At 38.2% G+C, this 60,948-nt stretch overlaps 2 protein-coding genes across 2 annotated transcripts; both read left to right on the forward strand.

The window, feature by feature from the left end:
* The first annotated feature begins 6,001 nt into the window (after nucleotides 1-6,001).
* On the forward strand, nucleotides 6,002-55,063 carry PALMD (palmdelphin). The gene is made up of 8 exons (XM_010367941.2): nucleotides 6,002-6,581; nucleotides 22,456-22,536; nucleotides 27,672-27,796; nucleotides 47,226-47,340; nucleotides 47,480-47,513; nucleotides 47,627-47,740; nucleotides 49,321-50,421; nucleotides 54,550-55,063. The coding sequence occupies exons 1-8, from the start codon at nucleotides 6,537-6,539 to the stop codon at nucleotides 54,591-54,593; spliced, it is 1,659 nt and encodes a 552-aa protein (XP_010366243.2). The 5' UTR covers nucleotides 6,002-6,536; the 3' UTR covers nucleotides 54,594-55,063.
* Nucleotides 55,064-59,134: 4,071 nt separating this feature from the next.
* On the forward strand, nucleotides 59,135-60,006 carry LOC104665977 (high mobility group protein B3-like). Its single transcript, XM_030936947.1, has 2 exons — nucleotides 59,135-59,511; nucleotides 59,867-60,006. Exons 1-2 carry the CDS (start codon nucleotides 59,135-59,137, stop codon nucleotides 59,961-59,963), a joined length of 474 nt encoding a protein of 157 aa, XP_030792807.1. The 3' UTR covers nucleotides 59,964-60,006.
* The last annotated feature ends 942 nt before the right edge of the window (nucleotides 60,007-60,948 follow it).

A 60,948-nucleotide genomic window follows, 5' to 3' on the forward strand; every position in this document is an offset into this window, starting at 1 on the left:
ATTTGACACATATTGTACAATCAAATGGATCATAATGATTACCATCCAACAATTATCTGTTGTGTCCACTACGTACCAGTCTGCTCTAAGTACTTAGACTACAGATAAAAAATAAACCTTCTCTGCATGGAGGTTGCGTTCTAGTGAAAGAAGACAGGCAATAAACCCCCCAAAAAAGTGTGTCATATAGTATTACAGAATATGATAAAGGTAAAAAAAAAAAAAAATAGAGCCAGATGAGGAGGATTCGTCGTTTCAGAAAGAGGGATTTGTGGTTTTGTATAGTGTAGTCAAGGTGGCCTCATTGAGAAGGTAGCATCTCAGCAAAGACCTAAAAAGGTAAGGGAATGAGGCATACAGATTTCTGAGGTAAGGGAGTTCAAGTGCAGAAGAGAAGTCTAGGCTGGAGACATAAATAAATGCATAAATCTTGGCATCTGAATGACATTAAAATGAGACTAAATGAGATCTTGAGAGTGAGTAGAAAGGAATAGAAAAGAAAAGATCAACAACTGCAGCTTTAGTGCACTGCAATTTTAAGACATTGAGAAAAGGAGAAAGAACAAAGAAGGCTGAGAGGGAGAGACCAATGACATGAGAATAAAATCAAGAGAGTGAGGTGTCCTGGAAGCCAAGTGAAGAGAGAAGGAGAGATTAACTCTGCCCAGTGTCATGGAGAGCTCAAGTAAGATAAGCATCTGTACTGTAGATTGTCTTGAAGCCTATTATTTTTCCCCATTTACTCTTTAAACCATAAAACTCAAATTACCTCACAATGAAATGGGTATGTCATAGTACCAACAAATCAAAATAATTTTTATTTGATTTATGTGGTCAAATTTTTTAATTTGACTTATGTGGTCACCCTACTCGCATACTATTTGTTACTTGCCTATGGCAATTAAATCCCTTCCAAGGGTCTACTAAAGAATAAAAAGGCGATGAAAAACTCACCTTGTCCAGTGATGTGAGAGAATAAGGGTCAAGGATTTAAAAAAGAAAATAGAAACAGACTCATTAGCACATGGTAAATCTGAAAGTGAAGGTTTTTCTAATAATTCCTTCAGAGATGTAGTATAAAAAATAAACACCATATTCTTAGCATGACACTACTTCTGACCTCCAGAAGTCTGAGAAGTTATAAAGAGAGAAACATGGGAAGAAAAAGAGAGAGAAAGAGAGAAGAGTGAGAAGGAGAATGAGCATCCAGTTTTTTAACATGGGATCTGGTTTCAAAAAGGCTCTAGAGACATTTTGACATATACATTCTAAAAATATTGACTTCCTGCCTTTGGCATCCTTCAATTTTCTCCTGCCACTATTTCATTAGATTTCATTTCTTTACAATTTTTGATCCGAAATTTCTAATTCAAGCTCTATTTTGTACTTCATCTGGAACCTGTCAAATTCTCATCCTTCTCTCCATTTGAACCCTCTTCTTGAAATTTCTTATAGATTTCTTCCTTTTGGTCATTCCCATTGCCATCCCCCTTGGGTTCTAACACATTTGTATTAGCACCTTAAATACGCCTCCTCTACTTACTTTGTCCTTCAGGTTCATCCAGTTTGTGGCCTCTGAGTTCAGACCTTCTGAAGGTAAGGAAGAACCCTGGGGGACCATTCCTTTTGTGGAACTTCGGTGATTTTCTAGCCTCTTTCTACAGGCTCTTTCTACGGACTCTTTCATAGTCACCCTTCCTGATGATCTCTCTACCTGAATTTTCCCTCTTCCTATATGTTCTGAGAAGTTGGCAGTTTTATTTCCTTAAAATATGAATCTGATCTTTTCTCTCCCACTTTCCCTGAACATCAAGTTCTATGTATAAATGTATATCTCTACCAATCTCTCTGTCTAATTTCTCCTTTCTGCTCCAGACAGGACGATCTCCCTTATGGACCTCTAACACATTGTTTCACCCTCTCTCGTGCTTAGAAATGCCTTCTCTGCTTCTAAAGTCTACTTTCTCCCTGCAACAGCTTTCCTGCAACTCACATGAATCTCAATTTTTCAATTCATGTTGCACTCACTGCTAATCCCACACACTACCATCATTCACTATGATATACTACCCCGGGCTCAAATCATGCATTAGTTAGCACTTTGTTTCATCAGAATACAATAACGGTTGCTTTACTATTCTTTTTCCTTCTATTTGTTTTGAGCATGTGTCTTATCTCTCCAGCCAGACAGTAAATTCATGGTAAGAAGGAGCACTGTCTCATAATCTTTATATCCCTACCTCCTAATATAATGTCAACTAATTGACTCTAACTTTTAACTCTTGCCATCCTCATTTACACTGGTTAGAAAACAACAAAAATATTTAGTAAAAGTAGTTCAATAAGATAATTGACAGCAGATAGCACTCTATTATATATTTATTTTACAAAGGCTGAATTTGTTTGTGAATATATAGTTAGTATTTAATGGAAGCTAGTTCACTAACATATGCTGCTTTTTGAACTATAATTCTGGATATTTTCTGATCCTTCCGTAGTTACAATAAATTTTATAAATCCACCTGAGACTTCTTTCCTAAACTCCAAATTCATATATCCAGTTGCCTACTCAACATCTCCATGTAGAGAACAAATTGACTTTTCCAAAACTTAGGGTATCTATCCTCTCCCTCAAAAAAAAAAAAAAAAAAAAAAAAAAATCCTAGTTCATCAACTTCACTATCTCAATTAATGGCAACTTCTTTTTTTTTTTTTTTTTGAGACGGAGTCTCGCTCTGCGGCTCAGGCTGGAGTGCAGTGGCGCAGTCTCAGCTCACTGCAAGCTCCGCCTCCCAGGTTCACGCCATTCGGCACCCGCCACCACACCCGGCTAATTTTTTATATTTTTAGTAGATATAAAAAATATAATTTTTTATATTTTTAGTAGGGTTTCACCGTGTTAGCCAGGATGGTCTCGATTTCCTGACTTCGTGATCCGCCCACCTCGACCTCCCAAAGTGCTGCGATTACAGGCATGAGCCACTGTGCCCAGCCAATTGATGACAACTTCTATTCACTCAGGCAAAGAGTGATTATGAATCCTCTCTTTCTCTTAAACCCCCATATCCAGTCCACCAACAGAATCAAAGACATCCATGGTACAATCAATTCTACCAGTCTCATTGTTACCACCTTGATACAAGCCACCATCATCTCTCATCTGGATTACTGCAATAACATCCTATCTAGTCTTCCTACCTTCACCCTTGCAAAACATTCCTCTGCTCAAAGCACTTCAATGTCTTCTCATCCCACACAGAGTAAAAGCTAAAGTCCTTACAATGGCCTACTAGACCCTGCATGAATTGGGACCTGTTATATTTCCAACCAAATTTCCTGTTAACTCTCTCTTAGTCCCAGCTCTCTAACCACACTAGCCTTGTTCCTAAAACATGGCAGGTATGGCCTACCACAGGACATTTGCACAGGCCCTTCCTGATATGCTCTTCCCATAAGTATCCTCATCACTAACTCCCACCTCTTCTTCAAGACCTTGCTTAAATGTTGCCTTCTTACTGAGGCTACCTTAATGACCCAATTCTAAATTGCAACGTTCCCTGCCTTAGTCATCTTTATTCTCCTGCCTGCTCTATTTTCTTTCCATAGATTTATCACTGTGGCTGATGAGAATGTGCCTCTCAGACATTGAACTACAGGAGCATAATTGACCCAAGAGTCCCATTTTGGGTCAATAAAAAAAAAAAAAAATCAAACCTTTACTCTGAAATCCATTCCTATGGTTGCTCCAAGGCTGTGCTTCCCAGGGGCTACTCCCAGACAGTGACTGAGCATGGCAAGAATGCTAAAATTCCTGAGAGACACTGGACCACTCTGGTTGCTGACAACTGATGGGTCTCATCATGTGTTTATTCATTCGTTTAGTCGACAATACTAATAATTGTTAATTTTTTAAGCATTTGTTATTCATTCTGCATATATTTATTGAGAACCTCTGATGTGTCAGGCACTGTGTTAGGGGTTTGGGATACATGGATGAACAAACTTTCTCCTCTCCTGGAACTTACATTCTGGTAGACAATAAAAGATTAAGTAAATAAAATATAGTAGATGTGGAAGTTATGATGTTATTCTGGATCCTATGAGAAACAAATGCCAAGATGGGTTAAATGTACAGAATTTTATGAGGAGAAATGACTGTATGAGAGAACATGGGAGGCTAGGCAGAAAAGGCTGGAGCTGGACATGTCTAAGAGGCAGGTGAAAGAGAGAGGGAGGGAAAGTTGAGTGAAAACAGCCTAATCTGTAGTGCAGACCAAGGGAGATTGTCAAGGCCATCAGAGCTCTGGCTCCAGGATTCCACTCAGGTCCCCCAGATTTTCCCAGCTCCGGCCTTTTCTGCCTACCACCCACATGAAGATGCCAATCAGTTGTTGCAACTCTGCTCCCTCCTAAATTCCCTGATCCTCTTTTTTTAAATCTTGTCCTCCCCTACACTAGCAAAATCTTGGGTTTTCCTTTAGCAGAAATGAGATTTGAGAGGTAAATTGTTTTTAGGAAAATATCCAAACTAATAATTGGATGACTGCCCATTTGTTCTGGGCACCAAATATGCAATTCTGACTGAGATATTTATCATTACTGCTTTCTTGTCTTTAATTTCAGACAGGATCTACAAATAAACAAAATCAAAAGTTTTGAAGGTTTGATTTTTTTTTTTTAACGCATAAATATGCATCCAACAGTAATCAAACTTGGCCTACATCCAAACAATCCTCCTATTCTCTGGTCTCCCTAAGTGTCCCTTCGAAGGATGTATGAGCAAAGACAAACTACTCTCAAGTATAATTTCAGACTTTTAAAACATGGGTTTCACCTTATAGTGACTGACTTGGGATGAGGGCTCTGTGGTTGGAGAACTCCAGCCGATAATGTGGGGAAACCTCAGTAGGGCCAATAAGTTTCTCCAGAGGACATTCCCACATCATTCTGCCTTAGGCTGTTACACCCAGCTGTAGTGTTCTAGGAGCTAGACAGAGGAGGAGGCTGGGGGCCCAACCCCTTCTCATAAAGACTGACTTAACCTTCAGCCTGTGCCTCTCCTTGCCCTGTGTCCTTGGGCAGTCCTTGATGAATGCCACTTATAAAGTCAGGCAGCTGGAGTTCCAATCCTGGCTTTGCTACTTACTAGCTGTACGGAAATTACCTCTCTGAGCCTGTTCCCTCATTTTTAAAGTGGGGATTATAGCACTTATCCCTCAGCACTTTGCAAGAATGCATTTGCCTATAGAGAGAATGCAACAGATATTAGCTATTATTATTACTAATATCAAAACTACAAAGGAAATATGTTCATTGTTTGGGTTGTCCTTTTCACCTCTTCAACTGAATGTCGATATGAAAGTGCTTAATAGCATTCAAACACATAATAATAAGGTAGTTGGTAATTAGGATTTACTTCAGCAAAATTTAATTAAAGAACCTGTAGGGAAAAGAAAACAGACAGAGCCAATTGTACAGCTTCCCAGCCTCTGCTTTGACCTAAGAGTCCCACTGGGCTTGCCTGCCTTTTTCTAAAGAGGGGAATATCCACACAGTGCAGGGCTCCAGGCATTTACAGAATGTCTCATCACATTTTCAAAGGCTCACTCCTTTCTCTTGCGTAACTGGTGAGGTCAAAATGGGCACCTTCCTGAAAGCCAAGAGTGTCATTTCTGAACAACGTCCAAGAAAGAACTGCATTCCACAGAAATCCAAGTCAAGCAATAACAAAAGGTGGCACTTGGTGTTTAAGCCACACTAAATACCTTGGTGGGCCAACTTCTTAATATAGTCACATTAACACCTTTGAGTTCTCCATGACCTAAAGATTCCAAAGTTTGCAACAAATTGCTGAGCAGGTGGGTCGGGGGTGGGGTGTAGAAGGGGGAGAACAAACCAATGTAAATTTACCACTACATGAAGTTTAAAGTAGCTATAGATTGTTGTATTATTATCAAAGCCAATCAGTGGAAGAAAGGCAAACAAGTGACTTGGCACTTCTGCCTCAGTCAAGATAAGGCTCTCTCTCTAGAGCTAGGGAGCAGGTAAACGAGCTTTGTACAAACACACACAGACCCACACATCTGGGGATGACTGTGTGTTGCTAGAGCAGAGGCTGATTAAACACTCAGTGTGTTGGTTGTCTGTGCCACTCCTGGAAAATAATGAATTGGGTAAGGAACAGTTAATAAGAAAATGTGCCTTGCTAACTGTGCACATTACAACAAAGAGCTGGCAGCTCCTGAAGGAAAAGGGCTTGTGCTGCTGCCGTTCAAACTTGTCAGTCAACTCATGCCAGCAGCCTCAGCGTCTGCCTCCCCAGCACACCCTCATTACATGTGTCTGTCTGGCCTGATCTGTGCATCTGCTCGGAGACGCTCCTGACAAGTCGGGAATTTCTCCATTTCTCCACTGGTGCAAAGAGCGGATTTCTCCCTGCTTCTCTTCTGTCACCCCCGCTCCTCTCCCCCAGGAGGCTCCTTGATTTATGGTAGCTTTGGACTTGCTTCCCCGTCTGACTCTCTTTGACTTCTAGAATGGAAGAAGCTGAGCTGGTGAAGGGAAGACTCCAGGCCATCACAGTAAGTCTGCATACAGTTATAACTCATGAAGGTGGTTGCTTAGAGGAAGGCAGACCGTGGCCGGCTGCCCCTGTCGCTGAGCCCTTGTAAGTGGAAAAACAGAACTGTCAGCCTTCATGGATGCGTCTCTGTTTCTCTCTTAACCCTTATGACCCTCTGTAACTCTGGGGCTTCAGAACCTGAGTGCAGGGCAAAATGTTCTTGACTTTCAAAAAGGCTGTGCCTGCATTTTAAACAACAATCAAAAGCTGTTAAGGCAGTCTGACTAACTATCTTTCACACTCTGTGTACCTTAGAAATGTAGTTTTTCCTTAAACGTTCATTTGACTGGTCTTAGATCAAAAAACAGATCCCCAACTTGGAAACTTTTTTAAGCTATGAATGCATCAAAAAGTTAGAATTTTTTTAAAAGAGAGAAAAAGAAATTTTTAAAATGACCTGAAACTTTGTATTTGTAGTGTGATAGTATGTTCCAGAAAACCTAAGATAATTAAAATGAATGTTAGTATATGTAATTTAAGCATTAAACAAGAGAAAAGTGGGTAAAAGCACATATCAGATTAATTCTAAGATATCAGTTTCCAGCAGAGTCACAAACTGAATAAGATCCTGATAAAGGAATGCAGTGCATGCAGTTGATTTGGAAAATATTTTGTTAATACCGAGAAGGAAAATCGTACATTTTTTATGTTTATTCCGGGAAAAAGTCAAAGCAAGAAATAAATTACTTTTCTTAAATGATCCAGCTTTCCTTTTAATTTTATAAAACCCTGTGTTTGGCAGTAACTTGAAAATCTGTGTCACAATCATTTATCGTTAGCTACAACTTTTGATGTAATTGTTTTAAGAAATAAAAGATCTTTGTAAAGCAATATCCCAATTTCTCAGCATTTTCTGCCACTGACATTAGGTATAGGAAAAAAATTAGTACTTTTTAAAACCTGATGCTAGATCAGGGATTTTTTGTTGTTGTTCTTAAAATTTTCATTGTATAGCTAATTATGCTAATCCTAATTTAGATTTTTTACTAAATTGATACAATGTCTTAGTTTCACCCAGAAACATTCAGTAAATTTAAATATCTTTTTAGCCAGTAGTAAGACACCAGAAGTCTATTGATAAGGTTGGTACTTATCCATAAAACAATGCTTTGCTAAATGTCTAGCTTCTAATTATTACATTTTCCTCTCTTCAGAAAACCTTGGTCGGGATTGTTGTTTTGTTTTGTTCTTTTTTGTTGTTAAACTGAGACACCATCTCAGCTGTCCTGCTTTAAGGGACAGGAACTCGGCTCTGCTCTGTTGTTTTTGGCATGGGCCTTTTACATTACAGCTGTTGTCTAAAGGTTACTTTATTAGACTGCATGAGTTGTGTGGTCACAAGCTCCACTATTTCTAATGCTTATATCTCCTAATTAGCTAATTGAAATAGACAAGTAGACCCTTGTTCTGAATTTTCCTCTTTCAGTTGGGGCACACCCTTGCTCGAGCCCTTTTTCCCTCCAGTGCACCTTATAACTCTTACCAAAACCACACATTTCCAAAGATATAGCTGTATACAGTTATTTCTAAGGCTAGGAATCTTAGTCACTGAAGGTTCCAATTGCAAATAGAGACAGAAAATCATCATAATGCCTTAAAAGCCATCAAGAGAGTAAGTAGGTTCCTGAATATACAGATGTATGCTTTTTTGATGATTAAAAAAATATTTGGATTATTCCATCAGCCTAAATATATCCCATTAGAAAGGATTAAACAAATCTCCAAAGTAAGATCACAAAGTAATTCTAGCTTGGAAGTAATCTACTCGTATAAAGGTTGTAGGGAAAAAACTGGAAAAAGTTTATGGGAACAAATTTCTCATAAACCAGCCTACACCTCACCAGGCTAAATCCAGTCACATTTGTCACCACCTAGAGGAAAAGTGGAGCAGTTGTGTGTCCATGGAAACAACACATCCACTCTCCTCCCTCTTGGACGTCCTGGGACATGTCAGCTTTCCTCGCCCTCACCCTTGCCTTGCCCAGGAAGCCACCTCAGCTAGTCTCTTCCCCTCTAGGAAAATAAAATCACAGAGTATGCAGAGAGTTTGCAAGAATTATTTCATTTTTGGAAGTACTTAAGCCTCAGAATCTCCAATCTAGACTAAAATTCAGTGAGAATCTTTTCATTTTAGCTTTTTCCTCCTATTTACCTACACTGGAAATGATTTTTTATATTCTTCAAGAATGAAATCAGAACAATGCACCCAGACATACCAACACATAGACCTCACTTTGGAAGAAAAAAAAAAAAAAACTTTTACACTATAGGATTTATTTGATTTTTACATTAAAATTTGTTTCTCCAACGACTGGCTATAAAATAAAAAAATATTCACAGTTGTATTGATTCTATCTGGTTTGAAATGCCTAAAAAGTCATTATTTTCACTGCAAAGAATTGAAAAAATAAATTGAAAAAAGAATTGAAAAAATAAATTGAAAAAATATACCTAGAATTTGACATAAACAAGATCCAAGTGCCTGTCTTTTTCTTTTTCTCAAAAAAAAAAAAAAAAAAAGATTAAACACATTAAGTAGTTGAAATGAGATACTTAGGTTCTCAAATTGAAAACTAAATAACTATCGTGAAGCCATTCATTACTCATATCAGATCAGTAAATTGAATTTTTGATTAGTCAGACGTCTTCTCAAAGATTTAAAGAGAATAAGAGCAAAATTATGATAGTATAAAGAAACAATTGTTCAAGGGTAGGTACTTCAGTTTGGGTGTACCAAACATAGATTCTATTTCACACAATTACTTTCATGTTCTTCCTTATTACTTTATCCATGCACCAACTCTTCCCTTACCAAATTAATGGTCAAAGTACCCCTTTAGAAGTTCAGTTTTCAACTATAATTTAAAAACAGGGCTGCTTAAAGTTAATTAAATATTATGTTGATCTTTAAAATGTCTCTTGAGGCCCTTTTCAAGTCAGTACCCATTTTAAAAAATAGCTGATCTTTCTACAAAAGGAGAGCTAACTGGAACTCAATAGCATTTTGAAATAGACTAGTAATTTGAAATTCACCTTTAACAATACTGGAACTGAGGATACCAATGACTCCAGCATTCTCGAGAAGCATGAGATGAAGGACTGAATGTACCACTGACAGAGTTATCCCTGCAGAGTTCCTGTCTGAAAGTGAACATGGGCCACACTGAAGAACAATGAAAAGGCCCAGGGAGTCTCTCCTCAGAAACACAAAGATTCCCTTAGAATGAATAACATTCCGTACACTCTTGACATCTCCTCCACAGCTAATACATTTTCTTACCCCCATGCCTACAGTGACATTGGAAAATACCATTACAAATATGAATATGCTCAAACGGGAAAACTAGATCTTAGACTGTCTTGTGATCAGAGACTCAGTTCTATTTGAAGGATGAACTCAGAGGAAGTTTAAGAACCAGAATCCACTTTCAGAGAACAGACTCCACTGAGGAAAAGAGAGTAAGAAGAAAGCTGACATTTTATTCTCATCCAGGCTTACCTTTAATTGTAAGGAATGTGTGTTATCAACACAGTCTCTCATGTCTCTATTCAATTAATGGTTATTAGGCACCTACTATGCACCACGCCTTGTGCATTTGAATGAAAAGAGGTGAAATAAGGGGAATCTGGAGTGTGAGGAGTGGGGATGGGAGTGCGTTGTAAGTTTAAATAGAGTGGTCAGGATGGGTTTCACAAAGAGGGTGACTTTTGAGCCTAGACGTGAAGGGGTGAGTTCTGTCAAAAGTTAGACAATAAAAATAATCACAGGTACAAGCACCTGCTTAGGACTGCCTCCATTTGGAAAGGAGCCATATAAAGTCCTGACACTGGACTTTAAGCAGCAGAGCCAGATTTTGCTGGCCAAAGCTGCTCATGATGAAAAAAAAAAAAAAAATTATCACATTTCCCCGGATCCACTCCCTACTGCTTTCCACTCCCAAATACCCAAATAAGTTTTTCTTGATTTGTAAATATAGGAATTTAAGAGGCATGGAGTTCTTTACATAAAACAGAAATCTCTACAGTACAGAGACCAATATTAAAACAATAACATGAACACAGATGGGTTCTAGTTATTTCTTTAGCACATGTTCCCTGTTACAAGTGTCTCCGAGCACTCTACCTCATCTTGTTCCCTTTTTGTCAATATCTGGGATCCTCTAACAGTCAATAAGACAGTGGCCCAAAGCAAGACCTGCTGTGTGATTTGTGGGGCCAAAAACACAGTGGAATGTGGTGGCCCTTGTTCAAAAGGTATTCAAAATTTCAAGGTGGTGACAACAGAGCTTTGATCTAAGTGCTTGGCCCTTCTGAGCATGATGCCCTGGGTGACTTCACAGGTCACAAACCCAAGAAGTCAGCCCTGCTTCTGTATTCCAGACTGGCCATATATATTTTTTCCTTATTCGCTCTATCTGAACCAACAAGAGAGTAAAAACAAGTGTAAACTAGCCTGGGTCTTTAACAAAGGCATACCTTAACATGTGTTTGGATCATTGTATTATTTAGAGTTCTAAGTAATTCTTAAAGTACCAGTGGCCAAAGAATGTATAATGCCCCATTGTTAACCAACATATCTCATGATTAAGACATAGTTAGAGGAACAACTTCTAATTTGTCATGAGCTTCCAAAGAAATTCACATGAAGATGGTACATGAAGATGTAGCAATCTTCTAAATAAAAAAGTCCCATGCCACAATAGTCAACAATGTAACCTCTGCACAATTTTCCACAGTGCTATACCAAGATTACATGTTTCTTCCAGAGAGGGAAAGGTTTCTTCAAACAAATGTGGTATGCCACACTTCTTTGCCAAACATAATAGCCCACCCATAAAGGAGACCATGTGATGAGGTATAATAATTTTGATAGCTCATTAAGGAAACTGCTTTTTGATAACTGGGGAAGGTTTTTCCACTGTGCAACAGAATGATAATGCTACTTTGCTAAATCTTCTACTGACAAAGATCCCCATGAACTTTCTGAACATTACTGGATGGTTGAAAGGAAAAGCTGCTTCTTTAGAAAACTATGATTAAAACAAATTAGAGAATAAGCATCTAAGACTAACCAGAGTATAAACAAATGCAACACAGTTCAATGCTAAAACTGCAATAGGACTTCCACTTTTTAATCTACAGTCTCAAACGACCTACCCTCTCTTAAAATGAAATAAGAATATTTTAATTTATTTAAATGATAGCAATGTCATTTTGGGAAGAGACTTCATGAACATTTACTGCTTAAGAAGTTCCCTTACCCAGAACCCCGTGGCATGCACATTTTCCTAAAACATCATCAAAGCAGTTTGAGTGAGATCTGTAATTATAGTTTTTACATAAAATCCCAGGGACTGAGAGGATTCAGTCAAGTCACTTAACACACACAGCTAGGTTATCCTCAGAAGTTCTGAATGGAACTTAAAACTAGATTCTTCTGTCCTAAGCATCAAGTTTTCAACCTATTAAATGTATCAGTGATTGACACAGGATGATATAACATAGCAAAGTGGGCTACAACAGCTATTATTTTTTTTTTTTTTTTTTTTTTTTGAGGCGGAGTCTCGCTCTGTCGCCCAGGCTGGAGTGCAGTGGCCAGATCTCAGCTCACTGCAAGCTCCGCCTCCCGGGTTCACGCTATTCTCCTGCCTCAGCCTCCGGAGTAGCTGGGACTACAGGCGCCCGCCACCTCGCCCGGCTAGTTTTTGTATTTTTAGTAGAGACGGGGTTTCACTGTGTTAGCCAGGATGGTCTCGATCTCCTGACCTCGTGATCCGCCCGTCTCGGCCTCCCAAAGTGCTGGGATTACAGGCTTGAGCCACCGCGCCCGGCCAACAGCTATTATTAATCAAATATGCTAACAACTGTGGAATAAAATGGACATCTCCTAAGAAAAAGAATTGTGAGATTTCTAACAATAATAACAGTGCCTATTCTTACATAGCATTTAGGCTATGAAAAATAAAATTTTCACATCCATTTTATCTCATGTCTAATTAGTTCTATGTCTAATTAGTTCTATGAGTATTTTCAAAAGCATATGTTATCATTCCCATTTTATAGTAGAAAGCCAAGGCCAAGAAAAGCTAAGGAATTAGTCAAATATTGGAACTTGAATCCATTCCTCTGCTTATCGGATTCTCTCACCATCATGATAAATTTTTATAAACATCAAAATCACACCCCAACCCCTGTTCAGGACTTCCTCAGATTTCTGGCTGGGCACGGTGGCTCATGTCTATAATCCCAGCACTTTGGGAGGTTGAGGCAGGCAGATCACTTAAGGCCAGGAGTTCAAAACCAGCCTGGCCAACACACTGAAATCCAGTCTCTTCTAAAAATACAAAAATTAGCTGGGCATGGTGGTCCACGCCTGTAATCCCAGCTACTTGGGAGGCTGAGGCACGAGAATCACTTGAACCTGGGAGGCAGAGGCTGCAGTGAGCCATGATTGCATCACTGCACTCCAGCCTCGGTAACCGAGTGAGACTCCATAAGGAAAGGAAAGAAAAGGAGAGGGGAGGGGAAGGGAGGGGAGGGGAGGGGAGGGGAGGGGAGGGGAGGGGAGGGGAGGGGAGGGGAAAAGACAGAAAAGAGAAAAGGAAAGGAAAGAAAAAAGAGAAGAAAAAAAGGAAAAGAACGTCCTCATATTTCTGTTGTTCACGCTTGTGAATACAGTTTGAAGTGGAGCCAAGAGAAGAAACTATGGAGGTTCTGCTTTGCTTAACCACATTTTCTAACCTGAAACAGTTCTCCACCTCTGCAGTTTCCTCCCACTGTCCCCAGTTTGCAAGGAATATAAGTGGGCAAGAAGAGATTGTGGTGTCATTTCAGAAGCATTTGTTATTGGTTTAAGAGGGTTGGAACAGAATCAAAGTGATTTTTCAGAGCACCTAATAGTTCAGGCCCTTTTTGCCTCTGCCTTCCTCCCCATCCCACTTCTTTACATAGCCTCTTCCCTCCAGCCAGGAATTCTCAAGACAAAGACATCCTTGCATCTTTCACAGTTCCCTCAATAAAGAGCTCAACACTAGCTGGAGCACCAAAACAAAACAAAACAAAAAAACCTTCCTGAGTGGGTGAATGAATGAATGAACAAATACAATCAAGCTGAGAAAGGGTGAAAGCTAATGATTGTCTGGCCTGCTGACAGATTTTTTTTCACTGAAGACCTGGCCAAGTTTACCATCACCCCTTGATTATTCAGGGGTTTGTTTTGTGTTTGTTGTTTATCCTGGTTTGGTTTTGTTTTGTCGCTATTTGTTAGAACAAACAAGATAGGGTAGACAAAGGAATAAATGAGTAAAACACACACTGGATTCTGTTTAGAGGTCTGTTAGAATGTGTTGTAAGGTTGGGAAAGAAGACTACAATTATTTGATAAATGGGGTTTAGAAATTTATGCTTTTTAATTCACCCCATAAATAGTAGTGATAACCATGCCCAATTCCCATGGCTAACTTAAGAAGTAGGATATTTCAAAGCTAGATGCAGACATAATTATTGGAACAGAAGAAAATGTAGAAACTTCTTTATCCACGTCCTCACTCTGTTAACACCATGCTCAAGCTCACCCAGCTTCTCCTTGAGCACTTCAATATCAGGTGGATCAACATCCCCCAAAACACCCTTTTCCATTTGAGAACAACTCTCTGGGTTAAGAGTTCTGACATAATGTACCAGAATCTAGTTGCCTTTAACTTCCACCAAATTATCATGACTCCTGCCACTGAAGCTATACAGCTTTGTTTTCTGGATTTCAGTCATTCTTCACAGACTCATTGCAGACAGTCTCCAAAATGTCAGTGTAACTGTTAGAAGTTGATGCTAAGAGTTGATCAGAACTCTGATGAGTATAGAGCCCCTCACTGCTATAATGTCCCTTATTTGGGGAATTGTATTTCTATTGATATATTTGGAAAGCAACAAGGAAGAAAGAAAATAATAAAAATAAAAAGATAAAAAAGCATCACCCCTGGAATTGTAGAAAATCAGGTTTGACACAAGTTCCACCACTCGATCAATTACGTGACTTGAGAAAGTTAACGAACTCTCTAGTTTTCATCTTCAGTGTCTCTAAGGTTAAGAATAAGAATTGACTTGAAAGTTCAGTAAAGAAGCCAGATACACAATGAATATATAAAAAGCAGTAGTTTTCTGAAAAACAAAAATTAATCAGAAAATATAATGCGAAAATTTTCCATCCTTAGTAGCTACAACATTTTACAATGTTAAAATTTAAAAATAATACTAGTAAGGAAGTATGCCAGATTTATATGAAGAAATGTTTGCATTTTTATACCTACTAAGGAAATGTGCAGTATTTAACAAAACTTTACCGAGTGACATACTATATGTGACCAGAGACACACACTATTCCTGAAAGTGCAGTTTTAAAGCAGAAAAGTTATCATATACTCCCAAATTTATTTTAAGTTTAATCCAGTTTCAATCAATATCTCTAAGGAGGTATTCTCATCTATTGCTGGTGTGGCCAATTTATATTACTAAACATGTAAAAATAATCCCAATTTTATATGAACTGTAATAAATTATGCAGATATAAATCTTATATAACATTATCAATCTCTGATTATCTCTGGATACTGACCATTAAGAGTAACTTTTTAAATTTCATCAAGGCATGTAGAATTTTGCTTGTTTGGTTGGTTGGTTGGTTGATTTCTCTGATTTGGTGGGGAATGTGGACAAATAAGGAATTAGTTGGGTTTTCAATTTTGTTTCTATTGGAATTTAACAATGATTCCAAAGTCCAACTAGAAAAATAAACTATGGCTATTAATCAATACATTTTTCATAAGAGCAATAAAGGAAAACTTGAATATATCTAACTGGTAAATGATCTAAACTATGCAGTATTGGTACCAAAATCAATAGTTAGAAAACTATACAGATAACCTGCAACCAGACCCTAATGTACAGTTTTAAAAATCAGTAAGTAATAAAAGTTTCATCCTAAGTCTATAGGAAAGAATTATTTGATAAAACTTCAGATACATAGTTAAAAATTTAGCAAAACAATTACTCAGCATCTATGATGAATCAAATAAATTCAGCTGAATCACAGTCATTTTTTAAAAGAAAATATGGATAATTATTGAGTCTTAGATGACAATATTAAAAACATAAAAATCTTAATGTTAGTTATTATTAAAACCATCTTAAACCTTTGTCATTTGCAGATCTTGAAATAATTTAGCAATAAAAAATAGTGTGAGTTTTAAATGCTTTGTTTTTAGTCATCAACTGCTACCACCTAGACCTATTCCTTGTCTAAATACCACATTCCTTGTCTAGACACAGTTCACTCTACAACTTTGCTAGGGATTAATCCATAATTTCACCAGTCTTTAAATATTCATCATTCAACTCTTTGCCTCTTCAAAAAATTGGCCACTTTCAGTCTTCTGGTATCTTTTCACTCCATCCAAGATTCCAAGGAGGTTACTTAACAATATTTTTCTGTCATTTCTATAAATTTTTCTCCCCACTGAAATGAAACCCATCAGAGACTAAAGACTAGAGCAGCTCTGTCTTTAATGCTGAATTTCCTCTTCGGCTTTGATTTCCCTTTAGACATTTTTGTTCTATCCTTTTGAGGATCAAGATTATTCTCCTTAATCAAAAATATGAAAGTAAAGTAGAAATGGAATAGTGTTCTACCTCTGTCGTTTTAATATTATGCTACGTATCTCAGCAGTCATCTTGTTGCCTTTATCTTTTTCTTCTTAGCATAACACACATGCGCACACACACATGCGCGCGCACGCACACATGCACTTTTTGTGCCCTCAGTGTTTTCATGTTTCACATCTTCACATCACCCTGAATTTTTACCTCATTTACACTATTATTAATGTCACCGTCTTATCTTTATTCTTGGTTGTGTGAACTTATTGGGAAACTCGCAGTGATAGTAAATGATTTGTTTTTTTTTTTTTAAATAGTAGCTCTCTTTTCTTCTTACCCGACATCATTTTTAATTGTGTATCCATGTTTCCATTCGTAAATTGCCCATGCCTTATGATCCGTGTTCCCTCTTGAAATTTTTGCTCCATTTTCAATAATTTTTTTAAGAATGTTTCTCAAGAATCGTTAAAACATACTTTTACTGAAATCTGGTAAACTTCTAATTATGCCCTGGATTCTTTCCTAAGAATATTGTTAGCACATCTCTTTTTTTCCAAGTTACCACTACTTGTACACCACCAACTCTGCACTGTTGGTAGTAATTACATTCAAATAAGCGTTTTCTACTAGTGTTCTTTTCAGACCCTAGGCAATGAAAATATCAGCAAAGCTAATCATGAAGTTGTAAGATTATCAGCTTCCAGCAAAATGAACCTGAAAACATTCAACTATTTTAATTCTTCAGTCATTGCTCTAACTTGCCTCTTCCAATTGTTTCAGATGGTTTAGAAAAACTACCTATACCCTCTTTCTAGTCAAGTAGTATGATGGCTTCTATTTTTCTTTACTTTTATCCTTGCCTAAATGCCCACAACCATACTTTTCTTTTGTACAGGTAGTGAGAAGTAAAAAGAGCCCAGGACTGAGAATTAAGATCTTCTTACAAGTCTTGGCACTGCTACTAAATACCTTTCTAAGCAAGCCACTTAACCTCTTAAGGTTTCAAACTCTTACACGTAAAATGAAGCATTTGGACCACAGGATTAGTAGATCTCTCACAACTTGCAATATCATGACTCAGTGGTTGCTCTTTGTGCTCCCCACATCTGTTTATTTGAAATAACACGTGTTTGTTCATTGCTCCTTTCAGTTATGCAGCCAAATTCACCAAGTCCTATTATAAATAATACCAGACTGACCCAAAATAAACTTCCATGTGGGTTCCCCTTCTCCTATACCCATTAAATGTAGGTGCTTCATGGAGGCTCTCTTTAGCCTCCTTTTCTTTTTATAAAAAAATGTTTCCCATTGCTCTCATCTATCCCTTTCAAAACTCCGACATCTTTATCTCTAGCTCTGATTCTTCATCTCTCTCCATCCAACATTCCAACTGCCTAGCAGATAATTCTACCTATTTGGCCCAAGGACACCTCAAACTTGGTGAATCCATCATCTTTTTTCCCAAAATCTTCCTTCTCCTGATACTCCTATTTCTATGTGTCATTTTGCTCTCCCGTCAGTTTCCTAAGCATAAGAGCCTTGCATTCCATTTGACACTTTCCTTTTCCTCAATGAGATGTCATCAGTTGCCAAGTCCTGACAATTCTAACTCCTTGTTAATTCTGACATCCATAACCTCTGGTCCTTCTCATTCAAGCTCTCATGGCCTTATGTATGAGTTGTGCAGTGACCTGATTCTCCTCTTTGTGTTCTCTCCCTTCCATAGCTACTACACAACGAGGCCATATTCAACCTTCTTAAAACATGCTTTTAACTCTATCATTCTTCTTCCCCTGAAAACTTTTTATTGCTCCTTATCTCAATATGTAAATAAATTTTAAACCCTTTGTCATGCCATTCAGTATTCGCTACTGAGAATCTATCCTCATCTGGTTGTCCTTAATTTCCTGCTACTCCCTATATGGTAACTTAGATTCCAGACTTGTTGTTTTAAATAATGTCCCAGTGTGCTGGTTCCAGGCCTTTGCTCACATCAAGCCCTTGACTTTAATGCCCTTTCTCCCTACTCCCCAGCCCCACTGTAACTACCCAAAATATTCCACTCAGATGCTACTCCAAAGTTTCTCTTAATGACATCAGCTAGGAACAACCTCTCCCTATCTCCCCTCAACCTTCATCGTACCTTACTAGTGCCTTAGTGATAACATGTATTACTACTAAAGTTATTATATGTTGGCTGGCGCAGTGGCTCGCGCCTGTAATCCCAACACTTTGGGAGGCCAAGACGAGCGGATCACTTGAGGCCAGGATTTCAAGACCAGCCTGGCCAACATGGCAAAACTCCATTATCTCTACTAAAAATACAAAAATGACCCGGGCGTGGTTGGGCATGCCTGTAATCTCATCTACTCGGGAGGCTCAGGCACGAGAATCACTTGAGACCAGGAGGCAGAGGTTGCAGTGAGTTAAGATTGTGCCACTACACTCCAGCACTCCAGGCTAGATGATAGTGCAAGACTCTGTCTCAAAAAAAAAAAAAAGTAAAGAAAGAAAGAAAAACTATTACATGTAATAACTTTATTTCTTAGACTATAGTTACTTGCACAAATTACTTTCTTTAGCCAAGGTGGGAGGATCACTTGAACTCAGGAGTTTGAAACCAACCTGGGCAACACAGAAAGGCCTTGTGTCTCTTAAAAATAAAAATAAAAAATATAGCCAGGTGTGGTGATGTGCACCCATAGTCCCAGCTACTTGAGAGGCTGAGGCAGGAGGATGATTTGAGCCTGGGAAATTGAAACTTCAGTGAGCTACGATTATGCCACTGCACTCCAGCCTCTGTGACAGAGCAAGATGCTGTCTAAAAAAACAAACAAAAAAAAAAAGAATGTAAACTCACATCTACCAAATAATTTTTAAACACTGCACAACTCCTAATGTCATCTTGAATATAGCATTTGCACATAAGTAGCTAAGTGTTGAATAAATCAATAATCAAACAAGAAAGCAATTCTGCCTTCTTGACAGGATTAGGCATATTAGAATTTAGCACATTGTTAATCAATAATATAACTAAAATGCTTATACTCTTAAGCATTGTGCTTACTTTTTATCAAATATGTGATTGTGTTAATATCATTGGATCATATTAATAGATGGTCACAATAACTTTATGGTTGTACAAGGTGAATAAATTAATTTTCAAAATAATTAAGAGATAATCTTTTACAGATTGAAATTTGTGAGTGTCAGTTGCTAAAATAGGCTGTCAGATAGCTAAAAATCTAGGTGAATGCCCATTGAACAAAAAGTCAAGGTAGTTGAACATTGAGAAATAAGCAACAATATGTTATTCATAATGGTTACATTAATAACCAGTAATGTCTGATGTGCCAGGTTGCAACAGCTATCTATAGAAGTGCTCCAGGTGCTGGGCAAATTTGGGGAAGCACATGGCATTTCACATTTATTTGCTCCATGAAAATTTGGGAAGAAATTAGCTGACTATGCTAACTTTTGGTACACTAGCAATCGAGCCAGATAAACATCTTAAGGTTGACTTATAGTTTATTCTGCTATACTGAAACCAAGTTATTGTCATACTATTTTTCATCAACGCTAACAGGGTCCAATGAAATTTGGCAAAGAAACAATAACTCTCTGCTGATGAATATCTTATGAGGAAAAAGTACACCTATCTTAAAATAGGATCATGCCTATAAACATTATGAAATTTCCTTCCTACATACCTAGACTGATATAAGAGAGGCATCATATTACCTCGGAGTGACAAAACATTAGTATTCCTTAGCAACACTTGTATAAGCCTGGTGTTGCCAAAATACTCCAGATGCCATGCCTCTACCCACAGATTCAATTACCTGATTACTAACCCCAAGATGAATCTAGCACAAATGGCGAACTAGCCCAAACTGGCAATGAGCAGGGGTGGGGAGGCATTGCTGAGTTCAGCAATCCTGTCCATGACACAAAACATGCTCTTCTCTATGAGCTTTTCATGGAGAGCTAGTTGCAGCACCAGCCTCTAGGGAGCTAAAAATGTGCTCCCTGCTAATGAGAGGTCACACTCAGTGCTTGTTGTCTCAGTGCTGCCTCCTGGCCACAGTAATTCATAAGGGAGAAGAAAAAGGCAGAATTTGTGACCAGCTTGATTAACTTTCCACTCCAGGGAATGGCACAGTGAATTGGCTAGGAGTGTGGAGACCGACTTCAGACTGCCTGGGTTCAGATCCTGGCTCTGACAATTGTCAGATGAAACTTGGATGAGTTAATTTCCCCTAAATTTCCATTTCCTCTTTGTAAATGGAAATTATCATAGTATCTCTTTGTTATGATGAGTATGAAGTAAAATGGTGCTGAAAAATAATTACCAAAATGTTTGGCACAATGAATTTAAAATATAATTAATATTTGCTCAATAACAACCTCTAGAGATAGTGAAGAACTGACTCACAGAGGCTTTCAGAGTTTTTATTACTAATGGCCAGATTTCATCCAAAGAAAGAAGTAGTTCTCAAGATGCATGCCTGTTGCCTAACTATTTTTTTTCCAAAAGAAATACTTATGAAATTTTAAAAGTAAGCTGATATAGCCCGAGTCACATAGTGAGACCCTGTCTCAATAAAACATCAAAAAATTAGCCAGGCGTGGTAGTGCGCGCTGTAGTCCCAGCTACTCAGGAGGCTAAGATAGGAGGATTGTTTGAGCCCAGGACATCAAGGCTACAGTGAGCCATGATTATCACTGCACTCCAGCCTGGGCAACAGAATAAGACCTTATCTCAATAATAATAATAAGCTGATGAAATCGTATATTCTCCTGACATGCAAAGAGAAACACAGCATACAGGTGGAGAACAAAATATTGCTTTTCTTCAACAAATGTACCTGAAATTATATATCAAAAAAGTTTTTATCTTCAAAATAGTCACATTGGGGAAGCCATGCACTTATATATCAATAATGCACTTATATCAATAATGCTGCCAAATATTTTTGGATCTCCTTCTTCTAAATTACCTTTATAGCTTACTTCTTTTGGATGTCTTCATTAGCAACAAAATTTTATCCTTTGGGAGTTTTTAATTGTGAAAGCAGATTTAAAACCAACACATATTAATAAGATGGAGAGAATGTCACCTCTGATCAAAAATGAGGAAATAAAGACCTTTTTGCCTGACTAGTCAAATGTCTCAAACAATTCCAGAGAATCTCTAAAACATTTCAAGCTAATGAAAGCACTGTCAGATTTAATGTGTTGCTTTCTGTGTGATTAACAAGTTATATATTTATTTATTTAATGTTATTAAATACCTCTAGAGTACTGTGACGAGCACTGTTCTAGAAACTTTTACATATATCAGCTCATTTAATGCTCACATCTTATGAAGTAGGTACTCTCAGTATCCTCATTTTACAGATGAGGTCATTGAGGCACAGAGAAGCTAAGGATTTTGTCCCAAGACACAGAGATAGTAAGTGGAGGAGGCAAAAGTCAAACCCAAGCTATCTACTTAGTATATTTGCTATATTTTCTTAAAAGTACAACCTTTTTGTATTAGTAGTTATGCTTTCTGGGTTGTCTGAAGTAATGTAATTTAAACTTGGTGAAAGATACAATATATCTTCATGAGTTTTGTTTTACCTGAGCTAAAAAGCCTTTTTAGTGTTAAGAAGCACTATCTAAACTATTTTCCTCTATCTTCCCATAGCAGCCTATACAAGGAGGAAACGGTCCCACTTTCCAACTTCCTAGTGTTTCTAATGATTCATAGGTTGACCAGTTTTGCCACATAAGTTCTTTCACCCAGAAGCTTCTTAAACCTTGGGCCAGGATCAGTCTCTCTTCTCACGATGTTTCCTCACATCTATTTCAAAACTGTTTCCTTACAATTCACTTTTTCTATTACATCACTCAGTAGGTCAATCTTGCTAGACTAATGGGGAAGAAAGAAAAGGGGAGTGAAGAAGGATGTTTAAGCCCTCTTTGAAAAAGTACCTTTTCATATGCTTTCCCATCAGGAAAATGCTTCAAATGTCTCACTTTGCTCTCCTTTGCTTTGAAATAGGAGTTTCCAAAGCAGTTTCGCACCAATGCCAAAAAAAATCACTAACGAGCCATTCAGATAGTGCCAACAACCTCAAGGAAACATAATTAAGCAAATTTTAAAAATAAAATATACTGGAACTTTTTTATTTCAGGATAAAAGAAAAATACAGGAAGAAATCTCACAGAAGCGCCTGAAAATAGAGGAAGACAAACTAAAGCTCCAGCATTTGAAGGTAATTTATGGCTTTAATTTCATTTCAATGATTTTTTATTCAAAAAGTCTATTGGTACTCAAATTTCAATAATAAAAAGCTTCAGGAAAGAAAAAAATTTCAAGATAGTTTGACTAACATTGTAATAACCACAGGGGAGGCCAACAAGCTAGTAATATTTGCATATGAGAGTACTACCTTCCGGCAAACATGTGCAAAGTTGAAAACATGGTTTTATTACTTTTATCCTTTATTACTGAGTTTCCCAATTTTCTTGAGCAACCTTGAGAATTCAGCCTTGAGAATTTGGCCCTGCTCACAGTCTTGCTTAACATCCCTAGGGAGTGGATCCAGCTAGGAAATGCCTTTTGAAATCAATGAAAGGCCAATCATTCCCCTGGGGGTGCAGAACAGTGTCTGGCCTCCTCAAGGATGCTTGTATTTAAAAGCTCAGTGCAATGAGTCCAATGTTGCTTGAGTATGCTTCGGGTTTTTGTTTTATTTTGTTTTGACAGACCATGAGATCATAACCAGAAATAACTCTCCATGTTTAAAATCAGATTTTACATCTTTCACTGGGTGTGGTCATTTTGTAATTAAAGCACATTGAGTTTCAACATTTTATTACTTAGCTTAGTGACAGGATGCAAGCAAATGACAAACAGCAGCTCCTTGTGAAAAGGCCCAGGCAGGAAACTACTTATCTGGCAGGGCTGCTATCAATAGATTTAATGAATCCGCTTAATGATACAAGGCTGCACACTCATGGGGTCTACAAAGTTCAGTTAAACTTGCTGAATGCAACTGACTTCATTTTTCTAATGGAACAAGTACCTGCCTCTGAAAAGAAACATAATTTAAGATTCCAATTAGCCTCATTCTCTGGATTCTGTTTGCTTCTTTGCTTCTAAACAATTTGACATTTCCGATGTTTGATGGATAATTTCAAAGCATATCTAGTCTGCTGCCCTTCCAATATGTCACATTGAATTTACATGAGTAGTATACATTGTCAAGAAATGTAGTGTGCACTCCTAGAAAATCAATGAAATTAAAAAAAAAAAAATGTGCCACGTTGTTCCAGTGCAATTCAAATGAAGTCAACAATCAAATCCAGAAAGTTTTTTAGATAGGTCATTTCTAACTCCAAAACCAGAGATCATTTGCTCTCCTTTCCTCTGTCTCACACACACATGCACAATTTACACACACACACACAATTACACACACAATACACACAATCCAGATCTCCCAATGAACTACTTCCTGCTTCTGAGTAAAATGATAGCTCTCTAGCTATCCTTGAGAATGGGCAATTGCTGTCCTTGCAGAATGGGTAACCACAAAACAGTGGAGATCACAGTAGACGAGAAGATTTAAATATCCCCTTAGTTCATTCTAGAAAGTAAGTTTCACATGAAAAGCCTGACTCACTGAAAGGTCCATTTCTGAAGTAGCACCTCATTTCAGCATTTGCCAAAAACAGTCTGGAAAGTAGTACATGATCTTGCTTATTGGTTTGCTCTCCAGAACACAGGGGACCTCTCCTGATCCAATCCAATCAAAACATTTATCATGTTTTGGACCACCATATCCAGTTGTGCAGACTGTGTACTGCACAAAGGTACCTGAAATGATGGTGCTAAAATCCTGTCCATATTTCTTTGCCAATCATGCACTCTGGTTCAGAGATGCTTATACCTGGAGCAAAAGATTTCAATTTTCTCTGCACAAAAGTGCTATCCACTTTCCCAAGCTGTTCACTGGCCAAAACGGGTGTGTGTGGCATGGAGCAGGGCTGGGAGTTGGGGGAAATGACACATTGTCCTAATTTGGGAAATTCAAGATTAAATAAGCAAGATAAATGACAGTTGTTTTAATTAAAACTACAGGATAAGTATTCTTTAATCTGGAGTGGTCAAGAAGGCACTATTCAAGGTATGGGATTCAAGCTGAGTCTTAATTGATAAGTAGAATTTATATGGATGTATATAGGACCTTTAGTCAATAAATATTTATTAAGTACATATTATGCACAGGGTACTAAGCTAGACAATAAGAATATAAAATAAGTGAAATTTGGCCTGTGTCCTTAAAATGGTAACTGATACATAAACTCACAATGACAGTTATTCTGTGATAAACACTTTATGGGAGGCATAAACTGCACAGGGCACAGAGAAGACAGAGTGGCTACTTCAGTAAAGCACATTCTTCCAAGGTTTGCAGAAAATAGTTGGCTATACCAAACAGCAAGGAGGCATCCTTCCAAAATGGGGTTCAAAATGTGTGAAAGTATTTTTAAAAACAATTCTACCATGTGTTCACCAAGTTAAGAAAGCTCTATTGGCCTCTATAGCCTGTCTCTTACTTTCTTCATCCATTTGTCCTGGTTTTCATGACTATCCTCTCCACTTTCCTGATTGCAAACTAGTTCATTATACTTCAGTGACACACATTACGCAACGTAAGCATAAACATTTACAAAGTGTTCCTCCTATATCAGAATACACACTTTTCAAAACAGTTGTAGTAACTCACTCTGATAACTCTGATATTCTTTAGCTCCTGAACCTGATGATCATTCTCATAATGTGCTAGCAAGGGAATTTCTGGGACATTTTTAACATCTTAATATTCAAACCATTCCGAGCTTTTCTTCCTGTATGGATCTTCTTGCCTAGTAATATGATCACAGTCTCACGTTACCAGGAAACACAAAATACAGTCAATCTGAAAAATTTTTGATTTCCATGAGTCCATTCAATTCAATCTATGAGAAATCAATTTATTCCTACTCTACTGTAACTTCTGGGTAGATATGGAAGTGCTTCAGGAAAACCTTTTCCTATAAAAACTGCAGAAAGATCTATCACCTGCAGGTCACATATTTTCATTTAGTTCATATGGCTTTCAATTCTGAATTTCATTGTAGATTTTATTATACTCATTAGCCTCATACACTAAAGCACAAGTATAAACTGTGACATAAAAGCAAAATAACTGTTTTGATTACTATAGTATTATGTGATTGCATCATATATCATTTTGATTGCATATCCAAATTGAATATTTTATATTTAAGTTCAAAGAGTTCTCCACCAGGCATAAATGAAAACTTATGAAGTATGAACAAAGTTTGATAAGACCAAAATTAAAATTATTTCTAACCAGACTAAGAACCAAGAATACAGCCCCAAGTTAACCTAATTACATCACAAGAATGATTCGCTACCCTCTATTATTCAGCCTCATAAGACCACCCCATCTAAGTGTTTGTTATAGAGCTATGTATGCCATTGACTGGAACTTTTCTTATAGGTGGTTTGTAAGGAGTAAAACTTACCTCTATAGGTGTTATTGTCTTCTTTCCTAAGCATTAGCTAAAATTCCATTAAATAAAAATAAATTAGAATCAAGGTAAATTATTAAAATGCTGCTATATTCAGAGTTTCTTAGCATCTTTGACCCCAGGAGCTGAATCTTGACCAATGTTAATCCTATTTACTGGGTCTGCAGGAAAACATTTTTGCAAACAGCTTAACAGCTATAATCAATGGTTAAGATAACATTGGAGTAAAGAATCTCTGGTCACAGAGTGGAGTAATACAAATTACTCTTATGGTATATATCGTCCACATGCAATTGCTAAGACTCTGAAAAGGCCAACACAAATGTGAAAATCGGGGGTGAAGTTGTTATTTACTTAATCTAGTGGTTTTCAAACCATGTTCTGTGTATGCATAAGCTTTCAGGCCCCCTCACTGCTTCAATTAGAGAGGTCCAGAATTCATCTGTTTTCCAACTATAGTTCCATATAACATTTATTTGTTATAATGTTGTATTGGCTTTTTTTAAAAGAGAAAAAGATTTAAAAGTCATTGCCTTAGTAAAAAATAACCATCCTTTGGTAATTATGTATCACAACTAAACTTAATTTTAATTGTTTTTTTAATTCAGAGATACTTGTATCTCAGTGGTATTTATTCTAGCATCCTTAAACACACACACACACACACACACACACACACACACACAAAGTTATTCTTATTTACTCTCATTTAAATTTCAATATAAGAGAAAGAAGTCCCAGAAAATAAAGTTTCCATTCTCTCCTCACGGATTTTAAATATAGTGAATCCCCAATGAATAATTAACAATGAATAACTGAACAAATAATTTATAGGGCAGATTAGATACATAATAAGAGCCCTTTCATTCCAGGAGAAAAAGAGAAACTTGAGCTCCTTGAAAATAACATGACCATATATATCTAACACTTCCTAATTGAGATGTAGGCTACATGCTAATTAAAGCCCATCCAACATTTAGAGGTCTTTTTCATTTGTTTTCTGTCTTCTTACGTCTTTAAACTCCAGGTCCAGGAGTTTAATTTCCTCATGCAAATTCAAGAGCAGTTTTTGTTTGTTCCATCTGGTGAAATATAATTTTTTGTATGTTGTTAAAGTTGACGAAAACTCACCAACGTTTAGACAGATCAGTAAATTTTGCACTTAAGAATGTCTATAACCAGGGAGATTCTGAGAAGAAAGAAGGGGAGCTAAGTAGGCCAAACCATAAACAGCTGCCACACAGCCTAACACTGAATATGTTTAAGGTACAACAGTAACCTTCTGTTTTGCCCACCATTCCGATTAATCCCACTAAAGATTTTTTTAAAGCAGTCATTGCATGCTCTCACCAGGGGGAGGTATCAAAATGGCTTCAAGAAGCTTTTGACTTTGTTAAGGACACAAGATATATACCCATCAATAACAGGTAACACTGAAGACATCATATTACGAGGTCTCATTATGACTGTGATAAACATATGTATGGCATGGTTCTGAAGACAGAAAGTGAGGGTCAGGATGGGGCTGCCAGGAGTATGGGGGCCAGGGATCTTCATGCCGAAGGAGAGACCCAAACTAAACCTTGAAGTATAAATGGGATTTAGATGCATAAACACCGGCTTTGAATAGAGTCAAGAAGGTTACAACGATAGAAAATACCAGATTTATTCAGGCAAGTCACTGAGAGAAAATAATTCCTCTTTAACGCGTCACCTATTAAAATTCGTAAGATTTGAAAGCAGTAAGAGATTTTGGAAATTATTGACCAATATAAGAATATATCTTTATGTTTTCTGACATTAGAAAAAGGCCTTGAGGGAGAAATGGCTTCTAGATGGAATCAGCAGCGGAAAAGAACAGGAAGAGATGAAGAAGCAAAATCAACAAGACCAGCACCAGATCCAGGTTCTAGAACAAAGTATCCTCAGGTATGGCCCTCACTGAGATACTCCACAACTACCTTTATTTTGACTTTGTCCCATGTTGTACATAGACATGCCATTCTCACTTTCAGGGGCACAATAAAATCTTCCATTTGAATTTCTTTTTTTTTTTTTTTTTTTAAGGCAGGCTTTCACACTGTCACCCAGGCTGGAGTGCAGTGGCACTATCTTGGCTCACTGCAACTTCCACTCCTGGGACTCAAGCGATTCTCCAGCCTCAGCCTCCTGAGTAGCTAGGACTACAGGCACCCGCCACCAATTCTCGGCTAATTTTTGTATTTTTGTAGAGAAGGGGTTTCACCATGTTGCCCAGACTGGTCTAGAACTCCTGAGCTCAAAGTGATGCATCCACCTCGGCCTCCCAATGTACTTGGATTACAGGTGTGAGCCACCACGGTCAGCCTTTAGAAATTCCATATGAATTTCTAAAAAAGACTAAGGAAACGCACCAGAAGGCCACAATAGAAATTTTACTATAAATATCACCTGAGTATAGCAACACTAGATTTATTTTTAAATGCATATTGATGACTTACTCATACCTCTCTGAGCCTATTTCCTGCAGAATGGTAGTGACAATGCCTACCTTTTAAAAAATATGTGTGCTAAACTACCAGCACCTACCTGGTGCATGGTAGGTACGCAAACAACAGTCCTTCTTCACAGCCCCAGTCCCTACTCTCACCTTAGGACAGGTGACAAGCCTACAGGTGTGTTTACCCTGTCCTTCCATCATATTTCTCTCAGGCCCTCCCCAGTCACAACCATTATATTTTGGAAAGAAGGTTCTATAGGAATACTCTGTTCACAGTTTCCCTCTTCTGATTCGTTGATGATTTGCTCACAGGTGTTCACCTCATTTCTCAACATCCTTTCCTGCTTAATTTGTGAGATCAGTACAGTCAGGCAACTGCTGGTGTAAGAAGTAATGTTCTAAAATTATCTTGGCTTGAAATAAGGTGATGGACATGAAAAAACCAGAAAGCTTAAATGTAAGATGGGATTATTAGTATTATCACATGCAAAAAAAAAAAACACACACACACACAAAAGAAACAGATACAGGAAAGGCCAGAATCATTTTCTAACCCACACAGGAAAAACATTTAAAAGATGGAGTTTCTTGTGTTATAATCATGACAACAAATTAAAGTCTACCCATCTTTGAATATAGACAACTTTCAAAACCTCATTTGCTTTAATGTATTGCCTTTAGTGAGGACTATAGAAAAGATCTGAAACATAGAAAAGTATTTGGTGGCTGTGCTACGACCACATTTTGTCCATACTCACTGTGCTATACAAACAGATCTCATTAGGCTTAAGCCTGACAATGTGAAAAAAGGCTTCCTCTCTTCAAATGATTTGCATTTTACTTGATTAATTGCAAGCACTTGTATATTTAATAGCTAAAATCATTGACTGCTCATCCTTATCTAGATGTTTTTGAAATTAACAATTCTTAAAAGGTTATATAATTGAAATGTTTGCATTTATAAACCCCTCAGTTGTTTTCTCAAAGATTCGAAGTGCTTCTAAATAGTAGATAATAAATACTTTTAAAATAACCCAATAAATCAACTCTATGGTTTGAAAAACTCAATTCTTATCAAGGCATCCCTTAGCAAGACTTTCTCAACAAGATCCCAGCATAAGTGGGTGATTACTTTCTTCATTCCTCAACACAGAACCCTTATCTCTGAAGGAGTCCTGAATTTAATCCCTGCAAACCTTTCCTACTGCACAGACACCTACTTGCTTCCCCTCAAAACCTCCTTTTAGAGTCTTTCCACATACTGAACACTTACAACTTTCTCTGCATCTGATGATAATGGAAAGTGGCTACATATACTCAAACTCCATTAACAGGCTTGCGCAGCATTCTGAGTAATCCTAGTATTAACCAGGACTCTACTGGTTGCTTTTAGGCCTTGCCTGAATGCTCTGAGAAGCACATAAGCTCCTAGTAGTATTGATAGTGGCTTGTCTAGTTAGAGCTCCTTCCTAACCAAAAATTAAAAAGGAGAAGGAAGAGGGAGATGAAGAGAGATATATATTTAATAAGCCATAGTATACAGCAGGCACTTTACAAATATTGTCCCATTTAATCTTCATAACCTGGTGAGGGTAGGTATTATTACCTTCACTTCTTTCAGAGAAGTTAAGGAATTCACACAACTTGGAAGTGGGAGGTCAGGGACTGACCCATTTGACTACTCCACAGTGCCTGTGAAATGATGGCACACAGCAACCTCTGTGGACTGGAAAGGTATCTCTCTTATAGAAAATCTTTGAAGTATGTTCTGTACCTTTGCTCTCCTGTCTCCAAAAAGCTCCAACTACACTTAGGATCTCCTTCTATGTCCCCCTATTCTCTTTGGTAAATTACTGATTACACGTTTGTTCATTACCCAGTTTCTCGCATCTCACTACAACTTTTAGATCTTCATGATGCTATGAATCCATCAATACTCCTTGTGAACATCAAATTAGTTTAGTCCTTAAATGTAAGTAAGAGTAACAGTAGTGGTTAATTTTTTTTTTTTTTTTTTTTTTTTTTTTTTTTTTTTTTGAGACGGAGTCTCACTCTGTCACCACCCAGGCTGGAGTGCTGTGGCCGGATCTCAGCTCACTGCAAGCTCCGCCTCCCGGGTTCACGCCATTCTCCTGCCTCAGCCTCCCGAGTAGCTGGGACTACAGGCGCCGCCACCTCGCCCGGCTAGTTTTTTGTATTTTTTAGTAGAGACGGGGTTTCACCGTGTTAGCCAGGATGGTCTCGATCTCCTGACCTCGTGATCCGCCCGTCTCGGCCTCCCAAAGTGCTGGGATTACAGGCTTGAGCCACCGCGCCCGGCCGTAGTGGTTCATTTTTAAAGGAACTTGTATAATTTACAAAGCACTTGCACTTACATTAAGTCATTAGAAACAACAATCCTAGAAAGAAAGCACCAACACCTCCATTTCACAGATGAGGAAATAGGCGCAGAGAGAGAAAGTGACTTAATTAAGGTCACAGAGTCAGTAAAGGGTAGACTCAGATTTCAAAGCAAGCCCGGTTCAGTGCTCTCCAGCTGAAAAATGAAAGGAGAGCTGTAAATGCAAATGCTCCAGAAATAGTAAAACACCAAACACAGACAAGTATCTCTAATAATCAGCAAACTGCTTTGTTTAAGGAATGATCCTGAAAAGATGTATTTGCAAAAAAAAAAAAAAAAAAGTAAAGAATTTGTTTTCTTGTGACCTATAGAGGCATGTTTATCTGGTTAAAAATATAAAAGTAACAGAATGTTCCAAAGCAACACACGAAGAGAAAAAATAACTATGCCTTGTCTGTATTCAGCAACTTCCCCTACTGCCCAGCATTATAAAAATCACATTGCCAAAGCAGCTTTATCTGATAACGGAACATTTTCTTCTCAGGTGTTTGTAACGCTGCTAAAAAAAAAAAAAAAAAAAAAAAAAAAAAAAAAAAATTCAGGTGCATGTTTTTAAATTCAATCTTTCTCCTAAACAAGTACCCACAGTGCTTGAGAAGCTCTTATTACCAGCTACATCAGTACAATTTCCTGTTAGCACTGAGTAGCAATGGAGCCAACTGATGAAGTTGAACTAGGGAGAGCCACTCACAATCCCTAAGCAGGGAAAGTAACTCAAACTCTGAATGTGATTTATCACTTGACTTACATGCCTGCTCGAGGGTGACATTTGCCACTCTGCCAGGCCCCTCAGCTACAGGATAAGACTTTAATGGGAAGATCAAAATAGAAATATTGCTACTACCGTGGAGTCCATAGCAGGGCCAGACTTTGCCCATGAACCTTTCTTTCTTTCTACTTCCAAGGCATTGTGAGATGAACTGAAACAGCATTGCCTCTGGCATTCAAATCCCTGTTTTGCTGACATAGTACATAGGCTTGGCCATGTTCTTTCATTTCTTTGAGCCTCAGTTTCCCTGCCTGTAATGTGGGACAGTTACAGCCACTTCACAAGACTGCTGTGAATACAGAGTGCCTGACACATGGTAGGTGTACAAAAAATGTTAAATACTAGTCCTTACCAAAAGGTGAAATTGGAAGAACAACACTGCACGGATCTGTATCCAGGTATTTTTATTTTTTGGCCAAGTGCTCTTCTTTCTTTATGCTAGTACAAAGAGTGTTTTTCTTGGAGTAAACTGAGAAGACTAACCGATGAGTATATTTCCACTTGGAAATAATCTATGATTTTTTTTATGGCTTAAAGGCTAGAATGCTACCATAGGGGTTAATTTTTGTGGAACATTTGCTGTGGACCAGGCATTGTGCTAAACATTTCATGTATATGATTTCACTGAATTCTCACCACTACCCTATTAGGTAGGTAACACTTAACAGATGAGAAAAATTGACACTTACAGAGGCTAACTCACCCTAGGTCATACAGCTAAACGTAAAAAGCCAGGATTTTAAACCTAATTAAAAGTCCTAATCATAAAAATAAAATTGCGCCTCAGATCCTGCAGAAATATTTTACAAATGTTAAATTCTGTAAACTCTATACTTTTATAGCAATTTTTAAATTTCCAATCTATGCTATAATTTCACTTTTATGTGTATCACTTTATGTAGACATTTACCTGAATATTTAACATATTAAAGACATTCAGGGGGTACCCTGACTCACGCATAACCTTTAAGTAAAGCATATCTGCTTATTCATCCTGTTGTCTTCTCTTCCAAAGAGAGGCAACATTTCAGAAAATAAGTGGGTTTCCATGGTTTCTGTCTCTGAGTTACATTCTTAGCTTTGGAACAATATTGTGGAGTATTTTGCCTGGTGCCCTGATTAATACCTTAGGAGGAAATGTTCTCAGGGGAAGGCTATACTGAACATCTCCTTCTGAATCACTTTGCTTAAATAGAGTTTCAATTTGCCTCCCAAATGAGCCCTGCTCTTACTGAGACCACTGAACCATTTACTGCCTGATTGTAGGCACAGGTGCACTGATTTTTCAGTCCAAATATCCATGTGCACAAATTTATATCCTGGTTTGGAAATCTTGTCCTAACACTTTCCTTGCTCTCCTCTGTTCAATAGCCCACACCCAAAATGACACCTCCAATAAGTCTCCATAGGAAGTATGCCCCCAGCAACTTGTTCACATCCTGGGTTCTTCTTTCCTATCCAGCTGCCCTGCAGTTGTCCATGACCTCCCTTATCCAAACTGCCCTGCGCCAAGCTCCCATACAGACACTGTACTTCTTGAACTGTGTCCAAAGACCTCTGACTTTAATTGGAGCACACAGAGCGCCTGACAGAAATGTCATAAGCATGAAATGTAAAAGGTTAACTGCCGAGAAGAATGATGCAAATACACTGCATTCCCTTTGGGAAGGATAAGCTGCTTATGATTAAATGTTCTCTAGTACAGATTTTTTTTTAAATACTCCAAAGTGCCCTTCTGACCTTCTGCCTTCTTTTAATGAACTTTCATTTGTCCCCCAAATAGTTAGAAACTGCCTTCCGCAGATGATACAAATTGGCAAAGGTGTATGTGAAGCCTTGGATGTCTATGTGACTACGTGTCATGTGAAAAGCCAAGTAGACTGGCACAGCAGCTATAGCCACATCCCACATAACTTGAGGAAAATTCTTCCACAAAAGTAGCTGAAACCCAAGAAAATGCATTCTGTTCAATATCACGTAAAGCAATAATCTACTCAATTAAAAGAGAGCAGGCAAGACTCAATTCAAAAGGGAACCCAAAACATTGATGTCGAAATATAAGTTAAATTTTGTTGTTACTGGTTGTCATTTATCAAAGTTTAGTTTGTTATTATTTCCATCCAAGTTTAACCCCTACCTAACGCTTTTAACTACCTGTGCGGGTCAATTGTACCTTAATGAAACTAATGTTTCATCAAACACAGGTGAGGTACACTAAGTGAAAAATATTACATTCTAGATGTTTCTGCCTTCCTACCCTAACCCGTATCTAATACCACATAGCAGAGAGATAGACAAGCTGCTCTTTTATGACAACATAAGAAAAAGAAAAAAAAGGCGAAAAAAAACTCTACCAGTTGTTTCTTATTAAATTTGCTGTTGCCTAGAGACACTGAAGAAATTATTCTAAGGTAATTACATGAGTCAAAATCATTCCAAGCATGTTTTTCACTCTCCATATTTGACTAATTGGTTTACCAGATTTGTAATATTTCATCTGTTGTTGTTTTTAATTTCCCAGATAGTCTGATTATTTTTAATTCAGGAGCTTCACTTTTAATTTAACAAAAAAAAAAAAAAGCCGAGTAAACCAAACTTAAAAGCAAAAAAGGGAAGAAGTCTACCCACTCCAACCCACCAAAACACACACACACAGGCCCCTAGTACAACGCCTAGCACATAGTAGGAATACCTGTGAATACATAGCTTAATAAATGAATTAATGAGTAAAATAGATGATGTATAGATGAATGTTAGTACTTAAAATACTACCTTTCTAAGAGGACCAGCTGAAGAAGCCTAGATAATGATTTGAACATTAATGAACTGAAAAGGAAAGCTTTGAAACTCTTTTAAAAATAAAAAAAGAATAAACATCCAGCTATTTTAAGTCAAGGGCAAAGTTAAATGGTAGTGGTGTCCTGGTTTTTTAAACAATTATCAATGGCATGTTTTAACTTCTCACCATCGCTTTGTTTCCTTTCTCTCCATTTTCCCTTCCTCCATATGCCCTTTATTTTCCTTATCCTGACCTTTCAGCATTCATTCTTGTTCACACCTGCCAATCTCATCTATATGTTAGCAGAAATAAGGATTAAATGGTTACTGGCTCCCACCACGATAGGCTGAAAAGTAGATTGCAATAACCTCTGAGGGTCCTCCCTCCACTCCACTTCAATTTATGTAACAACAGCTACCCTTTATGGAGCACTATTCTGAGAATGACAGTTCTCTGAGGGAAGTCTAATTAGCTTCATTTTGTACATAAGGACACTAAAGCATAGAAAGCTATCAATCTGGTAACAGTCATGCCAGGAGTCACACGTAGGTCTTTCTGACTCCAGACCCTTCCCACCAGACCTCACACTGCTTATTCTTGATTCATTCTGTGAACATTATTGAGAACTTGCCATATGTAAGTCTTTGAGTCTTACAGAGAAGATTCCATATAAGCTCCCCTATAAAAAATATATTTGTGTTTTTCTCTTTTTAAATCCTTTAACTTTTCAAAATGCATTTACATTTATTATCTCATTTAAAATGGTATTCAGTACCTTGAAATACAAATTTGACACCATTAGCCGAGTTGTCATAGATCTTTGACTGTGCTGACATGAGTAAAGATGAACCAAGGAGCAACTGAACAATCCAGAAAGTGGGAGGTGAATTAGTTTCAGTGATCCGTTCTCCAAGCCTTGGTCATAAAGGAAGAATGTTCAAGAGCAGCGACTCACTGTAATAAAGAAAGGATCTGTGCTGCCTGCCACTGGGCCTAGGCTTCTCCCTTCTGCAGGAGAGTTTCCCATGACTAATTTTACCAGCTCAAAAAACTTCCACACCCACTCCCTTGTGATGCACCTTTTGTCTGCCATAAGGCAAATGTCACTTTGTCCATTTAGACCACCCAAGGTTATCTGATTCTTGTTGGTTATTCGATGTTTTATTAGGATTGGAATTTATATTTGATCTTCAAACAATAGAGTCCTGTTCCTTGGTATCAAATATGAACAATTAACATCAAGAAGCAAAGCAAAAATGAAGTGGATAAAAAACAGGAAATATAGTGGCTGCTCTGTAATATAGTCAGGGATAAATGTTAAGGGTTACCAAGGCACAAAGCCAGGAATTATTTCTGAAAGGAAAGAGTCACTAGCTGTCTCCATCACTGAATACTTTTCGCCATTTCATTATATAATTACAAGTAGTTTATTCATAGAAATGTTTTTCTCTACAATTTTTTTTTTTTAGGAAAATAAAAGAGGCTTACCAGAATCATGGATAAGTATATCTTCAGTTAACTTGCCATGTCCTGGCCACAAGAGTAGTTGATGGCCACTTGGGAAACTCATGACACCTGGGTACAAGTCAAATTATTACAATTATTTCACTCCTATTAAATGTTTGGCATGTACTACAAGGTCCTCTACAAGCCCTAATTAAAAAACACACACACCTACTTTCTATCCCACCAGAGCAGTTGAGAAGCCCATAACTAACCAATCCTTCATATCACATCAACCTTGAGACTATGTTTATTTGCATTCATTTGAAAATGACATTTGTATAATAACTTGTGCATGATAGTGGCTGATTCTCTAAAAACCAGTTTTGTTTCTTATTTTTCATGGCAAATGAAACCCTCAGTTTGCAAAATATTGTTCTGATTAAGAGGGTTTGCTTTTCTACTAAATCACTCTCTTGTAACGTTACATGCCTACATGGCGGTTTCAAATCAAGATACTATCATCTGCCCATAAGATAATTAATAATATTTGCAGAGTTATATTAGGAGATGAGATTCACCCGTGCAAAAGCTATTCACATATAATTAATTATTCAGCTTTCTAAACATCTGCTCTGTTCCCAACCATCAGAGCAAACTGATGCTTGTTTCAATGTCATTGTTCCCTTGCCTGTCTGCTTCTTGTTGTCTTAAAGCTGCTGCATTGTATTGTTTGTCCTATTCTTAAATGCTCAGAATTAGAGGCAGTAGATCTGGCTTGTGGCAAACTTAGTGTTTGCTGTATGCCAAATGCCCATTAATTCTCTGGCATGCTTACCAGTAGCATATGACTGTTTGCACTAGTAGGTTAGATCTTCCTTATTCTGTCCTGTTCCTTGGTATCAAATATGAACAATTAACATCAAGAAGCAAAGCAAAAATGCCCTTTGACAATGGCTGGTTCTAAGGCAGTTCTTGTTCTTCTTCTTCTTTTTTTTTTTAAGAACACCAGCCATACTGGATAGTTTTTGTTCTTACCTACTGTCTGTGCATTGAATTATTCATCTTTTTTGATATGCACTTTTTAAAAATGTTTGTAGATATAGGGGGTACAAGTGCAGTTTTGTTACATGGATACATTGAATAGTGGTGAAGTCTGGGCTTTTAGTGCAATCATCAGCCAGTAACGTTCATTGTATCCATTAGGTAATTTCTGTAACACCCCTCCCACCCTCTCACCCTTCTGAGTCTCCAGTGACTATTATTCCACTCTATATGTCCATATATACACATTACTATGCACCCACTTATACATTAGAACACGTGGTATTTGTCTGTTTCTGAGTTATTTCACTTAAGATAATGATTTTATTTCAGCTTAGTGAAGAAAATATGCCTGATATGTAATAGGTCCTTAATAAAGGTTTGCTATATGTTTGATGAAAATTTATTAAACCTCAACTTTAAAAAGTTAAAAAAAAAAGCTCCACTTCTAATAGATTACACTACTCTCAACTTTATTAAGAAAATGTAGGTTGGTATTACCATTGGCCAAATTATCTGTAAAGATGAAATATCTTTAACCTCTGACCCATTAGTAGTAACGTATCTGCCTATTACGTATGACTAACACACTGCAGTCAAGATAACTTGACTAAAGTCAACTGTATGTACTCAATAATAGTCATTGAATTTCCAGAGAGATTATTTTAGATGAGCTATGGTTTTAAAAAATAAAAAGAACTTTCATTTTTCACTGCAAACCTTAACCATTCAATATTAGCCAGCTGTCAACACAAATCATGCCAGATTTGATACATTTTTTAGAAACATATAAATCCTTTAACCACTGGGAGCAAAGACTGATTAATTTTTCTGTTTTTACTAGTTAACTACCTGAACTGCAAGATAATGAGTAATTCTGCAAATCAATTAAAAAAATTATGAAAAATCACGTAAAATGTGTCACACTACAATTCATTCCCCATAAGGTTACACGATAGTCAGCATATGGGTTTTGTCACTTTAAAAGAGTCCTCAAGAGCAGTGACTTAAATGAGATAGAAAGGTTCATTTCTCTCACATACATCAAATTCTAACTGGTAGACATTCAAGCAGAGGAGAGCATCAGTGTTACATGAGGTTATCTAGAGGCCCTATTTCTTTCTGTCTTGTTGCTTTGCTGCCTCCTAAGGGATGCCCTTGGCTATATGGTCAAAGCCAGCTCACTACCTCATCTGCATTCCACTTTAGGAAGGGAAGATAAATGGAGGACAAGCAGCTCTCTTTTACAGCATGACCTGACGGTTGCAGATGTCAATTCTGCTAATACCCTGTTGGCCAGAATTTACTCACATGGTATCATCTGAATGCCAAGGACACTGGGAAATGTAGTCCAATAGCAATGTAGCCAGGAAGTCATATAAAACTCAGGGAGTTCTATCACTAAAAAGAACAAAAGGAGGATGGATCGGGGGTGGGATGTGGAGAGAGGAAATAACAGGTTGTCAAAAAAGACTAGAATGTTCTTTCTGCCCACATTTACTAAATAGACATCATCCTCGTACATATTATTACAACTCTTCCAATCATGCTAGATCACTGTTGAGATTTTCTGTTTAGATCAGCATTTGCAAAGACAAGTATGTCCCTGAAGCTATATTAGTACCATGCTTGCTAAAGTTGCAGATCAAACACCCAAATGGACCTGCTAGATTTTTGTCTTCCAATGGAGTTGTCACAGATAGTCCTCCTCTCCCAAGCAAACTAAGAAAGAGAAAAGCGTCTTTTTTTTTTTCTTTTGAGACAGTCTCACTCTGTCACCCAGACTGGAGTGCCATGGCGTGAACTCACTGCAACCTCCACCTCCCAGATTCAAGCGATTCTCCTGACTCAGCCTCTTGAGTAGCTGGGATTATAGGCGCATGACACTATGCCCAGCTAATTTTTTTATTTTTCGTAGAGACAAGGTTTCACCATGTTGGCAGGGTTGGTCTCGAACTCCTCATCTCAAGTAATCCACTCGCCTCAGCCTCCCAAAGTGCTGGGATTACAGGCATGAGCCACCATGCCCAGCCCAGTAACTCATCTTTATTAAGGAACTCCTCTGCATCAAGCCCTGTTGTAGGGGTTTATGAACAATTACCTCAACTATCTCCTTAAGACAACCTTTAGTGAATACTATTATTATTTCCTAAATGAGAGAACAAGCTTGGAGGGGTTAAAGGATTAAGCCAACTGTATTAGCTTTGAGATGGGTTCATTTTCTGTTTCCATGGGTAGAGCTGTAAAGTCTTTTCTTCCTCTGAGAAAGTGGGCCTTCACACAAAAACTCACAAAAAATATAGGTAAACCACCAACTGTTTCCTGTTCTCCCAAGATTTAGTGGGGAAGAAAGGGAAGAGAATCTCTAGTCCAAGTGGAGAATCAAGCTAGAATTGCTCACCACTCTAGGCAGAATTCAATACTTATCAGAGGCAAAGACATTCTGAGAACCTGTGAGTCCCAAAACAAACTGGATCCAGCTGGGCATGGTGGCTCACACCTGTAATGCCAGCTTTTTGGGAGGCCAAGGCAAGATGGGAGGATCTCTTGAGCCCAGGCGTTAAAGACAAGCCTGGGCAACACAGGCGTACCTAGTCTCTTAAAAAAAAAAAAAAATCCCTCTTTTTCTAGCTTGGGGAATGTTGGAGGTGGGGGTTTGGTCCTAGCACTTCCATCAGCTGGCCTCAGGCACATCAGTAGTGGCATAACATCTGCTGACTCAGGCTATCCCAGAGAAATAGCCATTGGACCCTCTCTTTAGGTGTAGTCCTGGCTTTTAATAAGAGAGTTTGGGCTACTGAAATGCAAGTAACTCATCAGTCCCTTCAAAGTATAGGTAAGAGCCAGTCATAAACTTAATTTCATACCTAGCATTGGTGGTTACCTTGAAACTGCAGTAACGTAATCAAATTGCATTAGCCAGCTTTATATTTAAGACCTACTGCTTCAATTACTTTGAACAACACAGTCTTGTGTGGAAGCAAAGAAAGTCGTGCTATAAAGTGGCATTAGCTTAGGAAACCCTAGATTCTTTGAAGGAGACTGTTCTAAGAACTCATATCAGAACCAAAGTCAAGCAGCCAAAAAAAAAAGATAAAGCCCAGACTTTAATCCTTGTTAGACGGACTAACCCACTGAGCAGAAAAATCCCCAGTACAGCAAAATAACCCTAAGGAAGATTAGGACAGAAATATTCCCTTGATATGTAATGGGTCAACACTTTTACACACTGGTGTGCCCCAGCTATCATTTCAATCTTCACTTCCTTTATTCTCATAGAAAGTAAAAAAATCCCTTTATACTGCAGAGCAAAATGAATGTTGTGTCTAAGTTCCTAAGAATCCATTTTTTTAAGTTTTCTTTCTACAGTGACTAATTGGAGAGGAGTTAAGAGTTCAGACTCTGTAAGTAAAGATCTGATTTCAAATTCCATCCTGCCTCAGGCTGCCTGTGAGCCTCTGGGTCGGTTGCCTTTCTAGGTGCCCAGCTTGCTCATTTGTCAATTGGAACTAACAGCAGTGCTCGTGGGGGTTGCTGTAAGGACGAAATAGGCCAGTGCCTGGTGCAATGTAAATATGCAATATGTGTTAAATGTTATAAATGCTAACACATGAAGTGCTGAAAGGTAGGATGATGACTTTTGAATTTTGGTTTGTGTGGTTTTTCCCCTCATGAGTTCCAGTCTGTTTGGCCCCTAATGGCAAACTCTATCAGGTTGTGAGTCCTTGTTAACTCCACCAAAAGCTGAGATAAATGGACCCTTAGCAGCAGAAAAATTGCCTTCTGAAATAACCTCTTCCTGATGCATCCAGCATTTATGTGCTGTCCTTTTTTCCAAGACAAAAAAATTGCATGTTGGAATTGGATTGGAGACATTATCTTGTGATGATTAAGGGAGGTTATTACCGCAACAGTTCATGAAATGAAAGCTACCTGCTTTTACCTAGGGAGCTCTTGAAAATAACCCTCTTTTTCCCCAGCAAATAGGCAAGGAGAAGAAAGATTCCAATAATGGATAGCATTACAAATCCTTTTTCATGTACTCTGCTTATCTAAATTGGCACATGATGCCTGCCCACCAACTCTCAGAAATTGTGAGAGGCACTGACTCATCCATCAAGCCCCACCTAACAGCCTGGGAGGCACCAAAGAGGATATTTCTTTCTCTGCTGCCTGTTCCTCACCAAACTGAATCAGCATTTCAAGGAGCTCAATTCCCATTCTGAAAGGTAATACCTTCTAAAGATGGGGATGGCAGCACTTCTGCAAATTCTAACCCATCAATTGAAAGATAGGCATGTAAAGGTTAAAGAGTTACCCCACGGTAACCTCCCCAAATGCTCTCCATTTGAAACAATTTTAGTTTTACATATATATGTATATACACTCACAGATTAACACACATACATACACATATGTATATATGTACATGCATACATGTACATGTATGTGTATATATATGCATATATATATATATATTGCCTTCTAAAATAACCTCTTCCTGATGCATCAAGCATTTATGTGCTGTCCTTTTATTCAAGACAAAAAATTGTATGTTGGAATTGGATTGGAGACATTATCTCGTGATGATTAAGGGAGGTTATTACTGCAACAGTTCATGAAATGAAAGCTACCTGCTTTTACCTAGGGAGCTCTTGAAAATAACCCTCTTTTTACCCAGCAAATAGGCTATATATATATATATAATGTATATATAAATATATGTATATATAAATATATATGTGTGTGTGCGTGTGTGTGTGTATATATATAAATAAAAGATAAAGCCCAGACTTTAATCCTTATTAGACGGACTAACTCACTGAGCAGAAAAAATCCCCAGTACAGCAAAATAACCCTAAGGAATATATATTTTTTCTACAGTGGCTAATTGGAGAGGAGTTAAGAGTTCAGACTCTGTAAGTAAAGATCTGATTTCAAATTCCATCCTATATATTTTCCCAATACTTTATTTATACTTGCCAAATTTTTTCTCTCCCCCAACACTACCTTTGGAAAGGGATTAGGTAAGAGTCCCTAATTTAAGTCTTGCATTATTTAAGCTTTAAATCAGGGCTGAATATTCTCTTTTTTTTTTTTTTTTTTTTTTTTTTTTTTTTTATTTTTTTTTGAGACGGAGTCTCGCTCTGTCACCCAGGCTGGAGTGCTGTGGCCAGATCTCAGCTCACTGCAAGCTCCGCCTCCCGGGTTCACGCCATTCTCCTGCCTCAGCCTCCCGAGTAGCTGGGACTACAGGCGCCGCCACCTCGCCCAGCTAGTTTTTCGTAGTTTTTAGTAGAGACGGGGTTTCACCGTGTTAGCCAGGATGGTCTCGATCTCCTGACCTCGTGATCCGCCCGTCTCGGCCTCCCAAAGTGCTGGGATTACAGGCTTGAGCCACCGCGCCCGGCCTGGGGCTGAATATTCTCTTAACTTGAGTGGTCATTGAAAATGGGAAAAAAATAGATACACAAACATTTATGTATATTGGAATGGGAAGGGAATAATAGGGAAAAAAATAAAATATAAAAGAAATGGATATAAACAAATTCCTTATAAAGTACCTATCAAGAACTTACACTATATCAGGCATTCTTTTAGGTATCCAGGATTCCTCAACCCCAGCACTATTGACACTTTGGACTAAATAATTCTTTGTTGTGAGGCAACTGTTCTGTGCATGACAGGATATTTAGCACCATCCCTGGCCTCTACCCACTAGGTGTCAGCAGCACCCCTCGCCGCCGCCAAGTTATGAGAAACAAAAATGTCTTAGACTTTGCCAAATATCCCCAGGGAGCAAAATCGCCTCTGGTTACATACCACTGTGCTAGATAACACAAAAATTGCCCTGCCTACTAGTTGCAATTTTTGTTTTATGCCCCTTAAGGACAGTAAGTCCTCAAAAACTCAGTGCATTATCTGGTGTAGAGGTTGTCAAACGTCCTCTTCTCCATTGCTAGGCTACCGCTGACTTCTGACCAAGTGGAGGGGGTTGGGGAGGTTCTGGGAGCATCCAGTTCCTTACTCTCAGTTATGCTTGCTAAGCCTCTCATCATTTCCATTAGCATTCTGATCTTTTAGAAAGCTTTTCTAGAGCAGCGAATCACTAACATTCATCTGATATTTATATTGCCCACAAATATTAGAAGTATCAAATCAATACACAAAAATAAGAAGTCAAGTTTTGCATTGAAGTGGAAACTTTAGGAAATGTTCTACAACAGTAGGCATCTCCTGTTAGAGGTTTGTGATTCTAAGTAATTAGTACCAAGATGCTCCCTAGTTATCCTTTTTAACTCAGAGTTGGCTGTGAGTAAGTGATAAAGAATGGAAGGGAGGTGTTTATGTTTAGTTTTCACAAACATGTCATGATGTACCCAGTGACTTGAAAACCTTCAAAAATATTCATTAACAGATATGCTGATGAGGTTTGCAGGTTTTCAACCTCATATTCTTACCATATTAGTCTAAAGAGATTCTTGGGACAAATCACATGGCATTACATTACCCAAGGTTTTTTCTTCAGAGAGAAACAACAACGAACACCAGTGCATTTCAAAATTCCCTAAGGTGTCATTGGTCGAGCAGACCAAGAGCTTTGTCTCTATGCCCCAGAAAAAGAAAGGGGCAGAGACAGGAAGAAACTAGCTGGAGTCGCTGGGCTCATGCCTGTAATCCCAGCACTTTGAAGGCTGAGGCAGGCGCATCACTTGAGGTCAGGAGTTTGAGACCAGCCTGGCCAACATGGTGAAAGCCCATCTCTAATAAAAATACAAAAATTAGCCGGGCGTGGTGGCGCACTATTGTGGTCCCAGCCACTCAGGAGGCTAAGTCAGGAGATTCGCTTGAACCCAGGAGGCAGAGGTTTCAGTAAGCCGAGATTGCACCATGGCACTCCAGCCTAGATGACAGAGCAAGACTCCATCTCCAAAAAGAAAGAAAGAAAAGAAAACTCTATGAAGTTAACATTGACCAGATCTCTAAATGGTGAATTGCCCCAGATTCAGGCCTTGGAATTCTTATCTCCCTCACTTTCTAGGAAAACTTATCCACTCCTGTGGTAATAAATACCAACTCCCAAATGTATATGTTCAAACCCAGACTTCTCTGAGCTCCAGTCTTGTATATCCAACTATCTTCTCCATATCACACTTGATTGTCTCAAATTTAACACATCCCCCACAAATCCCCTTTCTTCTCTCTCCCAGATTTCTGTTCAGCCAATTGTATTTGCATGTTTCCAATTATTCAGGTAACAAACAGTGGAATCACCTTGACATCTCCCTTTCTCTTATCCCCTGCATGTAATCACCAACAAATTCTGGCAGCTCTTTCTCTCAAATATTTCCAGAATCCAACCACTTCTCACCCTTCTACTGGCAACCAACCTGGATTACGCCATCTTCATCTAGATTTTTAGGACAACTGACCTCCATGTTTGCCCCATCCAGTCTATTCTCCACACAGTGTAACTGTTTACATTTCAAGTCATAGCATGTTTCCTCTCTGTTCAAAATTCCAATGGCTTCCCTAAAGCCTTTCCATGCACAAGGCCCTGTCTATCTGACCATCTGCCTCCTCTCTGACTTCATTTCACCTTTCTATTCTCTCAGCTCTTCCTTCAAGCTCTGTAGTTACTCTTCCATCTCTCTGGAGCACACTCCCTTTGAAACCCTCACGTCTCTTCATATCTCTGCTCAAATGACACTTTATCAGAGAGAACTTCCCTCAGCACACTGTGTGAAATAATGCCCCCTCCCCAGGCTTTCTCTGTATTATTTATCCTGCTGTTTACAGCCCCTATCCTGCTTTTCTCATCAAAAATATTTTTTCTTCATAAATAAATATGTATACATAAATTATATATACATAAATATATATACACACACATATACATCTGAAATATATACATATTTGTATTACACATTTATTAATGTAGGAGTTGACAAACTATGGCCCAGGACCAAATCTAGCCCTGGCCTGATTGTGTACAGACACAAGCTAAAAATGGTTTTTACATTATTTAAAAGGCTGTAAAAGAAAAAGGGGGAAAAGATGAATAAGCAACAGAAAGCATATGTGGACTGCAAAACCTAAAATATTTAGCATCTGGCCCCTTAGAGAAAAAGGTTGCCAGCTCCCGTATTGTCTCCCACTAGAATATAAACTCCTTGAGCTCAGGGACTTTGTTTTGGTCACTGTAAGATCCCCAGCACATAGAAGAGTACCTGGTTCAAAGTAGATGTTAAGTAAATATTTTTAAAAGAATGAATGAATAAAGACAATGAGTTTTTGTGTTTTGTTTGTTTGTTTGTTTGTTTGCTTGTTTTTTGAGACTGGGTCTCACTCTGTTGCCCAGGCTGGAGTGCAGTGGTGTGATCATGGCTCACTACAAGCTCGACCACTTGGGCTCAAACAATCCTCTCACCTCAGCCTCCCATGTAGCTGGGACCACAGGTGCATGACCAGCTGATTTTTTTTAAATATTTGTAGAGACTGAGGTCTCACTATGTTGCCCAGGCTCATCTCTAACTCCTGGGCTCAAGCAATCTTCCTGCCTCAGCTTCCCAAAGTGCTGGATTATAAGCGTGAGCCACTTCTCTTAGCCCAACACTGAGTCTTAGTGAGGTAAGGCCACATGTCTAAGGTCACATAGGAAGCTGGCAGATGAACCAGGATTCAAACCCAGGTCCACCTGATTCCACAGCTAGGTCCTGATGTCCAAGCGCTGCTTGCAGCAATGATTTGAACCTTCTTGTTTTCTATCTTTGTAGACTGTCCCTAACAGGCAAATTAGGTAACTACCTGGTGGGACAGGGGATGAAAGAAGAAAGACATACAGTGTGTTGCAGAAAACTTTTAAAAATTATATCATAACAAATTTACATCTAATATCAACCATAGTCAGTGTGCTTTCATATACGTCATCTCTTAGTGTCACCAAATATCTGTATAGGGTAATGAGCGTAATCTGTAATTATGCTCATTACACACATTACAAAACTGAGTTTCAGAGAGGTTAAGGGAACTGGCTTTCACAAGAAGTGAGTAGCAGAGACAGAATTGAATCCAGATTTATCACTTTTAGTGCAGAGCTTTCCCGTTTACCAAACTGGACCAACATATATTCCCACAGCTCTGCTGAAGGGTAAAAGTGCTGCCATGGATGTGGAGGAATTTTAATAAAATGGCAGTCACAGTTCAGACACTTCTAAGAAACCAGGGGCTACTCCATTTCACTTAGAGGTCTGCGGTGTGCAAGAAAACCTGCTCAGTTATAAACGCCAATCTACCAACGGCCAGAGGCAGCAGCAAAGTAAGAACTTTGAAACTGAAGCAATGAGCAAGAGAGCTGTCAAGCTGACCACATCTTGGGCTTTTATTGGTGTGTCAATAGCACAGCATTTTTGAGCTGCCAGGCCCATGACCATCTTCAAAAAGGAAGCCAAGAAAACTGACAGTTCTCTTAGCTGACACGAATATCCACAGCTGTCACCTCCTGGACCAGCTGCTGAATCTAATCAGCCATCCTCTGAGGCAGCTGACATTAGAGCCTTAGTGTATTTGGCTGAGAAACTATGTGTGTTACGTGGCTGCCAAGGGCCAGCCTTCTGCGTGATTGCCAGTGTATGTTTTTATAGAGTAGAGGTCACGATGCTGCCCCCTGGAGTTTATTTCAATCTGACACACAGCTGTATGCTGGCCAAGATACCAGCTCAGAATGCTTGCAACAGTCCAGTTTCAAATGTCAGTCTCTTTGTCGCTGTAAGTTCCTTATGATGTGTGCCCTTCCCCCTGCTCCCTCCCCCAAGAAAAAGTAATCTCTATAAACAGCTGCAGTTGAAGTTACTGTACTAGATTTGGTTCATTCCTGCATCTCTTCACCCTACTCACTATAATATGGCCCAACTCTTAGGAAATTGAAATTAAATCAAAGTGTCATTTTCAATGTTAGAATATGCAAGAATTTTAAGTATTAAATGGCTATGATTATTAAATCACTTTAATAATTATAATGTTTTCTTCAAATAATGTATATGATGACTTGGATACGAAAAACTGGTGAACTACATAATAACTACAAATGTACCATTCCTTTCGGTCCAACTTTAAACTTATGTCTCTGTATTTTAAAAATCTCTTTTATTTGGAAGTAACATTAGTAATTGCAATGAAGAAAATGGGGCAAAGGTCAAATGCTTTACCTAATATATTTCTTTGTCAAAAAAGAAAACTTGAAAATTGTTCAAAATCAGGCATTAGGTACCTTCTATAAAGTATCATGCTTGGTGTGATGCTAAGTGTGACATTATGCTCTTAGAAGGTGTCTGGCTACTTACACACATATTCCAAGGAAAGTTTATATATGGGGAAGATATATTTGAGAACTCTGCATTTGTACTATGTTAAGCAATAAAAAGTATACCTTTTTGTTGTCAGGCTTGAGAAAGAGATCCAAGATCTTGAAAAAGCTGAATTGCAAATCTCAACAAAGGAAGAGGCCATTTTAAAGAAACTAAAGTCAATTGAACGGACAACAGAAGACATTATAAGAGTGAGCATTAACCAATTTTAAAACTGTAATTCTCTCTCAAAATGAATCCACAAATACTATATAATTTTTCAAAGCATATCCACATTTAGATTCTATTTTTTAAACTGTATTAATCATGGAGAATTCTTTTCTCTTACAGTCTGTGAAAGTGGAAAGGGAAGAAAGAGCAGAAGGTATGTTTTTGAATAACTTATTTTATGTTAAACTAAGGTTTTTTGGTAATTTGAAATTGTTCCCGTTGTTGTAAATATATTCTAAATGTATTTTGAATTCATTAATTTTACAGAGTCAATTGAGGACATCTACGCTAATATCCCTGACCTTCCAAAGTCCTACATACCTTCTAGGTTAAGGAAGGAAATAAACGAAGAAAAAGAAGATGATGAACAAAATAGGAGAGGTATATGAAAAACCTTGTTGAAGGGCAGTGTTCTTAATTTCAGATTTTACCATGTCAAATATTCACAACTTGCTATGACAGATTATTCTTCCAGGTTAAGCAATGGTTCATTTTACAAAGTTCTGTGAGGTAGGTTAGTCACTGCATAGGTGAGGATAATGGGGGTATATTAATAGCATATATTCCATGCATTTTATTCCCTAACAAACCAGACAGGGATAAGGAAGATAGAGATCTGAAGGAGACAAGAAGCTCTTAAAAGCAAAGCTTCCCTGGTCAAAAAGTATTTCTCCTGATATATTCCATCCAATAGACACGCTTTGGGGGTTATGAAGATCTTTTTTGAAAATGAAAATATTCCTGCGGGAGGTTTAGGCATTATTTTCCTCCATGGGAGATTGACTTACATAAAATTGATGCTTTAAAGCTTCTGGAAGAATGAAGGTTTGCATTAGAGCAGAGAGGAAACCTTTGAATTTTAGAGTGGAAGGAAAAACTACTCTTTATTTGCAGATAGCAGTCATTTATTCATTCAACAAATATTTAGAGAATAGCTACTATGTGCCAGGTTCAGTTAGGCACGTAGTAGGTATTCACTAAATACATCATGGTAGGGAATGCAATACAGAGAGTAAAGCAGAGAAGCTGGACAGGGAGAGTGCAGATGAGAGGTGTTGCAGTTTTTCTTGGGTAGTCAAGGAAGGCCAAGAACCATGAGGCTATAGAGGAGGTAAAAAATACAAAAAGGGTTCAGAAAGAAAGGTGGGAGGACACAACAAAAGCAAGCTGTAATTTTGCACAGAATTCTGTACGCTTTACCTTTCCTATTGAAATTCCAGCCATAGGGATCTTACCGGGGTCATGAAGCAAATCTCATCTCCCCCAGTTCTCTCCAGTCCATTTGTCTCAGTGTAGATGATATTGCTCTATTTTTCAGTCCTTCCTCTACTTGAAAATGGGAGTGAAAATGAAAAGAAACATAAGACAGAAAGAGAAGTGTGTGATTCTAGCCTTCTCCCTCCCGTTTCCATCCCAGTTCTATATTTAAACAGCCTCTTCATTATGAAAACTGTAGAACACACCTCTATAATTTCACCGGGCTGCTGGCCTGTACAACAAGGATGTAACTTTATAAAATATACTGTACTGGGCACTTTGCCCACTGTGATGCACAGTGCAACATATTCTTCTTGACTAAAGAAGAGATTGAGTCTGCCCATTGAGAAATGCAAAAGAAGGTACATCCATCTTGCTGAATTTATTAATAGGAAAGAGGATATCTTTCAGTTTCCCAATGAAATCCTTTCCTATTTGGAACCATCAGCTTATCTCCTCTAATCAGCTTCTCTTCTTCAACCCTTTCTGTTTTTCAGTAATAATTCCATACACCATTACATAAAAACCCATGTTATTCCAGTTAGTCATTATATCATTAATGAGTAAAATCAGAAATATAACAGACAACATCTCACATAAAAAAAATGAAGGGTATACGTCATATAAAAATAAACATTGTGAAAGCAGGTTAGTTTATAAAAGAAAAGTTAACTAAATCAAAGATCAAATTCGTTTCTTAACAGCTTTATATGCCATGGAAATTAAAGTTGAAAAAGACTTGAAGACTGGAGAAAGTACAGTTCTGTCTTCAATACCTCTGCCATCAGAAGACTTTAAAGGTACAGGAATAAAAGTTTATGATGATGGGCAAAAGTCAGTATATGCGGTAAGTTCTAATCACAGTGCAGCATACAATGGCACCGATGGCCTGGCACCAGTTGAAGTCGAGGAACTTCTAAGACAAGCTTCAGAGAGAAACTCTAAATCCCCAACAGAGTATCATGAGCCTGTATATGCCAATCCCTTTTACAGGCCTACAACCCCACAGAGAGAAACGGTGACCCCTGGACCAAACTTTCAAGAAAGGATAAAGATTAAAACTAATGGACTGGATATTGATGTAAATGAATCCATACACAATATGGATAATGGTCTTTCAGAGGAAAGGGAAAACAACTTCAATCATATCAGTCCCATTCGGCCACTGCCTCATCCCCGATCAGTGATTCAACAAGCAGAAGAGACGCTTCACACCCCACAAAAGAGGCTGATGACTCCTTGGGAAGAATCGAATGTCATGCGGGACAAAGATGCACCCTCCCCAAAGCCAAGGCTGAGCCCCAGAGAGACAATATTTGGGAAATCTGACCACCAGAATTCTTCACCCACTTGTCAGGAGGATGAGGAAGATGTGAGATATAATATCGTTCATTCCCTGCCTCCTGACATAAATGATACAGAACCCGTGACAATGATTTTCATGGGGTATCAGCAGGCAGAAGACAGTGAGGAAGACAAGAAGCTTCTGACAGGCTATGATGGGATCATCCATGCTGAGCTAGTTGTGATTGATGATGATGAGGAGGAGGAGGATGAAGGAGAAGCTGAGAAACCATCCTACCACCCCATAGCTCCCCACAGTCAGGTGTACCAGCCAGCCAAACCAACACCACTTCCTAGAAAAAGATCAGAAGCTAGTCCTCATGAAAACACAAATCATAAATCTCCCCACAAAAATTCCATATCTCTGAAGGAGCAAGAAGAAAGCTTAGGCAGCCCTGTCCACCATTCCCCATTTGATGTTCAGACAACTGGAGATGGGACTGAGGATCCATCCTTAACAGGTAATAAAAATGACAAGGCATGCCACTGCTGTTCAGTCATGTGACCAGCTTCTCTTGTGCTAACACAGTCTTGCTTTCGGCTTCTCTGACCACCTCATAAACTAAGACACACTGAGATTTTTTTATTAATGCTGATAGGGATTATTATCACTATAGTAAAGTGATTAAGTCACTTCAAAAGATAAAGTAAAAATAAATCATTGCCTTATTTGATATTGTATTGATGAACTTTAATAACTTGAATTTCATCTTCTATCATGGTATGGTGCTGCTTGTCAGTGTATTTGGGTCACTAATATGTTGGAGCATCAATAACATATCTTTTCCCACTAGAATCTTTTCACTACTTTATTTGTGCCTCACTGTGATTTAAACTTCTTATATAAGTTAACAAATTGCCTTAATTTTGCAAGAAAGTACAAGAAACAAATGTTATTTTCAGAGTATTTTATTGCCTTACTGTATCTTGTTTCTCCATGTCTCTAGTTTCATTAATTTTATTTTCCTAATTTTTCTACATTTTAAAATAGAATGTTTATTTTATGTTTTCTATAACCTTTAATTTTGCATAGTCTTCCCCAACTTGGCATATTTATCTTTTCCATTTTCTATATATTAGCATTTCTCATTCTTCATAAAATTTTTATAGCTTTATAGAAAACCAGCTATTTTAGCCTTGAGTGGAAAATAACTTTAACACTTTTTTTCTACAAAAGTGATAGCTTCTCAATTTTAGATTCCTTGTTATTACTTAAATATTATATTCTAGTTATCATTTATAAAGAATAAATAAGAACCTGACAAAATCAGTTATAATAGCTGTACTTACCTTGGCTAAAGATGTAAATCAAATTACCCTGACATAAACTTTCTGTATGTTTGCTAGGGATAGTAATTTTAAATGTCTCTAATGGAAGGATTCTCATTAAAAAGCAATAAACATTAAGTATGGCTAATTTCACAAGTCGAACTTGATAATTCTATGGAAGTGCGGTAGTACCTGCACAATTCAGTAATATTTCTTCCTCTACAACCCATCAGTCCAATATTAGGTAGCTAATAATAGAGTAAAATGAACCTTCTCCCGTTCTTTTAAGTAGTTACAGTAAGTGTCCCAATGATAAATTTCATTACCTGAAGAATTTCTAAGCTTTTGGAAAGTATACACGTATATAACTTCCTCAATCAGAGTTGACTGATATGTCCCACAATGGAAAGCTGAAGATACTAAGTTTCTTTCCATCTTAAGAAAGAGCTTTGTTCACTGATCAAACTTTGCCATCTTAAACTCATTTTAAAAACAAAAAACACGGAAGACTTAGAAAAGAGGAACACGCTGTTTATGGTCAATAGCAGTGACATTATCTACTATAAAACCTCCCTTTTCTGAACTTGGATATTAGCCAGCTCCTCCTGAACACCCTTATTTCTTCTCCTCTAACCTTGTCAAAACATTTACCCCATGGAAAATGACAGGAAGTGACTAACATTTCCAGACAACACTAATCATGCCCCTGAACAAAAATAATGAAAACAGGAAAACCTATTCCAGACAAAGTAACAATACAGAGTTCTGTATTATCAATCAAAGTATCTTATAAACAGAATGCTCCAAATTCCTCACCTTCCACCATGATATTGCTTTACATTGCTGTTTTCCAATTTGGCGTACAGACTATAGAGCTGATGTGTATTTTTTAAGTAGGTTTTAAAAATAAGTCAGTCACAGTGTCATATGCCCTCAGGTACCATCCATATACAAAGAATACATAACCACCTATGTACTCCAATTTCACAAACACCAAGTGGGTTGAGCTTCTCCCCATTACTCCCCAAAAATTGCTCATGATACTTGAAAACTCACCATTTAGGTCAATTCCTTTATTTATGGTATATATCCCCTATTTAATATAAATAGCCCCAGTAGGCATAATAGTTAAGAATTGTTCAGTCTTTTTTCCCTTGGTATAAATATGGTTATCAATGCCTTATCTAAGAGCAATTTTAATTTGGAAAACTGCATGAAGAAGAAAGAAATGGGAAAATGGTGGAACCTGGAGATTCTAAAGACAAGATTTTGTTAGTCAAAATTTTGAACCAAGTAAGACATGACAGAAAAATTCAGGCAACATTATGTCCATCTGCTTAATGTAAATATAACATGTTCGTAGGATAAAGCTCAATGCCAGACACTTCCACCATTGCATGGCCCCAGCCAGCTCTGCGTGGGAGCTCACTGCTACCCCTACCAATCAGCGGGTAGTAGCTGGCTTTCTTTGGTAGTCCTCACCAACCTATTCTTGTACTCCCAGCTCTATTCTGTCCTCTTAGAGATGTCAGTGGCATTCCAGGATGAAGTGGTGGGGACCTCAGCTCTGGGAGTTCACATGCTACTGCTGCTGATTGCCAACCTGCAACAGCCATTAGAGTCCAAGGGACACTGAGAGCAAGGAGACTTCTACCAAGTTCAGCCAGCTGAACCCATACATCTAAAATGCTATGGGAAGAAGAGGCGGGGATCAGAGAGGAGCAGAAAATAGAAGTAAAAAAGAGAACTGATGGCCCAGGGTTTTTAGCTGCTAAACCAGGTCTTCTATTGCCAACACGCTCTGGCCCCATGCATTTACTGGAACTCACACTGTCTACTTGACATAGGCTTGAAAAAAGGAGAGAAAAGAAAGCAGACTCTAGCAAACTTCTCTGAATGTCCACAGCACACAGGATGTGCCCAATTTATGGAATCTTACAGTGAGGAGTGACTATAAGAAAAAGCAATTTGCCCGTGACTTAACAGACACTCTGAAAAAGCCCCTCACTCCTATTCTCTTTTGTTGGTAGGGGCAAGGCAGAGATCCATAAAATCCAACAGTAGAAACTTCATAAAGCCTTGCTTTCTGCCTTCTGTTCACCTTCTGCTATGTAATCACAGCCTCTCCCAGCAATCGAGACCTCCTTGCTACAGAGCACATTCTCTCAGCTCATCCTAAATTCTAGGGAATACTCTTGGCCCTGCCACTAGAAATGATCATCCCTCTTAAAGTTTCAGGGGAAATAATGCTCTTTAGCTTCATTGAAATGAAAATATTTCATAGAAGTGGAGTGACAATTAAAATAATCATGGTCTTGTTAAGAATTAGATCCCATCCCTTCTCATATTTGTGCAAAAAGTTTTCTTAGGCACGGGGTCATTTCCATGGTCAAAAGGTAACCAATATATGGCATAGAAATAAGAAAACATGTCTTCCATTCTATTTTTCATTAGACAAAATTGTCCAATCAGTTACATAGCTTGTTCTTGGGCCATTTTACACGTGAATGTGATATTAGATCATTAACATAATCTTTAGATCTGTGCCTTGAAAGCATCTCTCAACTTTTGGAACATGACTAAGGCAGCTATACACTGAAATCCTAAATAATAAGAATAGAATATCAGAATATTCATGCAGAATACCAGAAAAGTGTTATACATTCTATATCTACACTTTTTTAAAAATGCTTTCTACATTCAATATATTATTAGCAGAAGAATATATCCAAAAAGATGTATCTGCCATTTTAAAGCATGCTTATATCTTGACAAAGACATTTTATAATCACTCCAGCTTTTAATAACTGGTTTACATTGTTTCTTTCATTCATAAAGAAATTTGTTCTTGTTATTATATATCCAAAGGCCGGAGCTCCTTTGGGAAAGGAAGTTGAATGAGCTGAAAGCAAACACAATCATGAAATAGAGTTTAAGTGTAAACACCGTTTTATTTTGGCAGTACATAGCTCAGAAATGTATGTAAAATACAGTCATCAACCTATAGGAATCTGTATGTATGGCTAATAGGGAAACTGTGCACTAATCCCGTATTTGTTCCACTTGTACTGTGTTTGCTCTACTAATTTTTCTAACCTTTATAGAAATAGGTTCCTTCTAGTTCTGAACCTGCTTCTGCCCTAAGTTAACCATAGCTTATTATTTCTACTATCTTTTTGTGCTACTAAATCAATGCTCACATTGTTGGATAAAACCATCTGAGGTATGTTCTAAACTTTCCTGCATTCTATGAATGGCCATTTAGAGTAAAAATTGAGGATTTTTTGTAACTGTCTTTTTTTTTTTTTCTTAATTTGCAGCTTTAAGGATGAGAATGGCAAAGCTGGGAAAAAAGGTGATCTAAGAGTTGTACCACCTATAAATCATCATTTGGAGAAGAAACTAAGAAGCATTTGCAAATTTCTCTTCTGGATATTTTATTTTTTCTGAAGTCCAAAATATTATCATTACAGTGTACCATATTAAGCCATGTGAATATGTAGTAGTCATTATTTGTGAAAAAAAATCCCAAAAAGCTGGGGAAAACAAACGTGTAACTTTTCCAGTTACTTGACATGATTCACTGGGGGAAAACCAGCATTTTTTATTCTATTGATACCAAAGCATTTCTAATAAGAGCTTGTTAAATTTAAAAATAAAGTTATTTAAAATATTCTGAGTGTAGTATATTAACTGGCATTGTAATTTTGATGATACAAAGATTGAAAGATAATAGGAAAGCATTGCACTTCATCACAGAAATATTCAACTCGGACAAATAAACATGTCATCCTGAATTAATAATGCCTTAATAAAAGTACATCCTCCTGCTAAGTATCACTTCAGTTGGTTTGGTAGAAACTTCAAACCCTTGCCCATATCCAAAAGGTGCATCCCATAATGATCCTCAGATGTGGGGACTGGGTTTGGATTGTCTGGCCAGTGCACAGATGATAACTAGCACATTTATTCTTCTTAAATTATCATCCTTTCTTTCACTCAGTTCAATGTGAACCCTGTGGTACAATGACCAATTATGACCTCAGGGTGTTGGATAGAGGATGTCCCATACCTTCAAAGAGCATAAATCTGGTCTAATATTTCACTGATTCTTGTGAACAAGTTATACAGGGGTGGCCAATCTTTTGACTTCCCTGGCCACATTGGAAGAAGAATTGTCTGAGCCACACATAAAATACACTAACACTAACAATAGCTGATGATCTAAAAAAAAATGCACAATAACTCTTACACTGTTTTAATAAAGTTTATGAATTTGTGTTGGGATGCATTCAAAGCCATCCTGGGCCACGTGCGGCCCACAGGCAGCAGGTTGGACAAGCTTGAGTTAGAATCTTAATATTAAAACTAATAAGAATGTTTGTGGCATATTACTCCTAAGTATTCTTGCCAAGATATTCAATCCTAATTTGAAGCAGAGTACTCCCATGACAATAAATTCTTTCCTACCCTGCCTTATTATATGTCCCTCCTTCCAACCCCCTCAAGATCCACTCCTACACACCTTCCCCAGAATCATGCCAGTATACATTACCCAGTTCTTCCAAGTCTTCCCATGAAAGTCTGTTTCCTCCCAGGACAGAAACTGAATTTCCCTGCCAGGACTATGTATGATCAGACTTTATCTTAATCATTGGTCTGAAGGTAATGAGAGGTCAGAGAAGCAGATGATGCTTAGGAGAACAAGCATTAACCTGCAAAGCCTCCCCTCCAGCTGAGTGGTTTTGCAAGGGGCAGCTCTTCTCTAGTGGGAGAGAGCTACTTCTGGTGGCCTGAAATGTTCTGGGAAACCTGGAGGTTCAAATTTTTGAAGTAAAGTACTTTCAACAAATACCCCTATTCCAGATCCAGGGACTCCTTCCCTTTCACAGCTCTGAGTTTAGCATATGTGACCTCTCAAACCTGCACGTTCCTTTGTTGCCTCGCCACCCTTAGGATTGAAGGAATAACCCTTAGGTTTATTTTCACACAGTTTGCCTTCTGTCTACAACAGACATAGGTCTCTTTAAACATTGCCATGATGCCTGCCTGGCTCTCTGGAATGCCCCGAAATAGTTCGCTGGTCTGAGCCTAATTCTTTTTCTTCAAAGTTTCTAAGGCAATTATCAAAAAGCAGCCAACTTCACAGCACATGTCAGTACATGACAATACTTTTGCCCCGTACTAGTCAAGTGCAGAGCTGCTTTATAACCTACCTCTCCCCTTTTCACCTGTACCTCATCTCAATCCAGTACAAGGGAGAGTCTTAGTAACTATAATAGTACAGAGACTGTACTATAATAGTACAAGGTACTGCCTTCTGTTCACCTTCTGCTATGTAACTACAGCCTTTCCCAGCAATCGAGCCCTGCTTAGCAGGTATTTTGTACCTGAGAACAAACCGTGGGTTATAATCCAACACAATTGCTGCTCAAATTGGTCCAGGTTTGGCTATTGACAGCTCATTCAGTTGGCTCCTGTGCCCCTTTGACGTATCCCTATAAGTGATTTTGCTTTGTTTTTTCCTTACTTTCTGGCACTACAAGATAACCCAGTCTCACCTTCTTAGTAACTATAATAATACAGACAGCCAAAGGTTGTTACCATTAACTTATCACACAGTCTTCATTGCTGTCTGACCAGTGAGAGGACAGTCCAGTTCCAGAGTCCCATTCAGAGCATCTGCTGTGTAGAGCCACTCTTGGTTCCAACAAGAAGTACAGCCTGAAATTAGGACTTGGGTACAGTAGTTTGAGAAGTGATCCCAGGAGCAGGAAGAAAATCACAGAAAAGAATGGTAAATGTAATTTGATGTAATAAAAGTCAATGCTTTAGGCACTGGAGACTGAATTTTACCATAATCTGAAAGAGAGTGTACAGAAAGCAGCTAACATTATCTGTCTGAAAGAAAAAACTAGGGCATTTATCCACCAGCTCAGGTCCCCCATTGAATGAGGGAGCATAAATTCCCCCACACTTCTGGATTGCACTTTCATGAGAGTCACACAGGTTCCCATAGTGCCCAGAGTGGAAAGATGCACAGAACATGCCTCTGGAAGGATGGTAAGTCTGAACTTACTCAGAACTGTCCACTGCAGCTATGGTGCTGCAAAAATGGACCACGGGGAAATGACACAGGCACCAACAGTGTCTGCCCCACTAGCTGTACAACCCTGGCCAACAAACAACTTACCTGAGCCTGTATCCTTATCTATAAAATGAGGCACATGTCACATGTCTAACACAGTCATTTGAGGACTCAATTTGTCAGTGAATTAAAAGAACCACATGTCCTACCCATCATCAAGACTGGCTGAGGTGTCACACATGAAGGTAGACACCATACACCTTCACCATTTCATATCTTGATGTTTTGTATGTTTAGCACTCATTTTAGGTCAATGGGACATTTCAAGTTAAGTGGAATAGAAGTAACTGAAGGAAAAGTTTGGGGAAGGGTAAGTGAAATAGAAGTTCAGGGTATTTTTTTCCCAGAGACATTCAGTTGGTTCAGCTCTATTTGTTGAAACACTATTATTTTTCACACTGAATTACCTAGACACGTTTGCTAATGAGTTGGTCTTAGAAGTGAGAGTCTACATATGGATTCTCTGCTCTGTTCCATTCATCTGCATGTCTCTCATGAAAATTGCACACTTTTTTTTTTTTTTTTTTTTTTTTGAGACGAAGTCTTGCTCTGTCACCCTGGCTGGAGTACAGTGGCGCGATCTCAGCTCACTGCAAGCTCCACCTCCCGGGTTCACGCCATTCTCCTGCCTCAGCCTCCCGACTAGCTGGGACTACAGGCGCCCGCCACCACGCCTGTATTTTTAGTAGAGACGGGGTTTCACCGTGTTAGCCAGGATGGTCTCGATCTCCTGACCTCGTGATCTGCCCACCTCGGCCTCCCAAAGTGCTGGGATTACAGGCATGAGCCACCGCGCCTGGCCACACTTTATTTATAGTGGCTAATATTGTAGTTTTGTAATAAATATTGGAATCAAGTCGGGTTAGGTCCTCCCATCTTATCTTGTTTTTTTAATACACTTTAAAAACAGTTTTAGATCAACAGAAAAATTTAGAAGACAGCACAAAATTACCACATACCCTGTACTCAGATTTTCCTATTTTAATCTCTTACATTAGCATTGTACACCTGTTACAATTAATAAACCAGTAGTGACATACCATTATTCACTAAAGTCTCAAACTTTATTCAGATTCCCTTAGTCTTTAGCTAATGTCCTTTTTCTGTTCCAAAATCCCAAATAGAAAACCATGGTACTTTTAGTTGTCATGTCTCCTTTCACTCTGCTTGGTTGTGGCTCTTTTTCAGATTTTCCTTGTATTTGAATGACCTTGATAGTTCTGAAAATTACTGAGTAGGTATTTTGCACTGGGGTACAAACTATGGGTTATAATCCAACACAATTTGCTGCTCAAATTGGTCCAGCTTTGGCTGTTGAAAGCTCATTCAGTTGGCTCCTGTGCCCCTTTGACATATCCCTGTAAGTGATTTTGCTTTGTTTTTTCCTTTCTTTCTGGCACTACAAGATGACCCAGTCTCATCCTATGTATTTCTTACCCCAGTTGTAGAATCAGCAACTTATCCAAGAGTTTCTGTTGCTTTTATTGGAGAATGGTGTAGAAAACAAAATCTGGGCACTAGGCATGCTATTGCTACTTTGTCTTTTTAAATATTGACTTGACCATTTACAGTTCTTTGTCTTTCCATGTGAATTTTAGAATCAGTCTGTAAACCCCTTCAAATGAGGCTGCTAGGATTTTGATTGGAATTAAATTTATAGATCAATTTGGAGAGAATTTTCATTCTAATATTGTTTGCCAATCCATGACCCCAAGAAACCAAAGGGCAAGATATCTACTTACACCTTCTTTGTGCAGATGTGCAGAGAAGAACCTAAGAAGAAAAACCCAATGGTCCCTGCCAAGTTTGCAGAATTTTCCAAGAAGTGCTCTGAGAGGTGGAAGACAATGTCTGGGAAAGAGAAGTCTAAATTTGATGAAATGGCAAAGGTGGATAAATTACACTATGATCGGGAAATGAAGGATTACGTACCAGCTAAAGGAGGCAAGAAGAAGGATCCTAATGCCCACAAAAGGCCACCATCTGGATTCCTCCTGTTTGGTTCAGAATTCTGCCCCAAGGTCAAATTCACAAAGCCTAGCATCTCTATTGGAGATGTGTCAAAAAAGTTGGATGAGATGTGGAAGAACTTAAATGACAGTGTAAAGCAGCTTTACCTCACTGTATTAGTCCAGTCTCGCGCTGCTATGAAGAAAAACCTGAGACTGGGTAATTTATAAAGGAAGGAGGTTTAATTGACTCACAGTTTCGCATTGCTGGGGAGGCCTCAGGAAGGCAGAAGGGAAGGAAAAACAAGCATCTTCTTCACAGGGTGGCAGGATGGAGTGAGTGCCAATAGGGGAAATGTCGGACACTTATAAAACCATCAGATCTCGTGAGAACTCACTATCACAAGAACAGCGTGGGGAAAACCGCCCCGGTGATCCAATTACCTCCACCTGGTCCTGCTCTTGACACGTGGGGATTATCGGGATTACAATTCCAGGTGAGATTTGGTTGGGGTCACAGAGCCAAACCGTATCAATCAGCAAGGCAGCAAAGCTGAAGGAGAAGTGTGAGAAGGATGTTGCTGACTATAAGTCTAGAAAGTTTGATGGTGCAAAGGATCCTGCTAAAGTTGCCTGAAAAAAAGGTGGAAGAGGAAGATGAAGAAGACGAGGAGGAAGTAGAGGAGAAGGATGAATTTTAAAAAACTGTTTATCTATTTAAAAAATGTGTTTCTATAATGACTTTGTATCCTACAACTCTGATAAGTTCAATTGATTTTAGCACTTTTTTTTATATATATTCCTTAGGATTTTCTACTTAATGATCAGGTTGTCGGCAATAAAAACAACTTTACTTCTTCCCTAATCTTATGACTTTTATTTCATTTCATTGCTTTATTGCACTAAGGCTTTCAGTACAATGTTACATATAAATGCAGACAGCAGGCATTCTTTGCCTTGTTCTGATTTTTCAGAGGGGAAGTATTATCTTTCACCACTGAATATAATTTCGGCTGTAGGTTTTTCCTGGATGCTATTTATTATATTGAGGAAGTTTCCACTTCTAGTTTGCTAAGTTTTTACCATGAACGTGTTTTGAATTTTGTCAAATGCTGTCTCTGTGTTTATTGAGATCATCAAATGGGTTTTCTCCTTTTATCTCTAATCTGGTGAATTTCATTGACAAATTTTTCAGATGTTATGCCAACAGTGCATTCTTTGCATAAATCTCATTTGGCCTTGATGTTTTACTCTTTGTGTAAGTTGCAGAATTTAATTTGCTAATATTTCAGTAAGTGCTTTCTTTAATTACAGATTTTCAGTTTATGCTCACGGGGAATATAGTCTGTAGTTTCCTTTTCATGTGATGTTTTTGTCTGGTTTTAGTATCAGGGTAATACAAGCCTCATAAAATTAGTTGGGTAATGTTCCCTACTGCTCTATTTTCCGAAAAAGTCTGTGTACTCTCAATGTTAGTTCTTCCTCAAATGTTTGCTGGAATTCATCAGTGAAGCCATTTGGACCTGGAGTTTTCTTTCTGGGAAGATTTTTTGGTTACAAATACAATTTTTTAATTTTTATTTTTAATTGTGGTAAAAATACATTAAGATAAAATTTACCAT

The sequence above is a fragment of the Rhinopithecus roxellana genome, chromosome 8 (genome assembly GCF_007565055.1).
Source record: "Rhinopithecus roxellana isolate Shanxi Qingling chromosome 8, ASM756505v1, whole genome shotgun sequence".
Taxonomy (NCBI): domain Eukaryota; kingdom Metazoa; phylum Chordata; class Mammalia; order Primates; family Cercopithecidae; genus Rhinopithecus; species Rhinopithecus roxellana.

What these genes read in the sequence shown, in the direction of transcription:
- LOC104665977 (XM_030936947.1), top strand. Translation starts at nt 59,135, where the DNA reads ATGTGCAGAGAAGAACCTAAGAAGAAAAACCCAATGGTCCCTGCCAAG. An exon ending in TACCTCACTGTATTAGTCCA is followed by an intron (nt 59,512 to 59,866) that starts GTCTCGCGCTGC and finishes CGTATCAATCAG; the next exon opens with CAAGGCAGCAAAGCTGAAGG.
- PALMD (XM_010367941.2), top strand. Translation starts at nt 6,537, where the DNA reads ATGGAAGAAGCTGAGCTGGTGAAGGGAAGACTCCAGGCCATCACA. An exon ending in TGATGAACAAAATAGGAGAG is followed by an intron (nt 47,741 to 49,320) that starts GTATATGAAAAA and finishes GTTTCTTAACAG; the next exon opens with CTTTATATGCCATGGAAATT. An exon ending in TGAGGATCCATCCTTAACAG is followed by an intron (nt 50,422 to 54,549) that starts GTAATAAAAATG and finishes CTTAATTTGCAG; the next exon opens with CTTTAAGGATGAGAATGGCA.